This window comes from Rissa tridactyla, chromosome 5, assembly GCF_028500815.1.
Source record: "Rissa tridactyla isolate bRisTri1 chromosome 5, bRisTri1.patW.cur.20221130, whole genome shotgun sequence".
NCBI classification, from domain to species: Eukaryota; Metazoa; Chordata; class Aves; order Charadriiformes; family Laridae; genus Rissa; species Rissa tridactyla.
In genome coordinates this window covers 33252935-33313925 of record NC_071470.1, presented here as the reverse complement: position 1 = coordinate 33313925, position 60991 = coordinate 33252935, and the positions used below count along the sequence as shown (strand labels likewise).

Sequence of the window (60991 nt, the reverse complement as noted above, 5' to 3'; positions counted from 1 at the left end):
ACAAAGGAGCCTGACAACTACAAGAGATGGTACAAAATAAGTAGGAGGACCATGTGGTTGGCTGGAGATAAAAGGAGAGGGGGAAGAGTAGGAGAAAACAAGGTCCTTCTTTTCACCAGCAGACCAAGTCTGGGACTGGGATTGGATCCAGCCGCACCTAGACTCCTCTCTGAGAAGGAGTTTAGAAAGCAAGGGGGTCCTTTCTGAACCTCGTGACTCCATGGGAGGGTCTCCCTGACAGCTCGTCTGACCCTGGCCTCTATGCAGTAAATAATCAAGTGTACCCTGGCATCGAATCTCGTAAAACACTGTCGCGTTCACTACTAACTTTGTTAAATCACTGTTTTATGTTAATAAACATTTCACTACTTCTCTCTTACAAGTGAAGTTAATCGCTCCGCCCGCGACAATCGGTCTTTTGAGTATTTTCCTCTTACAAGGGCCAGGATCTTAGCACGACAGCCCCCAGATCCCTTACCATTAACAAAGCAGCACCAGTCTTTACCACAAAACTGCATCAGATCTTCCAGGCTTGAAAATTTCTCACACAAGCTGGAGAAGAGAGGCCACATGTACCTCCTCCAGGCACAAGGCGGGTTTGAGTACCATTTAACATTTTCTCATTTGGTCCGGTTGGGGGAAGCTGTGCCACAGAAGAGATGACATGCACCATGGAGGGGCTGATGCCTCACAAATGGACATTAAATCATAGCAGCATTGCCAACCTTAATACTTTCGAACTGCTACACTTGCAAGAACCTAAGCCATGGCTCCGGCAAGAAAAGAAGAAAAACATTTCTTTGTATAATATTTACTGCACAGAGATTCCAAGGGGCAAAGCAGCAGAAATAGGTTATTAATAAATAGCTTGCAGACTTAACATGCAAAATCGTCTGTTTGGAGCATCTGTTAGATGAGTTCATGGTCTCAGTACAACTCCCACACAGTAAGGAGCTTACAGTGTTTTCCAATGTTCCATGACCACGGTGGATTGAAGGAGAAGTAATTGGTTTAAAGTACCACAAGAAAAAAAAAGCATCTTTAGGAAGAGTTTTCTTAATAGTAAAGATACTGAAGCACTGGAAATGATTCCCTGGAGAGGTTTCAGAACGTCAGTGATGCATCTGGGGTTAGGGAAAGTTCTGGCAATGTGATGGGTGAAGTTGATCCTACCTTGGGCAAGGGCATTGTCTTGAGGTCTCTTCCAATCTTAAATGATGTTGGGCGTTTCCTAGACCTTGTTTCAGCTGCTGAATTTGACTCACCTTTTCCACCTCACTCCACAAAACAGATGTGGTTATAAATGATAGCCAGATTAGGAGGATCAGTAGAGTGTAAGAATGCAAGGACAACTAACAGATTTTAAACTCGGTTGGGTTGTGACTTATGTAAACAATTTTCAAGTGGCTGTGGCCTTCAGCACAGCACAGTCCTAAGTGGCTGTGCAACATGAACAGAAAACGAGTCTGCTCTGATGCATTTCTTTGACAATACAATATCATAGAATGATAGAATCACAGGGTTGGAAGGGACCTCTGGAGATCATCTAGTCCAACCCCCCTGCCAGAGCAGGGTCACCTAGAGCAGGTTGCACAGGAACGCGTCCAGGCGGGTTGTGAATGTCTCCAGAGACGGAGACTCCACCACCTCTCTGGGCAGCCTGTTCCAGTGCTCTGCCACCCTCAAAGTAAAGAAGTTCCTCCTCATGTTTAGGTGGAACTTCCTACGCTCATTTGTGCCCGTTACCTCTTGCAAAGGATGGAGGAGCAAGTTCCCAGAGATCTCACAGAGCTTACCCTAATCTTGCCCCTAGCTGTTCATGGAAGATGCTAAAGACAATCCATTTACAACTGTAGATGCAAGAATTCAAATCTGACCACCCAGATGGCCCAGCTGGGTGCCCGGTGAAGGCCCTACGTTCAGGAGCCATATTCAACAAGTCCACAAGAAAAGAAGCCCAGCACAATTAACACACTGCTGTCACCTAGAATAACAAATGAGATGGAAGCAGAAAACCTGATACAATACAACTTGAATTACTTCTCTGTCACAGGTGGTGCTTGTGGCCTTCCCAAACACCTCATCTGGGAGCCATTTGAAATCAGTGGGAGGTTTCCATTTACTGCAGCAGATCTTGTATCAAATTATCTGTAAAGCATTTATATATGAGTATCTTTCAGCCCCCAAAGTCCATTGAATTAGCTAGCTGCTCAAATTGGTACAAGTGCTGAAATTATTTTTTAGTATGAGGCCTAGGCGTAGTTGAGCAGAGAGGGTGCTTAGAGAAAGAATCTTAATGAAATTCTTTTATAAAGTATAAAAGTGATCCTCCTATTGCCAGGGAAACATCATGATTTTCATACTGCATTGGTCTGAAGGCCAGTTGCTATTTGCTCAGAAAGTGCTGCAGAAAGTTGACAGAGGCTTTAAGAAATTACACTGAAATGGGCAGCACAGTTGTCGCTGGGCTTGTCTTTTGTTTGGTTAAAGAGATTAGAACTCAGGCAGTGGTTAAACTTTTGATGGTGAAGAGACACTTTTCTTCAGATTGCTACACACAAGAGACCTCTCAGTATTTTATGTCTGCTCCATTAAATATACCCACCCCAATACAAGAGATTAAATCTTTGGACACAGAAGATAAAATATTTTTTGATTGTATTTAACATATGGTGCAGTTATTGCATACTCACAGCTGTAAAATGAAGAAAACAAGTGAGAATATAAACAGTTTCTTCCAGTCAGCCTCCACATGCTGACAGAAGAAACAAGAACCTGTATCTCATCTTCTTTGGACAGCATGGGAAAGATGGGGGGGAACAGCCAGAGCAGCTGCAAATAACTATGTCTGTTTCAAATTCAGAACAAATCATCTTCTTGCTGTAATTCCTGACAAATAATTTTCTTGTCCAACAATTTTTAGGTTGATCCCGTAGGACTGCTGGGATAATCATCCTGACACCGCAGATAACAGGATTGTGATCATAAATCTTAAGATTCAAGTCCATTCACCATGGTTGAGTGACCACCAGCATTTTAAGAGAATGAGAATGTTTTTCCCCTGAAAAGACAACAGCACGAAGGGCGCGTATGCAGAAAGTGAAGCCTCTGAATTACAGAACAATGCATCAGTTTTATTTTCAATTTGCCATGCGCTCCTTATCATTTCACCCACATTCTGCCCACTAATCAAGGCAAGAAGGCTTGGCTGGTGCAACTGGTTCTGGGTACATCTGTTTGTGGCTGTTGCTATTGCAGCAACAGCACAAAAACCTTTTTCGTAGAAGAATCTAGGCTCTGTCCCAGAATATAAGTGACTTATTCTGCGAACAGTAATTTTTGTCTACGGAGTGAAAGAACCTTTACTCCAGACTAGCCTTGTGCGGAGCTATTCCAGTCATGTACGTGTGAATGGTGAAGGGAAGCATGCCGGTTCTCATTATTTGGCCCTGGTTGGTACAATTCTGCCTTTTCCCCATGGAAGGGGAGAAATCAGGTATTTAAACAATATTAATATTACAGAACTACGGAGCTGTTGTTTTCTTCAGGCACAGTGAATTTTTGCCTTTTGAGGCTGGTTTGTCTTCTGCAAGCAAAATGAGAAAAAACCCCAACAAAATAGCACTGGGTTGTTTATCAATATAAAACATTGAGCTGATGAGATGCACTAATCCACAGCCAAACCCTGATAATGGCCCAGCTGACTCATATGTAAGCCACCACCTTACTCCACGGGCTTTACATCTGAATGCATTCAAATCCTTGACGATACCTACAGTTTGAGCCAATTCTACAGTTAACCACAGTCCTACATATCCACGGTGATCAGAAAAATGATCACCTGCCAAAATGGGAGGAATTTGACATTAACAAAGGCACGCTACACCCTGCTAGGCAATATACCAACCTAGCAGACATGCCACGTTATATCACTTGCAAACTAGCAGCAGCGCAGGGCAAGCACATTAATTGAGATACTGCTGTCCAAAGGAGAAGCCTGGATTTACTTTCTACCCCAAGAACCTCTCCAGCAACCAGCATCTTCTCCTTAAATATCTGTCATGTATTGTGCATTACTCTCTTTTACTAGAAATACCTGGTAGGTCTTGCAATTTCTGTCCTAATGTTGCAAAGTGCTCTTCCCTTCTGCGCTCTGCGCTCTCCCATCACCAGTTGTCATTCTCAAGCCACACAACATACTCTCTTTAAAAGAACACAAAAAGCAACGGAGCTAAAAACCAGAAGAGGTGGAAATAAATGACTCTGCAAAAAATAGAGCAAGGATGTATGTTGTACTGCGATCTCAGCCAACGGGGTCTAGCAAGGGGTCCCCTTTGCTTCCATGTTCCGTGTGCAGGCAGCCTGGTAAAGCAAACAGACCTCTACAAACAAAGCACCGCCGCTTCACAGGATGCCCAAGACTTTCCGGAAAAAAGTTGGTTAAGTCAACGAGTAAACAGTTTTGTTCAGATTGCAACGAAAGTGACTTGGAGTAGAGTGAAAGCTTCTTACCTTCTTTCTTTGCAATTGCAAAGCTCACGCAACAGGACCCTTATAATCTTGCTGCATGGTTTATATATTCCATGTGTGTGGGAGTGAGTGCTCAGGGATTTCGGAAGGGAGGGGGGAAGGGGGAAGAGTCCAAACAAAACATTTAAATGTAATTCCTTTGATGGTGCAGCTGTGAGAGGGCAACTATCTGAGGCTATTTTGCTATGATATTTCAGAGGCTGCATGGTTTTACTGTCCTTTATTAAATATGCTTCAGAAGCAGCATAGAAATCACGTTTCCATGGCCAGCCTCTCCTCAAGTTATCCCTCCTGTCTGCAGAGCGGATCTCTGTTCTACATTCATACACCACACCAACTGATGCTTCATTTTCCCCCTTTCCTGTGACCCCATCTCTTTCCCACCTTCTCTCCCAAACTTTGCATACAGGAAGTATTTCCTAAACAGCGCGAACAAAAAAAGTACGAATGAGCCGTACCTGCTTTGTGAGAAAACTGCACGATAGCCCCTAAATGAGAAGGATGAGTCAGGGCGTTATGCCTGGGAATCCACTGGTGCGATGCTGAATGACTCGTCCAAGTGCACAGGTCACTGCTAACTTCAACATGTCTACACCGCGCCTCTGCACGGAGTAGGTACCTGTCCTGTCAAATAGGAACAATGGCAGCAAGTGACTTTACAGGGCACATTTCCAGAACAAAACACGCTGCAGGGCAGTCCTGTCTGCTTCCGTGAAGCCGCAACCCCTTGCTCACAAACCATTCAACCCTTTCCCTCTAAGGTTGGTTAAAGCAGTAGCTAAGGTGACAAACACAAGAGTGCTACGGGGCCAGGCTGGTGTCAGTGGACTGCGGTTTCCCAGATAAACGACCACAGGCGCGGCAAGGAATGGGCTACCTGCAGTGTTACGCTGTTTTATTGCAATGGCAATGGAGGGCAGGGGGAGGCAGGGGAGGTTTTGCAGTTCTTTTTTTCAGTTTTACCCCTGAAGGCTTTTCAAGCCGACGTGCAGAAGTCACTCTCCTAGAAGAAATGCACTAGTTGAGCCTTTCCTGATAGGGCTAAACCATTCAGAAATATAGCGAAGAAACGATGAGGCAGCTCAGAAGTATCTCCTCAACCGCTAGCGCCTCTAACAAGCAGTGGTGTGACATGCCTGACGTGATTACAGAGTAAAATTTAAACACCCTCCCTCCCAAACCATTCATTCTCATCTTCTTAGCCAAGCACCTGGCTCCCTGGCTAAGCTCCCCAGCACCTCTGCACACTCGTATTTGCATCATTACTCTCAGGTTTGCGAAAACAAGAAACTTCTGTCACACTGGAAACTGCATCTAATAGCATCCAGAAAGGGGGAGGCAAAGTGTTACCTAGGAGCTTCAGGATTTTCTCAGATAGACTTAGTTCATTTTCTCTGAAGCTTCTGTGTTTTCTTGCCCCCCCCCCCTTTCACCCCACTTCTCTCAATGGTCTAGTGCCCTCAGAGTCCAGGAGCAGACACCAGCTGGCCCTAGCAAAGGCCACATCCCCCACTGCCTGCGTTGTTCTCTCCAGCTCGGCTATATGGATCCCTTAATTGCATGCATGTCTTTCAGGCTATTCTCCATGCATGAGCTGTCAGCAAAACCTTGCTGGAAACACTGGAATTTCACATTTTTCATGGAGATTTTCCATATCAAATGGGCAGTTTTACATTTTCCATGAAATTCCTAATGACTACAAAAAAAATACAGCCCCAGTGTTTGGAAGGACTTGCTCAGCTTGCCTTCAGGCACCGTTTGAGTGTTAAATGCATGTGTGTGAATTCACTTAGCATATCATTTCGGGGATAGGATTGGAATATTTTTTTCGTTGTTGTTGCGGATGACAGGAGAGAAGCATGCATTCATCCATTCATTCATAAACTCAACTTGTGGCACTGCACACTGGGGAAGGGATCTTTCGCATCATTTTTAAAACGGAGAGAGTGCAAAGCCCTGTCAACTGACAATATCCATCCAAGCTGTCATTGCCAATCACTTGAATGGACTGCAGCAGAGAGTATTTTCCACAATGAGATACCAATGGGGGTGACCATTAGGTCAGGAATCTTATTTTCTCAGCTCACCAACCCCTGCAAATAAATTCTCACCAAAAGGAGAGAAAAGCCTCATTGATTTGACAAGCGATCAGACACTGCAGTTGTCATTTTCCCAGCAGTTGTTAGCATATTTTTGCCTGGTGTGTGAGATATGAGTTTCCCGACTTAACCTATCAAGCTCTTAAAGGGATCGTCCCTTGTTCATCTGCATCCTTGTGAAAAGTAGAACTCGCGGCAATGAGACTCTGAAAGCAAACTACACTTCAATATATCATTAGTTGATTTACAACAAAGTTCATGCAGGAGGCCTGCTTTGCTGTTAATAGTCAGACATACTTACTCGACCCACAAAAATGTGGGGTTTCCCCCATCAATACCCATTTTAATTTGTAAAACACATCTTTACAAAGTTTGTTTGTTTTTCTTTATGACTGCATCATAACAAAACCGAGAGAGGCTATGAAAGCAAGAAAAACTGCATTCTTCAGTGAAAGAAGTCACATTTTCAGGTCTCTGTGTTCTTAGACACATACATTGGGTTTTCATAACTTTTTAAAATGCTGCACTAATGTAAAAAAAAAAAATAAAAAATCTTTATGCTGAATTCCAGCAAAAGGCCTAAATTCTACTTGTGGTTATAGTGAAACCAGATTGGTACTGGAAGTATATCTTACTCCATGCTACCCAAATCCACTTCACCTCTAAGAATTATAGCTTGAAAATTCATGTTAGATTTGCTTGGGAGTTTTTGAAGGGAATATCTTAGCATCATCCAAAATTAATTCATTTCCTCACCACAAGGATTGCCTGGTCCCTCACTTCAGAACAGTTGAGAGCCTGCAGGGATGTCAGTCCTTGGTTTAAGTGCCTTCTCCACAGCAGACATAGCAAGGATCTGAATCCAAATTCCCCAGAGTGACATCTTCGCTTTTTTAAATTAAAAACAAAAGTTTAGCTTACGGAAATTTTTCACATCGTGAGAAGCTTGTCCCTGCCTAGTTCTAGATGCTTTCTGAAGAGCTCACCACCTGCTTGAATACAACTACTTCAACCAGCCCAGATTATGATTTGCAAACCCTGTAATTCCATCCAGCCATCCTTTATTTAGTTCCCAACAATAAAACTGCATTAGGTCTCACTTAATCTATGGCATGATTATTATTCAGAGAAATAATGGCATCCACTAATACTGGAAGCACTTATGTCAACATTTCAGTAGATTTTTAAAATATTACATATATAAAAAAGACTTTCATCACAGTAATGAATGTATCTATATTTCCTATTGGGAGGAGAAACTGACCAAGTCAGAATGCTCCTTTATAAGTATTCTAAAGAATGGCCAGAATGCCATTGAAAATAGATTAAGAATCAGGTGAAGCCTCACCTCTGTACTTTACACTTCATGACATACTTGGTCTAGCACAAAGATTATTCCTGCCAATTTAGTTTGTCCAATAAGAACAAGGGGAAGGACTTCTATGGTCAAACGTCAGAAAAATTGTAGCTGATTATGTTTGTAAATTGACAGTTTGCTAGACTTAATAGCAAACGCTTTTAAGCATCTTCAGACTGTTCATTGTTAGTCACTACTGTATATTTTCTTAGTAGTCTTATCTTTGGAGTACATTGCTCCAGAAATTCTAGCAGCATATTGAGACATAAAGTCTGCTTCCAGATAAGCCTGTCTGGCTTAAAATGTCTTCTTTTTTCATTCCAGATAAGTGCTCAAGTGCCAGGGACCACCAGAATTTCATTTTATTCCTTATACCTCTATTAATTCTAGCTTTGCCATGTCCTTGCATACAATGTTCAGCTTCCTGGGCTACGAGCAGTCTCTAGATTGGACTGACTCTCTTTCGATTACTTTTTCTAGTGTTCTTTCCTCTCTGCACTGCATGTGATAGCCTTACCAACATATTCTTTTCAGTTGCTGCTAATTCCCTGCTTTGATTTCACATCCAACACTTCAACTATAATGTATAATCTTAATTCAAATGGCAATGCTTTTAGAGCACTGACAGTTTAGTAGGTATAGAAGACCAACACATTCCAATAAATGTCAAAGAATATTGATTCAACACTCAAGAATATTCTGAAAATAGTTAGCTGTGGATAAAATCCTGAAATTAATTTTCCCTTGGAAACCTCAAACCCTCAGGAAAAAAAAATTAGTTTTCTCTATTCTTTGCAGAAGTGGAAAAAAAAGGTGTCTTCATGAAGCAATTTAAAGAAGCATTTTCAGATACTTCCACTGTATAGCGCTAAGGATTTTAAATGCAAGCAGGCTAGTACTATCTGTCAGGAGGACTCTTCCCCCCCCAAAGTCCATTTTTCCTCTGTGTGCTGTTAAATTACTATTATCTTCCATTCCCTGTAATAATGGGCTTAAGATCAAGTGAAACTGGAAATGGAAGGAACAGTGAAAGATGACAGACTTGAAGCAGTTTTATTGGAACTATGGGTTGCTCCTAAGGTCAGAATCAGTAAGTATAATTAGATTCCTGGCATTTACAACAAATGTAAAGCAACTCTGAGATCTCTTTTGTGTGCACGTAATTAAACATGCACTTTTACTGCCCTCTGCAGTACTGCAAAGTGACTTTGATTCTTGCACATGAAAGCTGATTGAAAGACCAGGCACAAATCTTTATCTCTATATTGCACTCATATTTCTGAAAACGAAGAGTTTTTCAGAAGAAATGGAATAGCCCCTTTCTAAAGAAACACAAAAGGGAACGTTGTTTTTGCTAATGATTAGAGCCCTTCCAGTACCTCCCAGGAACTTTATCAATAGAAACTTTGAATAGAGAGAAAGCTCCCAGCATAGACAGCTGAACCCCAGTTTAACCCACAAAGCAAGTTCCAACCTTCCACTTAAAACTAAGTTATTTCACAAGTGTATGAATCAGCAATTTTTGGATAAATTAGTTTGCTCTTGTGCTTAAACACAATCCAAGGGAGGTAAGTGGCAAACCCAAAGAATAAATAGCACCGGTAATCCAAAAATACAGTGGTGGTGAGAAGTGAGAGATGGCTGATTGTGCGATATGCTAGATTGTGTCTCCTTGCATGTTTTGTATTTAGGTACTACCCAGATACCACAAAATTAAATACCACACGTATAGAATAAATTCTGCTCAGCAATATTGCTTTCTCTCCTAATCAATTTAAGTCTATACATTACATCTTAACTACACTGTTTTCTTCGAAAATATAATGGATTTTTGACACTTCCCAAGATAACATCAATCTCCTACCTATTTATATAATATTTTGCCAAAATCATCCCTATTTTTCAGGATGCACTAAAAAAATTTATTCTTGAACACATTTTGAGAAACGATATAGAAGAAGAAAACAAAGAGTAAGAATTTCCAGTAAGTTCAAAATTCTTTCAAAAAGGCTCTTTTAGCAGTCCAGTTTTGATAAAGAAATGCCTGACCCCCAGCAGACTTCCACACAGATCCATGCTCAAGCGTACATAGCTGCCATATGTATACTTTGCCTCTACACCAGGGGTTTTTATCTGCGTTAGCAACACGACAAAGCAGATAATCCTGAAAGTAACTTTAGTTAATACACACATAAACAAAACATTGTTTGAATGGTATTTTTGACTTAAAAATGGATTCATGGAACAAAGATGGTTTTAGCTTGGCTTCCTTAAAGAGGCTTAAATCGTTGTACTGTTGAGTCTTTTTCAAAACATCTGTCCTGCCTCCTCTAATTTTTAAGCTAGATTTCCAGGTATTTACCAAAAAGGTACATATGTTCCTTTAAACTTTAAGTGACAACAGTCAAGTAATGAAGGAAGACACAATTAATGCCCAAGTGAAGGAAAAGTTGGGAAACAGCTTAGCTTTTAAACGTTCTGCTTGCCATCCCATCAGCACACATATACCAACTATCCAGTCACAACAGATGGAGCTTTAAATCAGCCATAGCTACTGCTGTCAGTTATCCAGGCATGGCATGAAGGATGCTGAAAGAGGACAAGACTTGATGTGAAGGGAGTAAGAGAAACATAAAACAGAAGGCACAAATCTATAAAAAGCAGGGTTGACAGGTTCTGCTGCCTACATAACAACCTGTTAATTTTTATTTTTAAAGGAATTTAACCTAGTAGGTCTACAGTTTGACAGCAGTACTTGCCAATTCTCCATCTGAAGCAAACCCCAGTGTATGCAACTATGCACAACTGAACATATGGATGTTATTTTTCCATAAGATTACCACACATTAACCTAAATGGATGAGGTTATCCCACATTTAACCACTGGAGGGCTTTATTCTATTGGAAAAAAAAAAAAAAAAAAAAAAGTTGTTTTCAATTCAGTGTTCAGCAGCTTTGAAAAAAATTCAAACTCAGACAACGTGAGTGCCCTTTTTAAATACGATACATAAAACGGAGTCCTCTAAGTAACTGAAGCAAAGGGGAGTAACTTGTAGGAAAAAAGACACTACAATGGATGTCCAGCTGTTTCAGGATAAATTAAAAACTCTAAGCCTGTTTCACAAACAGCTACATTTCTAGGCTGAAATGTTTTACCAACACACACCCGGTTCCTGGGTGACCATGCATGCTGAACAGCACAGACTTGGAGAGTTGAACAGCACCCAAGGTTTGCTTTTAATGAAGCCAGCAGAATTATATTATCTGTAAGTTAGCCGAAGCACATTAGAGGAAAAGAAAACATGGGATAAATTAGCACAGAAAAAGGAACAGTAACATAGGACCTTACAGCCTGAAGCAGAAGCGACACAGCATAGCTCTGAAAAGTGAAAGGGTGGAACACGGACAGAACTGACAGAGCGCAGCAGAGTGAAAAGCAACACTCATCTCAACAGGGCAGGCAGTTGTGTACACAAGTGCAACGCTCAGAGGGCAGGCTGCATGCAATGCTGAGAGCAAGATGATCATACCCCAGGGCCTATGCGGAAAACCTTGGCTGAGTAGTAGCACGTTAGTTGGCTTTGTCTCAAATTATATTTAAGTTTATGGACTAACCACTGAGAAGTTACTTTGCAGAAATTTAAAAGCATCTCAAGACATTTGCCAAAGTAGAAGTATTTGTTGTACATTACGTTATAATAAAAAAGTACTAGCCTCAGGTGTTTGTCTGGTATCTTTCTACTCTGCATAGATATTATGCTTCTTCACGATGTTTTCCCCACATTCCCCCATACCTGAATCTTCTAGTCAAAGAACGACTCCTACGTTTCTTCCTCCAGTACAGATTCCAAAGAACACAAGTCACAAAATCATAAGGACTGTCACAGAGAACTCAAATTACTGAAAAAGATTGTTGTTTTGGGGCTTTTTTTTTGTGGCAGGGGGTTGTTAGTGTTGGATTTTTAATTTTTTTGTTTTAATAGTATTTGTTCATGTATTATCTTCTCACTAAGGACAGTCTCAGATGCCATACCTACATTCTTTCTGGAATTAATATGTTTTGTGAAGTTATGGAAGAAGCTTAATAAAAACTGCTTTTCAGCGACACCGACATTTTTCAGGCTAGTAGAGTAACAAATTTTTCTACAATAAGCTCTGAAATATATGTATCTCCTGTAGCTATCTCAGTAGAGAATTATTAGGTTCAATATTCTTACTTAGAAACGAGGTGTAAGTAACCTTACCCTTTGGAAGCCTCTAAACAAAAGCATGAATATTCCACTGATCCAACATGTTCAGCCTAGCTACAGTGGTGTAGAAAAGCTTATTAAAAAAATAAAAATCATTCTACTGCCTGTTCTGATACTCAGGTACAGATTAATACACGACTGCCCCGTCCCCTCTTAAAAATCTCATCTAATTGTTTCTCTTCTAGCATAGGGACTCTGATATTGCTCCATTCCTGTTCTCCACATAAAGTATTAAAGTTAGTGATTCATTCCAGGATAAGTTAATGTGGTATTTTATGTCCTGCGTTACTCAGGAGATCAGATTACATATATCTCTTAGTACCTCAAGACTTTAAGTTCATTTAAGATATCCTGAACAGCCTGGGTTTACCCTTGAAAAATTCTGCCACTTTATTTGTGCAAAATTTAGATATACTCTGAGGTTAAGAATAGCATGAATAGAAGCTAGTTCAGTGATCAGCTAATTCACTGCATAGCCATTCCAGTACAACACCAAACGAGACAGCTTGAGTATTACTTACTACTTGCTACAGCACGCGTATAAGCAGCACGAGCACCTGGTGTCTCCTGATACCATGCAAACTGTGACACATCTAAGTGTCAACTACTAAACTACACTTCCAGGTTGTGAAGACAGCATCAACTTGACACAGAATACTAGTTTCCAGGTCTGCAATACCTGGTTTTCTACAGAAATCTTGGCTTACTCATTTAACGCTGGGTAAAAACACCACATCATTTAGCAATAATACTTCATTCTACACTAATATTCCACTGTGTGAACTATTGGTAGCTTATTTAAGACATGAATGGTTTTGTTCTTGGCTTCACGTTACTCATGACTAACCTTTAAAACATTCAGAAGTAACACATGTATTCTCAAAAAAAACACTCTTATGAAAATAGTTTAGTACCATCAGATACTAACAGTAGTGGCCCAGAGACAGAACCGCACTAAGCTTTAAATGGCTGACTCAAATTAGATGCATTAACCATTAAAAAACCTAATAGGAAGTAGCCACAACTTGAAATAGTGTTCCTAAGTAGCTTCATGTGCTGTCTGTCAGGCCTATCATCAAAGTTAAAAACTGAGACACTCAGAACAGTTGCTATGCGGCCTGGGAAGTCTAGTTTAAACCCCTTTTAGGCATTATGTAGAAGCCTCAAGTGAAGGCATCAAATAATTCTAGCTAGATATGGAAAAGTTTGGCTTGACCTTAAGTCCACTTTTACTGAAGGGGATACAGGAAGAAATGCCAAAGCAAATTGCAGCTCAAGCTACAATTCAGTATTCAACAACTAAAATGCTTGAGAACAACCACGGACAGCGTGGCCAGAAAACGTGCCATAAGGAAAACAATCTGGGGAGGGCAGAGAGAGCTTACTCCAGGTAGTAAGCAAGACGAACTATCACTTTGATGCTTTCTCTGGAAAAAAAGACATTCTAGGGAGGCTGTCTCCTTAACACCAGAATATAGCTCCATCTTTATCCCCACGCCATAGCTTCCTCTTGGAAGTTTCCCCATCAGATCAAGCTACTAGATTTTAAGAGTGCCTAACAAATTAGATAGCTAGTAGTATCACTTATAGCTCGAACTTTTCAACTTGAGAGTTGAAAAGTTTAAGTGTCACCACTGAACCTGACCGTGTTGGAACACCAACACCCAGAAATTTTAGAGATAAAAACAGGTGAGGTGACTAAACAAAAAGTCTCCTGTACAATAAACAAGATTTAAGTGTCCACCCTAGCTCTTCTAGCAGTTGTTCTAGGGAACAGAACTTGGCAAACAGCTAGGGGACATCTAATCTGAACTGCTTCTAAGGAATCTGCAAGAGGTCAACAACAGGCTTACCCATTATAACCAAGTCTTAAATTCACTCCACTGGCCTACACACAAATAAATAGTTTTTAAGGTCTCCCTCAAAGTCAGAGGATGGTTCTAACACACGCATATCCTAGCCTAGTATCAATACCAGCCTCAAATACATGGCTTTCAGTATTTTCCTGCATTTTGTTATCCACAGAACATCACTAGTAGGAAATGAAGTTGAAGAGTCATAAATAAATGCAATTCCATTTATTTTCCAGCAACATCCCATACAAAAGCAATAGAAACATTAACTGCTTTCAGCATAAAGTCTGTACAGTGTTATCATTTACAACAGTTTTACATTTAAAATCAGAAAATTAAAAAAATGAAGCACTTTACCTACACATTGTTTTCTTGGCTTTATAAACAAATGACTCATGACTATTTACAAATTTCAAATTCAGGCTACTGCTTCTTAAAGCATTATTGCCTGTGATTTACCATACTGACCTCCAATTTCTTCACAGTATTTAATTTCCAATTGTTTCAGAAACACTTTTGCAAATAAAAACCAATCTGTGTTTTTTTAAAAAAAACCCAACCAATCAAGGGGTAAGGCAATTTAATTTTATAGTAAAGAACTGCAGTAGATGAGTTTACTAGTACTAATCAGCAGTACAATTCAACTACCACCTATATTGCTTCAAGTCATATCCTTGTAGTAAAGACAGATGGAAAAGCAAGATAATAAACGGAGGCTCAAAAACATCTCCCTACTTTGCTCTCAGTCTACAGGTGGATAACTGAAATTATGGGACGGGGGAGGCCAGAATCAGTAAGATCTTGCTGAACAATTTATCATTACTTAAGGTAGCATTGCCTTTGGCTATTTTTTTCTATTGAAAGGTTTTATAAAAAAAATCTGATATACATAAATTAAAAGTTAAAAATAAGTCACACAACTGAATTGTATTTTTACACAAGTTTGGTCCAGAGAATATGTAGACCAACCTGAACTTAGAGAATAGTCTTCAACTTTGCTTAAGCTTTCTTACTATTAACAGTTTATGAATCAAGCTAACCTCTCAAATTTAAAAGAAACTTCCTCTAAAACAATTTGCAGGAGACTATTTAACTCACAGTATCAAAATCTTTGAGTGGTTCACTCAAACACACTTCCAAATTGAATTCGCCTTCTGCTTGATAGTCAATGTGTCTAAGTTTGGTGGGAGTGCCAGAACAGGTATCCTGGAATTCAAAGTCAGTTAATAATTAAATACAGGTTTAGTTATGCAATAATTCATTTAACTTCCGTAATTCATTTAGACCACCCTATAACAGAGGCTTACAAACACTTTAAAGGCCATACAAAATCCCAAGGTTAGTCTCAAGATTGAAGAAATTTAAATGAAGGCTTCTGCCCATTCAACCACATTCTAAGATTTCTTGCAAATGTTTTAAGGATCTCTATATGCGTACATTGAAACAGTACATGGATTCAATATTCACCAGAGAAACAAATCCAGTAATAAAAAAAACATTACTAGATCTTTACTGAAGGTTACTGCTCAGCTGTACTAAAAGCTTTCTGGATATAAAAAGAGATTACTTCAAAAAGTCTGAACGTGCCAAGAAAATTACATCCTATTTTAACATTAGATATTGCAATCTAAAGTAGTATTGCCACTGTACACCACACTTCATAACTGAGATGCTTTGAACAGATAAATTTTCTTTTGCAGGCCATGAATAAGAGAGATATCTGTCATTTGAGATGGTCACTTAAGTTATAACCCTCTGAACTCAGACTACAAACTGATATTGGCTACAGCTGGGAAAATGTCTGAATTTAAAAATTGCTTTATAAACAGTCCCTAAACGCAGCGGATTATGGAATTTCTCATGTATTCAGGCTGCTCTGGATCTAATTCCAAGTAACAGACTAATTATTAATAAATATTTATGCAAGTAAGAGATATGCTTACATCATTATCTTGACAGCTTGTTTGAGATTCAGTAGAATTACTTCCAACAGATTCTGTCTCCATCTCACCAAGGTCAACAGGACTCCTGTAAAATAATTAACAAGCATACAGCTTAAAAACAAATTCAGTTTTTTAGTAGTAAGTTGCACTTTGTAGATAGGTGCGGTTCTGAAAATGATTGCCAAACAAAAGAAGAGAGACCGACAGAGATTATATGGACAGTGGTGGCAAACTGCAGAGACCAAACAGAATAGCAGGTCACCTGAATACAGCCAAAATGGACAAGGACTAAATTGAAGTCTTGAAATTGAATATGGCAATTTGTCAAAGCCAAATACCCAACACTCAAACAATGCCTCAGTACAAATGAGAACAAATGTTATGCAAGAGCAAGGAATTATTATTTTTTTTACCCAGAAAAGGTTTCATCAATTTGTTTTGCAACATAAGATTTAATATCCAATATACACAGAACTAGACCCCAGCATTTGAAGATAGACTAGTATTTCAACACTGACTTATACCATAGGCTTCAGGCTGAAATACCAATTCCCCTCACGATTGCAAGTAAAAGGAAGCTAAAAGTAAGCCTTAGCTTTTAGATCCCATTGCTCCATACTGGTTTTAAAATCAGCACCACTGTTAGGTAAAAACAGTAGTTTATTACCACTAAACTTTCCTGCGTAATTAGTTACATCTGTGTACCTTCACTGCGTAGTCCCACAGCTTTAGTTTGGATGTTCCCTGATAAGCTTTATTGCTTTCTATGGAGGAAAGTAACTAGTTACATCATTCGACATCTTGTAGAGCAGAATACCACAGTAGCTTGGACTGTGAATGCTTGCGGCCATGCTTTTAATTTAATGGCACCTTGAGATGATTTTACAAATACTTCTTTCCTCCTCTCTGCTCAAGAAACAAGAATATTTACCGTTGTTCTTGAACTAGCAAGCAAGAAGGCTATGAGGCAGGTTCTTGTACATTCTATTGGTCCAAGCTCAATATTCATGACATCTGTCAATTAGCGAGAGCTCTCCAGCACTGCTTATATCCCAGATTAATGTACAGACTGCTCTGAAAGAACCAGCTTGCTTCAATGGTGTGATATTTTCTTTTATACAGCAATGCAGAACGAGCTCTGGTTTCACCCACTGGACATATGTTACACAAGTGAGGGATATCTATGCATGCCCTTGCAAGGACAGCAGGTAAGTCCAGTCATACCAACTAGGTCCAGAAAGCTATTACATATTTTGACCAAGAAGGAACTAGATAGCACTAAGCGTGGCAAGTAGCTAATAAAAACATTCAGCAATCACTGACTTGTCTCAAAAAGTGCTATGCTGTTTTAGGTGAGGTTTTTGCCCCCCCCCCCCTTTTTTTTTTTTACTATGAGATTTTATATATGAATTTCTATAAAGGTATCTCAAATATTCTATACATACATTTCTTGCAGATCACATCCTTCTTCAGTAGGTGGATCCCAGGAATGCAGTGCAACTTTCCACAGTTTAATTTGCTGGTCCCATGACCTACGGCTGTACTTCTTAAATTTATTTGGAGTTCTGGGATGAACCCCTGGTATACGATGGCATCTATTCAGATATTAGACATGAAAAATCTGTTAACGCTTTTCACACAGACATATCGTATAGCTTTGTTAAGACTGATTTATGTTAGACTGATTGCCTGCTACACAGAATTTGCTGGGTTGTAATGAGCCTGATTATATTATTTATGAGAAAAGACGACTGCGAAATTCAGCACTCAAGTGAAAAGCTGTCACCTCCACATGAACATTTTAGTTTTTCTGTCTTCAAGTCAAATGAAACAAAAATGGATTCTCAATCTTAGGTCTGAAAACTTCAGCATGAAATCTCTGCATCTAACATATTCCAAACTTAAAAGCAATGACAGTCCATTTTGTCTTTTCGTTTACTACTGAGAAAATTGACTGCAAAAAGGAGTTTCATTTCTTCTAGTTAACAAGCATAACCAAAAAAACTTTCACTTTCATTTCTGCAGCATGAGAAAGTTCGAAGGGATATTCCTCATGTACCAACTAGTAAAAAAAAAAAAAAAATAAAATCCATGTCTCATTTGATTGTGTCACTTATCTGTTAAAAAATTGGCTTAGAAGGTATAATTTGTAGATGCCTTCTATTTGAATGCCTCAAATACCAAGTTTAGTATGTTAATATGCCTACAAAGAACAGGTATAACTTACAACTGAACATTTAGTTTACCAGAAACAAAAGCAGCTTACCTAGGAACTTCTTTAATGTATCTATCATATGCAATTGTGTTTTTTCCATAGTTTATCTGTTTCTGTCTTCTCATCAAAACCACTTCATCTGTCTCAAGTTCTACTGTCACAGTGGACTCCTTTGAATCAGAACTAAAGAAAAAAACATTGTAGATTTGGGACTGCTAGAAGAAAGCAAGCAATACACAAGAACAAACCCACATGTAGAAGATTATGAAGAGAGATGTTTAAACTTTTCAGATGAATGCTTGGGATTGTTGGAGCAGACTTAAGATGAACTATTTCAAACTAAGCATTTCCAGAAGCAACACAGTACATGGGAAAATTCAGACGTATCGTTAGGATTTTCCTCAGCTAAGCTAGAAATTTAACCTACCTTCCAGAGGATGACTTCCTTTCTCTTGCAAATTCATTGATCAGGAGTTTTCTTCTGTATCTGTAAGAGTTCAAATCAGTATTAATAACATGCATCCACAAAGAGAACATGTAAGGCTGCACTGTCACAGCTCACAGTTGATGTTACTTCTCGGCTAAGAAGCAGTCTTGAAGAAGTCAATCCACACACTATAAACACCTTGACACTATGGAATGGATGTTTCAGTTTTCCCCTGAAAAAAATAAAATCTGAGGAATTTCTTTTCCTAAGTCTTTTCCCTAAAAATCTTTTTATAGCAATGATATGCAAAACCAGTAAATAGTGAGAGGACATTCAAAGTAATTCAAATCTAAGAGATTCGGGAAAGGATTCTGCCAAAAGGGAGATACTTAGTGATACACATCAATTCTACAGATAGTATACTTTGTCATTCCTGTAGGACTTAAGCCAAAGCTGACCTAAAAGCAGCAGACATGCAGCCAAGGTTGGTCAGATTTTACTGCGATGGTAAAGTTAAAAATAGAAGTCGGTACAGATTCTACAAGACTACCATTTCCTCGCTTCATATTAAACACCCAGGGGTACCTTGCAATTTCTTTGTTAACACTGGTCCTCATTTCATCTTCTTCCACTGCAGTTCCCCAATCTGAACACCGGGAAACAGGTCCTGGGCCTTCTGGTGTTGTAAAACTATTGGAAAAAAAAAAGCCTCTTCATTAAAAATTGTATTACCAGAAACCCCCGGCATCTTCCCCATTCACAGCTTGATAGCCATTTAATATATTCCTTTACAGTACTCACAATGGCTTGTATTGTTCTAATAAAATGTCATCATTGTAAAATTAAGCATCAGTTGAGAGTTCCAGCTTGAGGTTGTATGGTTTGGGATTTGTTTTTGTTTTTTCTTGAAAACTTTATGTAGATATCTGTAGAAACATACCACTGCAGCATGTAACCTAGCCTACACTTTCAATAACTTTAAGCTGGTGTCCTTCAGCAAACATTATGCTAAATACCAACTTCACGCATTTACTCACTTATTTTCACTCCACTAAATGAGTTAACAAATATTTATTCTTTCAGGATTGCAGAGTCATTAGCTATATGGGAGACAACAGTTAGAACACAGAACTAAATTGTACAGTTAATTACTTAAAATTACACAATAGCACCAGGAGTTTCTCCATGTGAAAATATACCTAGTAGGGAAGGCAAGGGGACAAAAAAAACCGTCAATTTTTAACTACTAAACTGAGATTTGCTATGACTTTGCAAACTGTTATGTAACAGATTCAGACTACTGCAAAGGAATAAGCTCATATCACTTCCCAGCCAACAACAGTTGCCTACATCAAGATTACTGAATGTGTTTTCCAGTTCCTGTACTCCTGATAACTGATTTTCCTAAAGTACAAACTCAAAACCATATCCTACCGACCAGAGATTTTTCAGTGGATCTGGAAATGCTCTGGAGACTTACCAGGGTTCCGCACAAAGAAGTCCCTTGAAGTCAGGGAATTAGATCCAGCTGTGCTAAAACCAGTTCCAACTCCCTCCCTGCTCCCAGCTCAGAAATTAGTTTGTGCTACTTAAAAGTTTTTGTTAAATTGAAACTAAAACTTCTTTTTAGACGAAACCCAGTTACCAACTCAGAAAAAATAAAAATCCATAGCAAACAGTAGAAGTCCCTCTGCAAGTTATCTTTTCAGCCTCCAAGGATTTTTAGCATTTGCTTATATTGATTTTTAACTTTTCTGAAAGTGCAGGCCACATTCAACTATTGCTCTCCCATGGTAGAGAACAGCTCAATCCCGGAAGTACCTGGTTAGTCCCACCATCTGAACTTTCTCTTCAACGCTGTGTCATACCTTTTTGTACTTGTTTGATTCTGTATCTGTGCTGTGTATACATAGAATTAGGGACAACCTTGGACAGTCTACAGCTTTTTCTCTTGATTAATTTGCTCTGTGACAGTACTGCTGACATACTAAGCTCAGCTGTCCTTCTTCAGGCACTCATTCCCACGTGCCATTTCGCAGTTGGTGAGAAGCTATAGCGCTGTGCTAGGACTGCACATGGCACTCAAACTCTGCCAGAGGTGCAGAAAAGCAAGGCTGTAACTGCCCCCTCCCGCCAACTGAATCTGTTGCACGACCCAGCCTCCATCCTGATCCTCTTCCCATTTTAAAGTTTTATTTTGACAATGTTGAGTTGGCATAAACAAAGAGTAGTTTTAGTGCAGGAAGAGAACAACTTCAGTCAGAGCTGAATCCAAACTAAACCAGAAAGAACGCCTGTTCAATTCAATACTGGAAGACACAAAAAAAGCACTGCTTAATTAGGTTGAAACTGATGAAGCCATTTGTAAAATTTTGTCTTGGTACTCCTATTCAAACATGCTTCCTGAAATTAATTTCTGGATATTGTAACTTGAGCCACTGACCAACGTCTTCCCCAATTATTATCAGCAAAGAAAAACAGGTAGTTACAGGGCACAACCCATCTTACTCTAGATAAGAAATCTACATTCAATCAACTGGGCTGCAGAGGACAACTCCCATCCACTGATAAAAGGGACTGTGGCATGAATGGCTCAGATGTAGACAGGGATATAAAATACTTTGACTAAACTGAAGTTTACTTGTGCTGGGAAATGGTAAGGAAGGCAAGCGAGCAGCAGTATGAACAGAGTGAGTGACCTCAGAAGTGGACTCCATCACACATGTGCTGACATGTTTAGATACAACTTTTCAAGATGGTCTGTGCTGCCTTCAGAAATACGAAGACAGATGACTTTTAAGACTTGAATTTTTAATTTGTCATCTTGTTTAATTTTACCACAACATACACAAGTATGTACAGCCTGTTTCCACAAACAAACATAACTGGCTTGGTGCAGTTATTGCTTCATAATAAATGGCAGGAAGCACGAAGTAGGACAGAAGATGATGAAAAACACAATTAAAGACATAAGAATGAAAAATGGTTACTCTTAAGAAGTGGCTTCAAGATAAGAACACTGCACTAAGTTCTTTTCCCTCCTTTAAGATCAGCTATTTATGGTCGATGAGTGATTTATAAAATAAGCAGGGCTTGAAAAAACAAGTACAATAGTCAATTCAACAGCTCCTGGTGAACAAGAGAGCAGAGTTATCTCTATGGCAAGCACTGTGTACCTGTCCAGCCTGTTGTCAGAAGGTCTGTACTTGTTTTCATCAAAAACGGATGAATCGAATTCATTCTGCTTTCTCCGCTTTCCATCTGCACCACGTTTCCTTCCTTGGGACCAGCGAGGTGGAGGCTGTGGGCTGGCAGCAGACAAGCAAAGACAACATGAACATGTTAGGTGGCTTTATTTTATCAACCTCTTTGAATCATAGTATGGTTCAGGCTGGAAGGGACCTTAAAGATCATCTAGTTCCAACCCCCCCTGCCATGGGCAGGGACACCTCCCACTAGATCAGGCTGCTCAAAGCCCCATCCAGCCTGGCCTTGAACACTTCCAGGGATGGGGCAGCCACAGCTTCTCTGGGCAACCCGTGCCAGTGCCTCACCACCCTCACAGTAAAGAATTTCTTCCTAACATCTAATGTAAATTTCTCCTCTTTCAGTTTAAAATCATTACCCCTCGTTCTATCACCACACTCCCCGATAAAGAGTCCCTCCCCATCCCTCATATACACTTTCTTTAGCTACTGGAAGGCTGCAATAAGGTCTCACTGGAGCCTTCTCCTGGCTGAACAACCAACATCACCCCATGGAGACACCACAGTTTATTTACTCATTTTACTTCAACAAGTCGAGCTTAGCGACCACAACCAGGCGTGGCCCTTAAGAGTCCTCAGAAGGGGGCTACCCCCCGGAGAGAAACACTGCGATCAACGGCCCCACACCCTGCCCCCCACCGCCCGCCCTCGCAGGCGACACGGGCAACGGGAGACCTGGCCATTTACACCTCTTCCCCTCCGGCGGGACCTTCAGCCCCGCTTCCCCCCAGGCGGCCGGGGGGAACCCGCCAGGGGACCCGCACCTCAGCTGAGGGAACATGGCGGACCCCGCCCGGCGGCCGTTGGGGCGGGGAGGTCACGCGCAGGTGCGTGCGGGCCGTGGCTCGACCCTACTCCGCCTGAGGGACTGGGAGGGCGAGCGGCTCGCCGTTGTTCGTCGCTCCGCCACTGGAGAGCGGGGAAAAGGGGAGCGATGAGCGCCGGCACCCCTCACCTCATACCGGGGCATACCTACCTGCTCCCGGTGCCACCGTGCGGGCTCCTCTGGCGGAAGGACATGGCAGAGGGTGACCTCGGGAGGGCTGGAGGAAGAGCCGGGCGGCGCGGAGACCGGAGCGGGAGTGAGTGGCGGGTGGAGAGGGAGAGCAGCAGCACTCTACCTTCCCGCTCAGCCCTTTCGCATCTCCCGCCGGCGCTGACTGAGACCGCCCGCCCCGCCTCCCCGCGGGCCCCTCCATGGGGACAGGTATGCGGGGGAGGCGGGGGGGGGAGAAGAGGGAAAACGCAGCCACCAACCCGCGTCCTCTCCCCGCCAGCCCAGCCCGCTGGTGGGTGCGAAGCAAGCGTGCTTCCCGCCGCGGCGCCCCCGGCCCCGAGAAAATTTATGTGCGCGCGTGTGTCCCCCGGGCCGGTATAATGGTTTAGCCCGCTCCCGCCGGCCCCGCCCCGGGGCGTGTTGGCGGGAGAATGGAGCGCGGCGGCGCGCGGTTTTGGCGCGCGCTGGCGGGGGGGGGGGGGGGGCCGGGCCCCACAGCACGGCGAACCCGCGTCAGGCAGAAAAATAGCCGGAACAAAAGGATAATTATAGAATCATAGAATTTGCCGTGGTTGGAAGGGACCTTTCAGATCACTGAGTCCAACCATTTACCTAACAGTGCCAAAGCCACCACTAAACCATGTCCCTCGGCACCACGTCCACCCGTCTCTTAAAGACCTCCAGCGATGGTGATTCACTCACTTCCCTGGGCAGCCTGTTACAATGCTTGACAAACCTTTTGGTGAAGAAACGGTTCCTAATATCCGGTCTAAACCTCCCCTTGCGCAACTTGAGGCCATTTCCTCTTGTCCTATCACTTGTTCATTGGGAGAAGAGACCGGCCCCCACCTCACTACAACCTCCTTTCAGGTAGTCATGGAGAGCAACAAGGTCTCCCCTCAGGCTCCTTTTCTCCAGGTTAAACAACCCCAGTTCCCTCAGATGCTCCTCATAAGACTTGTTTTCCAGACCCCTCACCAGCTTTGTTGCCCTTCTCTGGGCCCGCTCCAGCACCTCAATGTCTTTTTTGTGGTGAGGGTCCCAAAACTGGACACAGCACTCGAGATGGGGCCTCACCAGTGCCCAGTACAGGGGGGCAATCACTTCCATAGTCCTGCTAGCCACTGATTGCTGAGATTTAAAGATGAAGGGTTGCGGTAATCAGCATGGCTCTTCAACCCGTGAGGAGCATGTGGTACTTCAACGGCCAGTTCAAGCCCTATAGCAGACTGTTAGGACATAAACTTGGATTCTATGAAGTGACATGGCATTAAATAACATTTCATATCACTATGGAATAAGGTCGGGTAATGCCGTGAGGCCGCTATGCTTTACTAAGTAGAGTTTTCAGGTGTTTTTAGTTGCAAATGGATGGCATGAGGTCCTACCGATCGGTGAGGTGTGGTACGTGCTGCCATCTTACAACAGTAATTTAGAAACAACCTGAAGGACTCCTACAGCAGAACACAAGCATAGCTTTAAATAAAAATACCTTTGTGGCCCTCATGGGCTGACAGCTGGTGGGATGCTTCACAGCAAGGCATACACAAACCGGGCAGCATTGGCTTCTTCTGGCCTTGGTGCTGCTTCTTGGGACACGGGACGTAGCTACCACACTCACAATGGCACCGCTGGTACAGTTACCTCTAGGTAAAGAGATTTTATCTCCAGCAAGCAAGGAAGCATTCATATTTCAAAAAGGCATTAGATTATTCAGATTCTTGCAGGTCTGGTATTCAACGTGTGATTTGGTAGCAACGAGAATGGGATGTTTCTTCCTTTGTAGAACCAGGTTGGGGTTTTCTTCCTTTCTCAGATAAGCAAACATGTCAACGGTTGTGGGAATAAGGTTAAAACAGTCAGCAAAGAATCACAGAATTGCCTAGGTTGGAAGGGACCTTTCAGATCATCCAGTCCGACCATCAACCTATCACTGACAAAAACCATCACTAAACCATAAGAGATACAATATTCTTAATTTAATAAAATTTATTGAAATTAGTAAGAGATAAAGCACAGGAAATAACATTGTTCTTAAAGGAGAATTTCTTTTTCTGTCCTAGAATTCAGTTTCTAAGGTATGCAGAGTGTTTAATTATGTATTGCATTTCTGCTTGTTCAGATGCAGTCTGCATATTCTCATTCAGCTCTACAGGAAATAGTCTGTTTTCAGTATCCTACAACAATCCCTGTCATGATGCCTCAACTGAAACCTTAAAAATTACAAGAAAGTGCCTCCTTCTGCTTCAGTTCACAGGAGAAGCACATGGGAGGAGAAAGCCCACAGTTGGGATATCCATTCTTTTTTTTCTCTCTAACAAGAGCCCCAGCCGATTTCATTAAATCCATTTATTCTCAACACATTGAGGTAATATTCATCCTGTACTTTCTGGTCATAAATTTTCTGCTGTCAAAAGGTAAGTTCTCAAGAATTTCAGGCTTTGTAAGAGCTATTGTCACCTACAGCCACCGTAGCTCTTGCTTGCCATAGAAACTGGCACAATTTTGCATTAATTCTAATAACGCAGTTTCTTCTAACCACGTCTCACCTGTGCATCATGAAGTGAATCATCCGCTGCACTGGCCCAGCTGGCCTCTCCATTGCGGGCATTTGGTTCCTGCCTGCAGCATGCAATTAACTTCTTTTCCCTAGCCAAATCTTCACTGCCTCCTCTTAAAAAAAAAAAAATAAAAATTACCACTGTACAAGTTGCGATAACAGAAGTTCAAAAAAACAGAGCAGAATTTCACTCGTGGTATCAGGATACAGAAAATAGGATTTTTAACTTAGTTTTAGCAAGCTTTCTTCTGGATCATATGCGGTTTGCATGTCAGTCTACATTTTTACTGGAGCAGCCTCATCTTTCTCTCACAGGTAGCAGAAAGCCAGCAAACCTTGGCTCCAGTTACTTCTTGGCAGAAACGCAGTTACGCATTCATACCGAATCTAGATCATACGAGATAAACGCAGGGAGTTAGTGTAAATAAGTTACCGAGCTCTGAAAACAATACAAAAATTCTGCAGGTTTTACCAGAGCTTTCTGGTAAAGCTTTCTAGTGCAGATGTGGCCTTCATCCAAAACACTTCTGATGATATTTAGGGATATGAGATTATCTGAAAAGCTGCAATTACCTTTAACTTACAGCCACTGCTGTTTTCAAGCATCTCTGCTCTTTGGCTCGTTCGAAGACCAGACACCTCAAGAGCAGCAAGGGAAAATTCAGCTGTTGGCTCAGCAGGTGCAAAGCAGCCCTGGAGCGAATGTCTGACAGATTAAAGAGCATAAACATGTCTTCCAATGAACCTGGGGGAAGTAAACCTAATATTCACTCCTGTAAGTAGTGAGTAAGAGTAACACTTGCAAGATTAGCAATGAGACATGTTTGATGGATGGCAGAAGTAGCAAACTAGAGCTGTTTTAATTTTTTTTTTTTACATATATTTTGAACAGCTTAACACGAAAACAACTAACGAAGCCCAGCAATGTTTTTGGAGAGACTTTCTGAGCACATATTGACAGGTGGTGTTTTGAATTTATTTTATGAAGATACACTTCAACCTTGCTATGCATGAAGTATGTTGAGAGGGAGAATTTGCATCTCTACTGTAGAAATGAAGCATGGTTTACATTTATTTATTTTATTTACAGAAATGAAAGTGAACGATGTCTGCTATTCTGACTTGCATTTCAGGTCATCATTTACGTAGAATTGGAGCTCTTGTTGTCCGTTAAGTTGAGTAGAAGGGACACAGCCAGCAGGCACAGTGGGTGCCAGTACACACCTTTGCGTGCTAGGAAGAAGGAATTGTCCAAACAGCACAACTGCAGCTGAAGCAAGTATGTTGCTTTAGATCCATATTATTTAAAGTAATTAAGACAGTCGTCTGAGGAACAGCACCTGCAATATGCACCTTAGTCTTTCTGCCTCTTCTTCACCACACGTTCCTATTAATAAAAGGTCTCCAAACTCAAATCTTGAGTACTTCTAGGAACACATTAATTTCTTCCCATTTTCTGATTAATCTTTCTTGGAGAGTTGAACAGTATGGCCTATAGGAACACCCCAGCTGAAGTCTGATAAATAACCAGGCAGCCCTTCTTACCCCTTTTTCAGTTCGCAGATATAAAAGGGGCTTTCTTCAAGGCTGTGCAAAACCATACAGCACAGTATCTACAGCTGCTTTTAACTCTGGGCATAAGAGCAAGGGTAAGAAGGTAGAGGTCAGAGAAGGGTCCCAGATCAGCACAGTAACAACTGCAGAATTTTCTTCTACCAGAGATCACTGCGGTATTATATATGCACTCTTGAAGGCCAAGAGGAAGCACCTGCTCAGGATTGCTCAGATGTGTTGAGGATCCTCTTCACGGTGAGCTCACAAAGCTCATAGCATTGCTCATTGTTAAAAGTGGGAGAAATTCACACCGTTTTTTCCAAAAAGGCACAAATACTGTTCAACCACTTGGCTGATTTATATTTTTTTTTGCAAAGCAGTGCCAGACAACGGATGGATGAAAACACACAGACAACTCACACTAACTTCTCAGCAAAACTAACAGCTTCAGAAGCGGAGAGACGACTGCTCCCTGCCAGCCTGCCTTGGGAACCGCGCCAGACCAAGAGTCTTCAGACATAATTTGCAATAGCTTTTAGAAATTAAACAGTTTGAAATCACAGCAGCTAGCTTACTATTATTTTTTTTGCATTATTTTGCTCGACTTTTTAATGGTTGTACATTTTCCCATTTGTGAATGCACCAAATTAAAATGTTTCACATCTACAAATTGCATCTGCATTCTCATTATACGTATGTATCTCAAAGACATCCTGCTAAGTATGTATTTGGAAATGGTGTTTTAGCTGTTTAATAATGCTTTTTGGGTGGAATGTCTACATACCTAGTGCTCCTGGCTGAAATCAGTAGTATTTTGAGAAGAAGTAAGGAGAACTGCGTTCACTTTCCATCAACTCATTGTTTTTTCCTCAAAGGTTGTACACAGGTCTTGTACTTTTCTCCACAGAGGTCTCTATTGTAGGATGTCTCCAAAGTGTCTGCCTTTGGGCGATAACAGTTGGTCCAGCTCTACACTCAGTGAACCACTAAGGTTTTAAAGTACTAGTGTAAATGGATTTAGCTTGGAATTTCCTTTCCTTTTGCCTGGCCTTACTGTAAAAATACAAACTCACGCATCTTGTGTGGGACCAGCATAAATATCTGTGCTCCTGCAGGAGAGTTTGCTATGCTACTTCTCCTTTCCCACACACTTCTGTGGGAAACAGAACTGCGTTCCTGAGCCAAGGATAAGCTTGAAGTACAGCATCAGTTCAAAACACGTACAAACAAACTCCATTTCCTCCAGCCTTGCTCCGAGATAAGATGATTTGAACGGCATGTTTACCTGAACTCACCCAAGCTAGCCTGATAGAGGACAGCTTCAGCCTGGCAGCCACGCAGCATTTTTAGCAAAACGCTACGTACAAGTTAAATTCAGTTTATCAAGCAGAACTATCTGCTGTAACAGAGCTTAGGGGTTACAGCTGCCTTGCATTTTTCTGTCTGCCAGTAAAGAAAATCCTCAGAAAAGCACTTTCACACTACAGTGGGAATTTTAAGGGGAGAGGGAGATACCCTCGTTACTGTGACCTCTAAGGACCAGTTTTAAAAACAAAAGTAGACATATAAACAATGGCATTTCAGAACTGCTAGTGAAGGACTGTTTCTACAAGCACAGATAATGTATCATCTGTGAGGAGATTCTCCCAGGGGAAGCGTACCAAGAGAAGATACATGACGCTTCTTGGAAGAAAATTAAACCTGGCTGGTGAAGTTCAGGTTTTATTTTGGCTGAATTATGAACTGAGCACAAATTTATGCAAACTAGATTTAATTAAAATAGGTAAAATTAATGGAGGACTATTAACTACAAGTTGGGGGTGGAGTGCCAGACTTTGCTTACCTCAGTTGTAAACTCTTATGTCAAATAGCTTCGGATAGATAAACAAGTGAATGGATGGAGTGCATTCCAATTTAACGGCTCTGTCTGGACTGATGAGGGCACTGTTACTAATCAGGAGGCATTACAATGGTTCTCCATCCGGTGGCAGCACTGCATGAAATTACTTTACCAGACCTCAAACCTCATCTGCCCAGTATCATTCCTTTCCTTGTGCTAACAAAGCTTGTCAAAGCATACAGAACCTGGTTTAGAGAATAAATCTGCCCAAAATTCAATTGCCACAAGCAGATTGGTTATTCTACTTCAAGTCTAGGTATCTTCAACTGAGAAATACAAGATCTTTTAAAGACTGCTGAATTACAAATCCTATGGGTTTGTGTCCATAAATCTGCTGCAGGCCCCATCCATCATAGGCAAAAGCTTAAGGGCTCTGACAGCTAAGTTTAAGTATTTAATGATAGCCTATTACTCTCACCTAGCAGCTCCATCCTCTCCAGGAGGACACCTTACAATGCACTAAATACAAGTTCTTGACAAGATGTCAGAATAGAAACTGAGAGGTTGGACACAACCCAAGTTGTAAACTCCCTTCAAGAGTTTGATTTAATCTCCAAAGAGTACTCCTTCCCCTTTTTAGCTAAAAAACCCCCAAAATAAACAAAACACTCTAAAACCAAAAAAAAGGACTACTGAACCCAGACATTCCTTATGCAATGAAACTCTGAAAACACAACAGCAAAAGCAGACTAATGGGGATTTTTAAAGACTTTAATTCTTCTGCATAAAGACAAAATGCCAAAAATGTAACACATTCCCTTATTTACAATCATCATAAATCACATGAAAGCATGCACACTGGAACAAGGTTCTAAGTATTACTTCTTAAAAAAGTGCTGTACAGATGTGTTCCTTGTATACACATACTCCACACCTTGTGGTGTTTAACTGAGCCATCCTTGTGCTGCGACACTACTGCCTGAGCATGCCTGGAAATAATGTTTTGGAAGGGACTGGGAGTCGTTTCTGGAAACGCAGCTTACTTCCACATCATCAGCGCAATGGGCTTTTGGCCTTTGGCTACACTGCCAGCCTCACAACAAGGCTGCTGTGTGTCATTCCTAGCACTGCCACAGTTCTGCAGTGGCCTCGCAAAAAGCCAAACCGAACTCCTGCAAAAAGACAGTTCCCAGCTCTAAGAGACATTCGTATCCCAGTACATGCTACATAAAATGCCACAAGGACTGTAAAAAATTCTTGTAACTGGCACATGAATCTGGTCTAAACTCCACTGTAGCCACAGCCCTCGCTTTGACCTTCTCAGCACAGTTAAGAGTTAAAAAAGGAGAGCCTATCTCAACACCGTCACAACCCTTAGCCTGGACACCCTATGCCCAAGAGCAGCTCCAAACCTGTAAATACTGCTGTTAACCTTGTATTCCTGTAGGAACAGCAGGCACTGAACTCATCCTCTGCTAAGCAGTAGATTGGCCTTCAGGTCAGGCTGCAACACACATAAAAGCAAAATCAGGTACTTAGGCTGTGTTGCTGTTCAGTCACTCATCCCCGTAAAGAGAGTGATCTGATTTTAATAAACCATCTACCTTTCCTTTCTCTTCTCTCACTAGGCTTAGGCAAACGCTAGTTTGATATATCTTATCTCAGAGAATGGTAAATATACCAAATGGATGATTCAAAAACTAAGAACAGTTTGTCTTTAATAACTGGAGAAAGGTTGAAATTATCTACATTCTTTTGAAGCAGTTCTTCAGGTTGGATGTACAATTCTGGTCCAGTAGAGGAAACAGGGTTTAACTCCTTGATTTAAGGGGTGGCATTCTTCAGTTTGACTGGATATCAGACCAATTCACCAGCGTAACATTAGCACACTCTAAGTAGCATGATCTCCAACAGCAGGATCCATCAACTGAAGTAGCCTTTACAATATAATGCACATGTAATCTGTCAACGTGGGTAAAGCAGAAATATTCTCACAAAAGATTTAAGGAACATCCATCATCATTGTAGCACAGGCTTAATGAAATCTGCAGTTTTACGCTTGAGGCAGAGCTTGCAGAAAACAATCTATCCTTAAAGATCTGGAGAAACCTAAACAAAAAGGCAGATAACAGCATTTTATAAATATGATATATCTAGCCATTAACAGCAAAACATTTACTCTTCTAAGCTGTAGTGTTACAGTAGAAGTAAATGGAACAGAGCATTGCAAATGGTGAACTCAAAGCACAGTAGAAAATACAAAGCCATATTGTCCATACTTAAAAAAGCATTACAGATAGTATGAACGCTTTGAGAATGTAAGTTATTGGAAAACACCCTATATTCCTAAAGTATCTTTCAAACACAAAATGAAGCAGTTGAGCCTATCTTTCCCAATCTCTTGCATCATTTTCACCTAAATGTAATTATTAATTCATAGAACACATTTTCTTCTCAATTTTAATTAACACATTCCTGCTATATCTTGTGTCCTACTGACTAAGGTTTTTCCTTTAGAAAGCAACCAGATACATCCAAACTTACGGACATTTAACTGAGCTCCAAAACAGCCGCGTTTATTTTTCCTGTTTGAGACAGAAATTTTCTTTTAGCAAGAGGGTGGGTGATGTGGAATTCTACCATGTAACCCACTATCTGGTTTTCAAGCAACATTCACCTTCCACAGTTAAGAGCTCATCACACTTAAAAAACATGGTTCAAGGCAGTGTTTCTCTCAAATATTGATCTCTGCATACCAGGAAACCAACGTGTTGCTTTATAGAGTAGCTATTTAACTCACTTTCTACATTTCATGTGTCCCAAAGATAGTTTTTCCATTACAATGAGTGATTATGAACCCATGAGTATACACACTCCTTGTAAGAGCCTTATTTACAACAAAAACAACTGCAAAGCAGCTAAATACCAACTGACTATATAGAAGACCAGAAAGGCTCTCTTAACTGTGGTGTACAGAAGCATGCTTCTTTTACCTGAACATTTCACCTTATGTTGATTGCACATACGCTGACTGTAAATCTCTTCCTCTTTCAGTGCAGATTTTATGTGACTGCACCAGTTTTCCAAGACTTGATCTGCTGATCTCAGCCTATATCCCTATTCTTCAAATCATTTTCTGTCACAGGAGAAAGTCCTTCTTCGATAGTTCTATATACAAAGAGAGACTAGATATTTTCAAATAATGAATTAGCACTTTAGAACAGTGAATCCATATTAAGTCTTATTCATGCTTAAAGAATTTAAATTAAAAATCAATGAAGTCATTAGAAAAAAATGCCATTAGCGCAATTTTTAAAAGCTCTACCTGCCTTTTCTTCATGTAACTAGAATTCAAAACCTAAGGAGTGTAAAACTGTGTGCCATATTCTTAATACCATATTCTTAATGAGTTCTATTATGCAAAATATTACAAGATCACTATTAAACAAACATTTAGATCCCAGTCCATAATGTTTCCAAGCCTGCATTGAGTGTAGATCAAAGATAATCAAATTACACAACAGACTATTAGCTAAAAAAAACCTGTTTGACTCAAGATACTACCCATCCTATTAATGTACCACAGGACTCTACAGTCCAAAAGAAAATTTTCATTGAAATTTACTGCTACAAAGTTGTGGCTTTATCACAAAAATATTATGAGGCAGAAAAGCTGCCACTGAAATAATTAAAAACAAATGGCACTTTTCATTTGGGTGATAAGATAAAATACATTGTTTTCTGGATGAACAGGTAAATATTTCAATTTACTAAGTCTGAAGTACTAGAACTTTTAATTAAAGAGCTGTATTAAATACAAGAGGATGGGATAAAATACTAAGATAATAAAGGAGCAAAAAGAGAAACTGATCTGCTTGAACTGAACAGTTGGATTCTGTATAACGATATTGCATATGGGCTACTCAAAGAGAACTGGCAAATTAAGTAGTCAGCATGATCTCACCTTGGTATTTAAATTTTCTTCCTCATTATTCTACCTTCAGTGCTTGTACTTCCCCATCCCCTTTCAGGGTATTCTGACTGATGTCCTTCCAATAAACTGCTACAAAGTTTAAGCCTACCAAAAAAAAAAACCAAACCCACACCCAAAGATTACATAGCTTTATTACAGTAAATTTTTTATACTTAAATACAGCTACAACTTGCTATTTACTCTAATACAGACTATAACGTGAGAACGTAAGGATAGAAGTTTACCACACAACATAAAGACTGGCCAACCCATCCCTGAAAAGAATAGTAAAAAAAATTCCATGTTTATAATAAAAGCTTGGATTGAAATACAGTAATAAGGCAACTATGCTTCTAATGTAACATGCAAAAAAAGCCCCTGATTGATAAGCTGCATTTCCTACCTCTCCAGCCTGCAGTCAGTATCTCTCCAAGTTTTGCTGTCAGGCAGAAAGCAGCTGGGTTTTTTCTGTTTCTGATTGTTCCATCCTGAAGAACAACTGGCTGGAACTGGGTCACTGCATAAAAACAAATAACTATCATTGTTATCAGCTACAAAACAACTTAATTTCTCAGGAGACGAAGAGGAAGCTTTCAGCTCCTGGGCTGAGGAAGTGAGAGGTGACAACCACGGGGACCAATTCTATAAAATGCCATTGCTTTCCATAAGACAAAGAAGGTGTAAGGGGCTCAGCATCTTCCAGCATTACTTAATGGCAGAAGCAGCAAAAAGCAATACATGGAGAGTCAGACTGGAAAAGCCAAGTGAATTCAACGAACAAAAATAACAACCAAACATACCACACGTTGGAGGAAGTGTAAGGAGAAAAAAAAAAAAGTAGTATTAAACACACAGCACAAGCAAAAAACAGAAAGAACATCATAATCATTATGGTATTTACCTTGTTATTTCTATACCATGTTGTACTGTCATTACTTCATCATTTTCACCAAAGGCTTCCCACTCTGAGCACTTTGAAAATGCCTCTTGATGTCCTGATTCGGTAAGACTAGAAAGAAAGTGAAAAGGTCTGAAACCATGGACTTCTGTCTCACAGTTCCTCTTAATTCTTCTGAAGATAAGGGGGCTAAATAGAGAGAAAAAAGCCACACCTTTATAAACATTTTTACTAAGGTTAGTATGAGAATTCTACTAAACCCCAAAAAACTTAAATCGTTGTTCCAGTTTTTCTGCGATTCTGACAAAACTTTGTATAGGGTTAAACCATGCTCTCCTCTACATAGCCTATTATTTCCCACTTATAGGAAGACTTCTTATGCAGCAGCTAGGAAAGAGGAAAAAAAGAAATAGGATTAAAACCAATTGCTAGAGAAGTAGTTTCATTCCTGAACAACTTAGAATAAAGAAGGTGTTAGCCTGAAAAAATCTACCCTTCTATTATCCATTTTTTAACATTAACCTCACTCTGTCCCAGTTCCAGGCTGGGTGACAGATTCCTTGTTATTTAAACAAGCATTTTCTTCCATGCCATCCTTCATAAGGCAGGAAAAAGCTTAATCAAAATACACAAAGCTTCTTTCACATCCCTTCATGAGTACATATTCTCTGTAATACCCGTAGCAAATGTAACACAGCAATAATTAAACAGGCACTGAGTTTCAGCATTCACTGACAGACTTAGGAGTACACGTTGGGCTCCATTCCTTTACCGTAAAATTCATCAACTTGCACATATCCTGCATGCCAAAAAGCAGAATGCAAGGCATGTAAAAGGTATGGGAAATAACTATCGTAATTTCAGAATTACAACCTCTGAAGCAGAAACCAGGTTCAATGAGAAACCAAGAACAACACATTAGTGTTGCCTAATTCTACACACAAAAAATAACTTACGTTGTATCTTCTGACACTGAAGTTTCTTCACCTTTACAATGGACCACTGTAAATATTTGCTATCATACAATACAATTATTCTGGCATGACTTCCTTTCCTCACTAAATTGAACATACATTCATATAAAATTAAAGCTATTAACAAATGGAGGGATAAATACAGTCATATTCCAAAAGTCAATTCACAGTATCAATGAGTCTCCATATGGAGAATCACTTCATACCTTTCCAGTGTGTGGTACATATGTACATAATGGTTTTTACTGTTTGAAACCACAGAGGAGTCAGAATTGTTTCTTTTTCTGCGTTTCCAGACTGGAGAAGAATCGGGAGAACAGGGACTGCAAAAATAAGACATAGATTTTACACACACATTTTTTATCTGTGTTTAAATGCTTATCAGAGTTCTGCAAAATAACGTCCCATGCTACACAGAAGACTTTTTGAGGTATGATTCTTCAGTCACAACAGAGGAAAACGACTCAAATTTTGGTAACAACTCCACTGTATTTTGAAAGCAAACCCAGGCACAATTGCACAAGAAACTTGGTAGCAGAACCATTTTCAGCTCCACACACATATCCCCAGATTAAGATACCTCAGTAAACAGGGAAGTGCATGAGGTGCTTCACTGTTAGTCTCCCTGCTGTTCTGCACAGGAGTAATACTGTTAATTAAGGATGCTTCTAAAAAAAGTATCCTATTTTCAGCACTTGCCAACAGTGGTTAAAGAAACCTCAGTACTCCACTGTATAAACAGAGAAGCTGAAAAAACACTGGTTTTTTCTGCTGTTAATCATATGACTCTGTAATGCTGGTGATTCTTCCACATTCAATGCTCTGTACCAGTAATGGATTATATTCAACAGCAAAAGTGCCAAACTCCAAGTCTGAGTGTTAACTGTACTCCCTCACTAAACATTTCCTAAAAAAAAACCCGACAGCATCAATGTGTATTGAATTATTTCAGTAACTTAGCCAGAGACGTTTTATCTCATACCTCTCCGGCGTGTAGTCAGTCAGCCTGCATTCATCTTCGCACTCATTTCTCTTCTGCTTTTCATCAAACACAAGGGAGCCAGCATCATCCTGATCTTTGCAGAACCATTCTTGGGAACTGCCTGACGGTTCTGTACTACTAAAAACAGAAAATAAAAGAAAAAAAAGGATTTAAAATACTACCCATCTAGCTTACCACTCCAAGCAGAAGACAGTTAAGCTGCAGTAATAATTAATAGTTCATCTCGTATGACATCCAAATAGTGCAAACAACTGCAACTTCCACCATAGATCAGTTACAACACAGCTAAAACTGTTCACGCAATGCAGTTAAAGAGCTAGTAGATTTCTACTCTTTACCTCCCAATTGACTAGTCCAGACCTTATAAAGTATTAGGTGGTGTCAGTTAGTGGAGCTAGCCTTATTACAGAAATTCAAAGTTCTGAAAAGATATTTTAAAAAAAAAAAAAAATCCATCTTGACTACAGTTGCCACTCTCCTGCAGAGAGCACAGAAATCTCACATTCTTACACTTCTCAAACCCTCTAACATATGGTTACTGCAGGAGAAAGGTTGTTCCACTGACATCAGAAAAAGGAAAGACAGAAAGGTTATCAGGGACACAGTAATCACTGAATTTCTGCTTATGCCTATCCCTTTCTAGAGAAATAATCTCACCTTGTGCTCACCAGTGTAAACAGAGGGAAAGAGAGCGTACTGCTATAGACAGACCAAATGTCTTCCTCCCCAAAGCACCTTATTGGAAATTAATTTAAGCTAAATAATGGGAATAACTTGAAGACTAACAGAATTCAAACGGAAAACAAGGCATTCAAGGAGAATTTCTGAGCCTGATCACGTCTCTTGCTCTGTTAGGAATGCTCTAAAGGAAACAGAGTCCTCCTGTGAAGCAAGAGACATGCTGGCTTAATTCACCCATACACACACTGGCTGCAGATCCCAGGTTTCTTCAGTAGGAGGATCCCAGGCATGCAGTGCTATCTTCCACAGCCTGATCTGCTGGTCCCAGGATCTACGGCTGTACTTCTTGAATTTGTTGGGAGTTCTAGGATGAACTCCTGGTATACGCTGATTCCTGTAAATACGCAGTAACATTTATTATTTCAGAACACGATTTTTGTTCTTAAAAAGAAATCCCCAGTCTCTCAGATCACACAGGCATCAGTGGCCTAATAAAATTCTCATATTTTTAAACAAGTAACTGAAGTGCATGTATTCTAAAACATTGTCAAAAACAGACCACACAAGAAACAACTAGCAATAACATGCTGAGTAAGACTAGAGGTTTATCCAGTCCAGCACTCTTACAGCTGCCAAAAGCAGATCCCTACTGCCCGTGGACAAATACAAAACAGAAGAAGCATAACTCATACCCCTTCAATAGTATCCCAGCCTCCAGCTACTTCTATCTCAGTTTTTCTGGGCTGGGTGCAGTTTCTTTGTATTTAGTATTGCAGCGAGTCTGGCTGGGATGGAGTTAACTTCCTTCATAGCAGTCCCTGTAGTGCTGTATTTTGGATTTATGGCTAAACAGTGTTGATGATACGCTAATTTCTGGCTATTGCTGAACAGTTGCTGAACCTGCTCTGCCCCACCCCCTCCTGCATCCACTACGTTGAGGGTGAACTGGTTGGACAGCTGACTCAAATTACCCAAAGACATATTCTACACCATATAATGTCATGCTCAGCAATAAAAAACAGGGCAGAGGAAGTAGGGGAGGTGTCCTCCAAAGTGGCCACTGCTCAGAGACTGTCAGGCCACCAGTTTCATTGTGGAAGCTAGTGAGCAACTGCATTTGCATCACTTGCTTTCCGCCCCGGCTTTCTTTCCTTCACCTACTAAACTGCCCTTATCTCAATCCACCAGTTTGCTCACTTTTGCTCTTGCTATTTTTTCCCCATTCCACCAGGGAGAGGGGACCCAGCTGTGTGGGTACTTGGCTGCTGGCAGGGGTCAACCCACAAATATCTTCAGTGAACTTTCATTCCACCGTTGTCCCAGCATTATTACAATGGTGATTGCTGTAATTCAAAACAGCATTCATCTTTTGGAAGTATAGAAAATGAAGTAACCCCACTCTCTGTGTAAAATGTAAATGATATGCCTTTTCACCGAATCTACACTGGGCAGACACTATAACAATGCTGTCTGGGACCACCCAATGGCTGTAAGGTGCCATTTCTCAGACAGTAACCCAAATCCAGAACCTGCCCACCACAGATTACTGGAAAGCTCACACAAACTGTACCTTCAGTACAAAATAATCCTGTTTATAGTCCTACCATACTGGAGTCTGCTTTAAGCCTGGGGAGGTGAAAGCCTATTACAGTAATGTTTTAAATCACACAAAGTACCTTGGTCTCAAGCGGTTCCCCCTACCAGCTTCACAGATCAGTGTACTTAAGCCATAACACTTTTTTGTAAGATAAACAGACCCCTGCTAAGTATTATAAACTACCTAATTAAAATGCCACCCAGAACACTTTTTTTTCATTTATAAAGTTTATCCCATGTTTTTTTTCTGAACATTCTTCTCATCCTTTTTTATTCTCCACCTATGATTTAACTGATCACAGCACAGCTACACAAGTCCCAGGCACCACTGTAAGACTCACTGCAGTCCTACCACTGATGACAAAGTGGCAAGCAAAATTACAATTCACAAAGCAATTCAAAACTCTTTGAAGAAAAAAGTGCCATTGAAGATGTGATCATGATATTGTGTGATATCCGTGATCAATTACTATATCTGTTGTTGATTTTTAGTCATCTAGTCTAATCTTTCAAGTTTTGCTCAACAACAAGCTTGCAGTGTCCACTGCACTTGGCTGGCAATTTTCCACAACAGACTCTTACAGGTAGAATACAGAGAAAGCTGGTAACTAGAAGTAGTGAGCCATATTTAGAAAAACACCTCTAAAAAATAACCCTCAAAACAAAAAACCAAGAACACACAAAAAACCAACATCCACACATTAGTACAGACTAGCTTCTGAATCTTAACGGCTCTGTAGTAAGCAGAGAGGGCTGGCTAAGAAATCTTGATTTAAGTGCCACAATTCACAGCCTCTGCAGCTCAAAGCAGAATGACAGAGGAAGCCAGAAATCCAGATTTTGATTTGTTAGTTACTGATTAATCACTGAAGACTGGTTTCCCTTACCAATACTTAAATGCAAGGCTTTATTCGGTCCTCATTCAAAGCTGTCATTTTCTGGTATCAATTAACTTCACACTGGCCTGGCAACACAGTCACCAGAAGTGTCACAGGGAGCTGATTAATACAGAATTTATCTAAAGTATATTTGCTACTAGCAACAGCAATACACAAAGGGAACATTTAGCTTTAAATTATCCCTAACTAAAATCTTTTCTATGCAGAAAATACCTGGCCTGTCTTTGATAAAAATCAATTGATTTAAGTTTTCTTCATTTACTGTTCATATAATTTTAAGAAAACTAAAGCTGTGCACTAATCTATAGACATGTCAGGAACACATAAGAGTTTATTTGGAAATGTGGAACAGAGCGTAACTTACTTTGGAACTTCTTTAATGTATCTGTCATACGCAAGGGTATTCTTTCCAAAATTGATCTGTTTTTGTCTTCTCCTCAGGACCACTTCATCTGTTTCCCTTTCAGCTGGATTAGCAGAAGCACTTGAAACAGAACTTAGAAATAAAAATTAGAATTAAGTTAAAAAGAACCTTAATGGCCTTACAAGTTATATAAACACATACTCTAAAACTGCATGTGTTCTTACATAGGCAGCACAATTCCTACTTCAGTAGTTTACAGAAGTGAAAGCTGTGCTAACCAAATGAATCACTACAACAAAAAGAGTAGGTTTTGCAAGTTAATGCAACTGCTCAGGTTTGTAACAAGCAAACATACACCCGAGGGTACTGGTGCTAGAGCTGCCTTAGTAGAAGCTTATAGCTAGTCGTACAGCAAGCAAATCAAATGATACGGGATTATTGCATATATGTGTAACACCCTCCTAATATAAATATGAAAGAGCTTAAACTCAATAAAGCGAAGATGGATAACATAAAGGAAGCTAGCTTGAATGATCTAACAAACATTTCTCTATATATATTTTTCCTTTCACTATCTAGTATTTTCTTTTATGGAAAGTTGCAATGAATATGCAATTTAAGCTTAAAAAGACAAGAATATGAAATGATAGATCATACAAGCTGACTTCTCAGTGCTACTCTCTCCTTAAGGCTTCCTTCAGGCTTGATATAAAAAAGCCTGGCCGTGTTTCAAATCTTCATTCATGCATGTAAAGTAGTTGGAGATCATCAGATGGCTATTGCTAAAACTAATGCAGCAATAGTTAAGAATTATTCAATACCTACTTCATCATATTTTTATTTGATGTCCTCATTGTTTTGCCTTCTTCAATTCCACCTTCCCAGTCAGGGCAACTAGAAAGAGACCTAGAATATTCTGGTGGTGTAGAGCTAGAAAATAACAAGAACTTGATATGAACATTTGATGCTCATAGCGTATTTAATGAACAGAAACTTCAATAGTGGACAAAAACTGCTACACAACTGTAACACCATGGGCATGTCACTACTCTGTTTCAGTTGAAAGTCAAACAAATTAAAACATTTCAGCTCAAGTCACCTTCAGCAGCGATGTAAGATTATCAGTTTTACTTTGCAGGGAAACAAAAAGGTCATGAAGTCAGTCAGATGTCAGAACATAGACCTGACCATCTCTTAAAATACTCCCAGCTCAGCCAATTCAAATGCTTTTCTCTACTACTTGAGGACCTTCTCAATACTGCCATTCCATCAAACAACACAAATTACTTGAGATCAAAATCATCAGTCTATTCACTGCTTTTTGTCATCAGCTAAGGACTTTGTAAAGGACAGAGGAGATGCTTAAGAAATAGAAAAATGTCCACCACATTAGCAGAACTAATATTTTGTCAGACACCATCATATCACAACATACAATTTCAAGAATGTAAACTCTGCTGTGTAAAGCCAAAAAGGGAGCCAGGAAGCTCTTACTTAAGTAACAGTTGGATCACTGATGTTCTCTTGAGTGAAGAAACACTTACCAGGTTCCTCATTAACTTAAAAAAATATAATAAATGAAAACTGTAGAATGCTGGAATATTCTGAAGCGCTGAAAACTTCTCCTTTCAGTCTGTCCACTTCTTTCAATGTTAATGCCTCAACATTTAGCATAAGCAATACAGAAGTAGATTTAGCTTATGGTCTTACTTTCCCTAAACAGTTTCACATCCACAGATGAAAACTACTACCCATGCTGCCAACGTTATTTTAACACATGACATAAAGATTCCACACCATGAAGAAATGTATCTACTCAGCAAAATAGAAACACAAAATGCTGCTAGCACATCCAGTTTGACTCACAACAATAACATACTGTTACTATTTTTTATGATAGCATCGAAGACATAGAAAACACTCCTGAATACAAGATCTTTCCTGAATCTTCAAAAGATTCATTTATTAACTGAAGCAATATTAACACCCTATCAGAAATTACAATCCCCTTCATATAATGTAATACTCAGAAACATATACGTAATGTTTTTGCGTGCCCTCAGTAAAATATTTCACCTCTTCTAACTTACATCCTACACAGTTTTCTGCGCATATCCAAGCATTCACCACTTTTTACACTTCCTGGCAGACATTAATCCCAACCACTTCCTCCAGCTGAGGTCTTTAGTCTAGGATATCCAAAAGCAAAGCAAAATACTCCTGGAATACACCTACCTATAAAATTTGATCTCATCTCAAATTGCACTTGGTACTGGACTACAAAAAAAAAAAAAAAAAAAAAAAAGAAGAGTATTTACTAAAAACTGTACTACAGCTGAATATACCGAGTGCACTGTCAAGTGAAAAGACAAACATGGTTTGCCCACACTTACACACAAAGATGCGTAAGCAAAGCATAAAAATTAACAGCATATTGCTTCAATGCAGTTTTATACTAATATGGAAGATTTCATCAATAAAGGGCTTAAACTACTGCATCACTATATACCATTTCTCTCTTTCATATAGAATACTTGCTACTTGCTAATATTATGGCATGTATTTCAGTTAGACAAACTGAATGGTCTACTCTGGCATAACACAGGTATCATTTGCTAACCCTGTGCCACTGCATTATTAGAAAACATTTAATTTAATCACATCCAAGGTTTTGGATTCTGAAATAAAAGAGTGGAGCAAAGTGAAGATTTAAATAACTTCACATTTATTCCGTACCTCTCCAGCCATTGGTCTAAATGTCTACACTGATACTCGTCAAAAGCCAAAGAATCCGAATCATTCCAGCTTCTGCATTCCTGTTCTTGATGCCAGCAATGTGGATGTTGCACAGAACTAGAAAACAAGAATTTTCATCAGAAATCAAGTCACTGGCAGCCACTGAACATTGCCTATACAAAACAAATACGGAAAATCTGAGTATTATCATTTATATCTACAAAATGACAATTTGGCATAGACATTTGATTTGCATCAACTTACTCATTCAGGCAACACTAACTTAAGAAAGGTAGTAGACAACACAATTGCTGAGAAATGGTCTTTGAATAATGCAATTAAGACATCAGGATTTTAAAATAAACTGTTAATATTTAGACAACCAAAAGTATATCCTTTCTCTATTTGCAAAAAAAAGGAATAAAAAAACCTAACTGAAGACAGTGTTTATGGAACTGCTGACATGTGCCAACACTCATAGATCCTCTGTCAGCAATGCATTACTTGACATTTATATACCATTCTATCCAGCACTAAACTCGTGGAAGAGGCAAATACAGAAACATCACTTCAATGCAGGAAAACAGCACGTCTAAGGAGAAGTAGGTCAAACGTTTATGCGGAATACACTTTTACACAGGAAATTCTTTAACAGACACAGTGAAGTCCTCACAAGTAAGCATGGAAAAAGGAGCCAGAGTGGGGCGCTTACAACATGCTGGAAGGGCAGCCAGAAACTGCTTAAGGATTAAGAGTTACCTACATTTTCCTCCTTGGTTCTGGTGGCTTTGACATCTTAAATAATAGCTTATTAAACAAAACACTGTCACAGCGTCTACTAACATCAGACCTGGCTTCTGGGCTAAGGACCACACCTGCAGTTCAGCCACAACCTGCCTGAGAGAATGACCCTATACTGCAGAATCCAGAGTAAATATACTGTTCTGTATGTGTGGGTAAACAGTAAACATACTGTTCTGCATGTGTGAGGTCTCTGCACTTTTTAAATCAAGAAGGGAAAAGGAACGAAGGTTCTTATTATTTTAATCCTGGATTAACAACCTATGTTTTCTTTCCCTTCCTCCTCCACCCTGACTGGCTTTGGGAGTTCCCCGCTCCCAGAGGGCTAGAAGTTACTAACGCACACCACAAATAGCTTACTACGAGTCACGGATCTAGGCAAAAGGACGCTTTCAACACATTCGTTTTTCGCAAAGGCAGTGAATGGATAAAACCCTTCTCTAACCATTCTCAACAACAATTATTCAATTTAAAGATCTGAAAGAAATGTGGCGGGGGGGGGAGGAAGGAAGCACAACACCTAGCATGCCTTCGGTACAACGCTATTTGAAAGTCTAGGGAAAAATGCTAACCGAAAATTATGTCTTTTAGAGACACTGCGGTGTTTCGCTACCTCCGGTGCTTTGCACTCCCCGCCCGCTCCAGCGCCAGTCCCAAGGCAGGCCCTAGGCCCCCAGCCGGACCCACGGCACCCCACTCGGGCCCACACACCGCCGCCGTACCTCTCACTCCCAGGCCAACTCCCCGCTGCCAGAAAACAGCGGAGCCGCCTCATTCGCCAAGGAGACGCCCTCAGCGAGGGCAGACAGCGCCACACCCCCCGCCCGCCCACACACCGGAGCACCGGCAGCTCTACAGAGGGAGCAACACCCCATCCTCTCCTCAGCCACCCCGGCCCTCCGCCGCATCTCCCACCTGCGCTGCCCGCCGCCGTGGCGCGGCAGGCCCCGCTGCCCGCCCAACATGGGTGAGGCGACCAGCACCTCCGCCGCCGCCACCCAACATGGCTGCGCCCGCCGTGCGGCGCCAGGCAGCGCGCAGGCACCACCCTTCCTCCCGGAAGGGGGCGGCACCGGAAGCAGCGCGCATGCGCGGCATCCCTGCCCGGGGGGGTGCTCTGCGCGGCCGCTGCGCATGCGCAGAAAGACCCGTGAGGAGGCGTCATGGTGCCGCCGCCGGGAGAGGACCGTGGGGCCAGAGCGTTAGTTTAGCATGGCGGCGGCGGGTAAAAGATGTCGCTCCTGCTAAAAAGCCGGTGAGGGAGGGCGGGGGGAAGGCGTCGGATCCTGCGGAACGCGCTGCCGTGAGGCGGCAGGGGGCGGCTGCCCTCACGGCCTCCCCCTCGCCACATGCCCGCTCCGCCGGCGACAGCCCGACCCCGGCACGGGAGCGTTAGCGTTACCTCAGGCATCAGCCTCCCTCATTCGGGCTTGGCCAAGCTCGTCGTCTGCGAGACGTGGTGAGCGACGTTAGCTTGGCAGAGGGGGCTGGTGCGCTCCAGAGAAACGGGTCCCACATTTCATACCGCTACGGGAATGCACGACCTTCCTCTGTTTCCTGCGCTTGTGAACGTACCTAAGCAATGCCGCAACAAAAAAATCTGGTTTATACAGGGCACCTCGGCATTACAATGTCTCCCCTGGAAAATCAAATTTCTAGTCGTCGCCCGTGCTGATTTCATGACATCCACTGGCACTCCTTCCCCCCCAAAAAGCAGTTGTTGTTTTCTTGTTTGGGTTTTTTCCCCTGCGATACATACATATTTTTTACATACCTCCTTTCATTTATGCAGCCCTCTGCATTCAGGTTAGAGTAGGAAAATTCATCAAAGAAGGAATTACCAGGTGCACCTTCAGGAGAACTTAAGCCCTCTTTGTGTTCACACGTTCTCAGTTAGAACGCTGTATAAGGGTAAGTCAGGCTGATTTCCACCCCTGCCAAGTCTTAACTGGTAAACACAACTTTAAAATGAAAACCAGAAGTCTTACATAAAATCAACTGTATTTTTATTCAGCTCTTCAAAGAGTTTTAAGATTAACTACATGTATTCATTAAGCCTTTTCCTTAAAGGCTATCCAAATACTACTGTTTTAAAATAGCTAAGCCACCTAGGTAAAAAAAAAAAAAAAATAACAAACCCTGTGGTATATCTTTGGAAGAAAATGTTTTGTAACACATGTAAGACCTTGAATATATCTCAACTCTTCAAATACCTCAAAGTTAACATTTCTTAAGAAATGGCACTCAGAACTTCAGTCAGTTATGTCTTACGGAGGTTTAGCCTGACTAGAATGGTACACAGCTGCAGTCTACCAAGTTTCAACACAATAAAAATAAACATACTGAAGAGATCACATAGTAACCTGGTATTTTAGTTTCAAGCTAATGGGAAGCCTCATGGTAAACAACTGCATTCATATAACGGATTCAAAATATGTCCTGCTTGGATAAAATGCCTTTTTTGGGTTAGCAAACTATGTTAACCTAAAATATCAACAGATAACATATTTTGCCAATATTTTCTGGAATGCTACAATTACAGACATAACACAGCCGTGGAAATAAATCATATAGCCACAGCCCATGTTTTCGGAAACAACTATTCAGATGCAGCACAGAGGGAAATTTGGGTTGCACACACATACATACCTATGGAGTATTTACACGGACACTGTGCACCCACATATAGATTGTCTTATTGTAATGACGTTACACTTAAAGAATGTACCTCAGACTACTAACATTGCCTACCCAGAAATGAGTGATGTGGAAAAGCATACACACAGCTGAAAAAAGTAACACTAAATCACTAATAATTCAAGAAAATTCTTTAAGTAAATATTTTAGCGCATCACATTTCTAAGAAAAAAAATTAACGAAGTAAAGTGCTGTAAAAAGACTGATTCTAAGCCCTACCCTTATGTTTAAGAAACATATCAAGGTTGGGTGGGAGGCAATGTATTTCTTTCTACTGCAAACAGAGATCTTCTCTAGAAACAGCCCTATACGTGAGCGCGGTTCTTCGGATGATGTCCTGAAGCTATCACGAAGACAAATGCCTATTTTTATACTCTATTATTTTCATGTTCAGTGATTTATTCAAGACAAAGAAGATATCAAATGACTGTGCAGGGAGAGGTCACGGTTTCTCCTTCTGCTGTCTGTAAGAATATGTCATACGGATTTTTAACAAGTTGGTTCTCTAACACGGCCTTTAAGAAGCTTACAAACTTTGGAGGCATGCCAAATTACTTTAAGAATTTAAACTTCGAAAATAAATGGTTGTTTAAGGAATTTAAGCCAGAAACTATTATTAACATAAATCATAATTTTATTTTGGTAATTATTACTAAGTTTTCTAAGAGGCACTTCTGTGCATAGAGCACTACCATTAAAAGATGCAAAAGTATTATACATTTATAACTGTTACTTTGTCATACTGTTTTATTGACAAAAGAAGTAAGATGAATAACAGCAAAGTTCCACTGAAATGAAAGCTTCCAATCAATTCCAAGTAGATAAATAACAACCCCACTGCACAAGCAGTTAGGAAATTAAAGCTCTTATTACATGAGATACTATTGGCAACTGACCTGTTTTTCTTGTATAAAACCATTTGCTACTACATGTATCTATTACCTAAGTTTCTCAAGGCCTTTAGGATTTTAACTTCACACATCTTTACAATAAATATTTTTATTCACAACAGGAAAAGAGTTGAATGACTGTCAGTAGCAAAACCACAACTCCAAAATCCTACCCTCTCTTCTGCAACTATTTCAGGGACCACATCCCTTGTATCTGTGCCACATTATGTAAACTTCCCAGAAGTAAATGGTACAAAATGCTTATTTGTAAAGGCTGCTGTGTAATGAGGAGGTGCATGTCAGATGACACCACCCAGCCCTGTACGAATCTTCCAGAGGTTAAAAAACTCTGCAGAGACCATTTCAAACATCCAAATAGCTTTCCCACAGAAGTACTGGAAAATATTTTAAATTCAATCACTGATCAGCTCCTTGATTTTTTATTAATTTTCAGACTTGTCAACAAATCTGACTGAAACTCATGAACTCAATTTAATCCTATTCAGATGAAGAGGGACAGGCCACTTAAGATCTCTTCGGGAAAGAGACAATAGGTAACGAAAAACAGAATAATCACCCTTATTAATAGGTAGTACAGATAATTGCATAGTAAATGTTGTATACGTAACAACTGAGATATGCTCAAGCAATTTGGACTTTTGTCCAAATAGTTTGGACTTTAGTAAGTGCATGTTATTAAAAAAGCCCAAACAAATAACCCAACACCAACAACGTAGCATATATGTTAGTTCTCAAATAATGCTGTCAAATCTGTTCTCAGTTCCATATCCCTCTCCAAAATACGGCTTGCAGTGACATTCGTAACCATTTCCTGGCTGGCTGCCTCTAAGTGCAGTTCGGTGCTTTCACCACTCAACCTGTAGCTAGGCTGAGACTAGTGGAATCTTTCATGGTTGTGATTCCAGTATTTTACTGGTTTTAACATCCTGCCACCTATTCTGTCTCAAAGCAGTTCTGCCTGTCATGGTAATCAAGACATTTTCAGTTAACCATTGGCATGTCATCTATGCAAGTGATTTACTGATAAGATCCTTCTGATCATACAGGTGGGAGGCATTAGAGCTTTTATTCTCCTACATCAAAGCATTACAATCTTCCTTTCTCTCCTTATTTGACCCACCTGTCTGCCTGGGGTTAATACCCCTCTAAAGATGGACAACCCAAGCAAGCAAATACCCACATCGCAGCACCTGCATTGCACAGGTCAGTGTAAGAACCCAAACATACGTTCTCCAGCAGCTCAAGGCTTTCCACCAGGCAGTAGGCCAAATAATAGTCCATTGTAGGGTGTCATGGACACCTAGAACACTAAGCACTACACTTAGGTCTCTTAAATGTATGGAAAATGCTTTGATTTTAATTTACAAATCATTCTGATGCAGATGAGGTCAAGAAGTGTGCATCAACACCCTATGAATATTAAAAGAGCAAATACTGCTTATGATCAGTCTTCGAATCACAAGCCTGAAGAACTTTCATTAATGATGATCATTCTAACATGGCAACTTGTACCCCTGTGATACTGGCATCTCTGTCAGGGGAAAGGTTACCCCTCAGAAAACGCACACAGGCTTTGAAATGGCTGAGCATTCTTGCAGAGTATTTAGACAGTTCACATGCTTGCTGCACTCCCTTCAAATGTATAAAAAATAATCCAGCACCTAAAGAACATCGAAACCCTAAGCAACATAGGTCCTGGAAACCCAACAGATTTAATGATGCATAGCATCAGCAGTGTAGGTAAATGGGGTATGTTTCTGAATCCTTCTGTTGTTTGAAATAAATACATCCATAAAAAAAATAAGCTAAAGGCAGATTAATGGAATAAAAGGTCCCTATGGGAGTTGTACATCTTCAGTATTAAATTCCTTAGCCTACAGAAACTGATCCCATTTCTAAGTGGAAGGGATCAGCAGAAGGAACACAACTGGTCTACTTTTTGGTGAACACTTGCAAAGATTAGTAAGAAATTTACAAATGGATTAAAGAAGAGCAAAAGTATCAATGAAGTCTAATCAAAGTCATTTTCTTAGTTAGCCCTTTACTCAAGAATCAAAACCCAAGTTAAATTTAAAAATTTAACCTACGTTAAAACTTGAAAAGAGAATAGTACTGCAAATATAGAGGGATACACTTATTCCATTCAAGACATAGGACAGCACAGTATGTATTAAAAAATAATAATCCAGAAACTGACATCTGGTGAATAGAAGCCAAAGATACTAGTAAAAGTGGATAGGAACTGAAAAGATTTACATCTGTTTTCAACACTGTAAAAGAAAGCTTTGGATTTTGCACCCCTTTAGAACGTGAAGTCTCAAACGAATTGAACAGACCTTTTAACCAAACCCATTACGAAATACACTCAAATTTAAAAAGTTAAAACATACCCAAGTGTTATTCATCGTATTATGCAAACATCTAAAATGCAAAATTTGGCTCGGCAAGTTGGACAAGGCACTTGGCTTGAGAGCCAGGTCTCTGGGTGCTGCTGATCCTGTCGGCTGGCAAACCATTTGCCCATGCAGGTGAGGCACCACATGGGACGACAGTAGCATTGCTGGCACTCCCCTTCGTTTGGCTCCTGGCAGTTCTTGATGAGCTTGATGTTAGCAATAGTCTGCATACACCCTATGCACGGCTCCAGCTCCTAAAGGAGAAAACGTCAAAACTATGAACTGCACAGAATGGTTTCTGTTATTGCTTTTCAAAGGCTTCTAGAAAATTTTGAGGCAGAACTGCCCCACCAGAGCCAGCAAATGCTTTCAATCTCCAGAGCCATATTTTATTAGAACACCCTCTAATGAATGACAACAAAGTATCTCTTTAAACAGAAAGCCCAGAACTGCTACACAAGACTGATTAAACAAAAATGACTGAAAATAAACCTTCTTTCTCTGTCTGAAGAGCTCCACCTGTTTGCAGAGCACAGCAGCCAGAGCAAGGTAAACAAGCAGCCATCTTTATCATTCAGACATACTATTTTACAAAAAACCATACCAATATAAATTAAGGAAAATAAACAACGCAAACAGTTCTTACCACTTGTTACACTATCTTTGTAAGTAGGAGACACAAATAACAGCGGAAATCAGGGCTCTATTGAACACAATGGGCACTCATCTTGAAGGACCAGAAATTTACTTAATTTTTCTTGGAATCTTTGGAATAATTGGTATTTCCCCACCGTTAATTATGCCACATGAACTTGCAGTTGCATACAGGGAGAACGTGTTGCTATGAATTGTTTTACAACTAATAATAATTAGCATTTTCCATGTGTCTTCTAGCCAAAGCTCTCCAAGAGCTTGACAAAGTTCAAAAGACAGCACACTGGACAGGCTGGGACACCGGAATCCTATTCATACTGCTACCGGTGTGACAGAAAGCAGCTCTGCTTGGTCGTCTCTAGTTCCCACCTCCAGCGTCTCTTCCCTTCAAGCGTTTGTTCACCCACACTGGTGGCTTGACTGTGGAGCGGATCCAGATGAAAACTAGTCATCTTTCTTTGCCTCTTTTCACCTCGATTATTTCCGCCAACTAGCTTCACCACAGACAAAATCTTGTGTCAACGAGGGGATGAGGAGAGTGCAGGAAGCAGGGCTGCTTCTTTCAGAAGCTGTATCAGCTTTAACTTGTGAAATTAGGGCTTATTGTAGTTTTTAGGCAGGAAAAATTCTAGCACAGAAAGGTTTGCTAACTTTTTCAGCTTATTCATGGAGCTTCAGAATAGGGAAAAATCCCATATTGTATTTTTAATGTCCATATCATAATTTCTGGTGTTATTTATTACTCAATGTCAAACCAAAATTCAGTAACTTAGCTGACACTTAAGTATGTCACAAAATAAAAGTCCTGCAAGAAAGCAAATCTCTCAGATGTACAGTATCTTCTCTTTATTTTGAACATCTATTTTTGCTATACACTGCAATCAGAATGCACAAACACATTATATGCAGACTTACCTGATCCAATTTTATTTTAGCTAGTTCACGTAACCGAACAGTGAATACAGCATCTAAGCTGCACGACACTACCAAAGATATCAAGTACTCACCCCATTAGCTGGGACATCTGACACAGACTCACTGCAAGGTCACCAGAACTAGTTTAATTAGTTACCTCTGGTACATTGAACAGTGCTCCAGTCACACTTCTGATTGCAGCGCAAGTACAGTAATGACTAGGTCTCTGAGAATATTACTGAAGGAAGGACTCCAGGGTGTTATTTACAATTAAAACAAGCCCCAATTAAGAATCATGAATTTATTTCAGCAGAAGATCCAGCAAAACCTGGCTGTCTAGAAAAGCAAGCTGTAATGGAGCAAACTGCCCAAAGAACACTAACAACAGCTGTGACTCTAGGTCCCCAGAAACTTTCTGGAAATGCAACCTCATCATTTCCAGATGTTTTCAAACATAGTTTTTTATGGAAATTAGTATAGGGGACTTTCTTCCACTGTGCTGTTTCTCATGTCTCAAAAACGTAATGCTCACAATACAGTTTGTTTCCTCATAGAAGAAACAGAAGAAACAGCCAGAACTACATTTATTACGTATTTACTGAAATGGAAGGTGAGCCCTTGGGACGGCTGCGCCCACCCTGACTGAGCAAACAGCACTTTGGTCCAGGCATCACTGATGAGGAGGCCTGACTGGTGTCACCCCTGCTGGGCAGACCTTGAGAAACTGTGCGAAGCCATACCTGCTCAGGAAGTTAAAGAATTCAGGCTATGTCTTATCAGGAGCTAACGATGCCAGCCTGAGATAGAACTTAGCAAAACTAAAACCGCTACAGCTGCACACCCTCACCAAAGGGGAGTCTGACTGCGAGTCAAGCACTTTATGCTATAAATACCCTAGTCCCCCCCAGGCCTGTTGAGCTCTCCTGCACGGCAGTGATCTCCCCTTGGGTAGGATACCTTACATGATTACTCCTCAAGGTCTAGAGATCCCTTACCCGGAATCTGTTTTCTGCAGTGAGGTAAGTGACATTTTATATCAGATATAAAGCATATCGTATACAAGCTAGCTTAGCTATTAGAAATGCAGTAAGCAGTAGAGTGTTTGACTGCTGTTTAACTACTGTTCGATTACTGGTTAATAATAATTGTTTAATAATTACTGTTTAATCCATTCATGCACAATCAATTGACAATTCGTTAGTTCTAACAATTACAAATCATTAATACATAAGGATTTTAAAACAGACTGTATCTGGCCAACAAATATATGTAAAGTATCTACTGAACTAAATAGCACCTGAGAGCACCCTAGTTCTTTTAACAACTCATAATTGCCTTCATACCACTTACCACATGCTCCTAAAGGAAATCCTATAAACATGACATAAGTGGCATTTGTCAGTTCCTGGATTTTATCTTCAATGTGTCAATTTTTATTTTTTTTTTTTACTTACTTTCTCAGCTGCTGCGTCCACCAGAGATGTTAGTTTGTTCTCACACCTAACTGCAATATCTACTACAAAAGCCTGGTCTCCTTTAAGGAATACCAGGTCTGGTTTTATTTTGCTGGTCTTTCAGCAGCGGCTCTGATTGATCATCAGAGAAATATTCATCCTTCTCGCAGCAGTAATCATCACAAACATGGACCAGATTCGATTTACGCCTCGACAAGCCAAGCACACAGAGTGGTGGTCCTCACTTCTTTTACTTGTGCTAATCAATACAGTAACTGTAATACATTCTGCATCACACGTGTTTAAAATTGATGGAAGTACAGGAATATTGGAAGACCCAACACAAAACCTAATAATGACCATCACTTGTAATCACACAATTGTAAAAGCAAGTAAGAGTCACCTTACTTCTGCTACACCAGGTGACAGAAGCTCTACTGAATGTAATGTGATAAATTATTCAAAGACAAACACCTACATGATGGTCAGGAAGATAAATCAAACTCGATGAAAAAGCAGATTAGGCTGTGCCTCACGCCCAGATTGTATACTTAGTTTCCTCTTTAATGACACAACTATAGAAGCAGTGTGCCTGTGGACAGATAAAAGGAGAGAGCATGAAAGTGGACTATCCTTAAAGGTCACAGCAACATCTGGTTACAGACCTCACACTACACCAACAACTACCTCCTACTACCTATCAACCTACTCTCTACTCTGTTAGTCCCACAACCGACCGAGCTACATATTTCTGTGATTGGACCCTATGCTATTAAAGGTACAGAACAGTCATATTTAACCCATCATGGTCCCTGAAAAGGGTACAACTGTCCATGTGCACTAATCTGTATAAGAACACTTTGTGAAGACTCGTTGATAGAAGTTTTACTCGTAATGTGTCCAATCAATCAAATGTATGAGTTTGTAACTTTGTAAGCATTACTGGATGAGATTTTAATTACAGAGCTCCAGTGACCTCATAGGCACTGTTAAAGGAAAACGACACCCTATCACAGAATCATAGAATTGCCTAGGTTGGAAGGGACCTTTCAGATCATCCAGTCCAACCATCAACCTATCACTGACAAAAACCATCACTAAACCATACCACTAAGCACTACGTCTACCCATCCTTTAAATACCTCCAGGGATGGTGCCTCAACCACTTCCCTGAGCAGCCTGTTCCAATGCTTAATAACCCTTTCAGTGTAAAATTTTTTCCTAATATCCAGTCTAAACCATATAAAGACCTTTCACCCTTCCCGCAGCAGAATGAACTTGATACTGTTTCAGAAGCTACTGAAACATAAAGACTTACGGGCCTTATTACAAAAAGTACAACAACAAAGCAAAACCACATTAATAACTGTACATCACGATGGAGAAGAAATACACCGTACACTAGGAAGAGTGAAGAAGGATCGGGACCACCATTGGTGGGAAACTCTATTAGGGTGGTCTCCAACAGAAACAGCTGTATTGAACGCCATGTTACATCCTGTAGTAATAATGTTTGCCCTTCTGGTAGCTTGTATTGCTATTATTGTCTTTTTATATATTCAAGTTTGCTTTTTGCCTGATCAGTATATCTCATTGTGTGGAACTATCTTATAATTAACCTTTTAAATTTTGGATTTATCATTTAATCCTGCAGTAGACAACATGATGCCATTACAGCCTCCTATTTATAACACAGAGGCAAGAGGTGACCGTACCACCACTCTGAAGTAAAGTGTAGTCGCAGGGTGGAGTGTGATGGCTGTGCCCACCCTGCATCTATTATCTACAGTGAGATAAGTGACATTTTATATTAGATCTAAAGCATACTGTATACAAACTAGCTTAATCATTAGAAGTGCAGTAAGTAGTAGAGTGTTTGACTGCCATGTAATTACCATTTAATTACTGTTTGAATACTGTTTATTTACTGTTTAATAATTATCAGTTAATCTTCATTCTATCATTGTTTTATCAGTGTTTAATAAAACCTTTTGGTTAACCTCACAATGATGACTTCTCTTAATCATTTGCCTGTGACAGCCCTAAGCGAACAGTTATCAATTACACAGTAATCACAGGCTCACCTATATTGAAAAAACAATTATTACAGTGGATAGAAATTCTTACCTGAGTGCTTGGAACAGAATATGTCTGGTTAATTTCCACCAGAGATGTAAAGGTTTCTAGAAATAAATCACTAAGGCTTTGATGGATCACAACATTAGCTGCATTGCTGATGGGAGCACGGAGCTTTTCTCGGAGCTCCCCATACTCTGTGGAGTTCAACCTGGAGAAGAAAAGATAGAACAAAATGTTACCTTGATTATGCATTCAAATACCTTGGTAGCACGTTGCAGAGGTTAACACCAGAGAAGTGAATTCACAGAGAACGTATTTAGGTTGATACATACTAGTCAGAATAAATACACACTGAGCATTTAGTTTTCTTTTGCTCTTTAGTTGTTGTTGGTTTTGACACAACTTAGATAACGGAAAACGCTGCCCTCCATTTCTGTGTCAGATTGACGACAGGATATGCCAGAGTAGCTGAAACATCACACAAAAATAATGGAATGCTTTCAAAGTTATCAGCATGAACAAAAGCAATACAGGTACATAAATCATGCATTAACTTAGTAACTTCATACAGTAATACATAATAATTAATAACTTAATACATTAATTACTGCATGCACAATTTCTGTCCACCTTTTTAGTGCCTATTTACTTACACCATATCTAAGTTCTAGTTTATAAATTCCTGAGGACAGAAATTAGAATTATATCATGTGGCATGTAGCACATGGTGATATAGTACATATAAATATTAGAAGAATGTCAATCAGTATCAATTTCTGTGATTTTATGATACAATTTTAGATAAAACATGAGATTTCACAAAGGTTACAAACAGCTGCTGAATGGGACTTACACTTTGATTTAAGGCTGTAACAAGCTGTGTTTCACACTAGGTTGTTTCTGCTAAAGTAAGTCTCTCTAGGTCAGGCCCACAGACCTCAAGTGGCACATGAGACCCTGTGCAGATCCTGTAGTGACACATTACTGCTGTTACCCCTTTCTACCATAACAGTTCTGAACTGTAGATTCAGAACTCCCCAGCTTGATGTTTCCACTCATTAAACAGCTTTCATGGAGAAGCCCTGGGAACATCGCCCTGAAATTCCTCATTCTTCCTACCACTTGCTGACTTCCTGGAGCCCAGTGCGATGAAACGCTGGCTTAGCTTTAGCTCCTAGTGGTCTCCATTGTTTTAACTATTATAGGATAAGGCTGTTTGCTAAGAGATACTATCTGTGCAAGTAACAGCAACCTTTGTATCCAGAAGAAAAATTCACCTTCAACACACAGGGAAATGTGGCCTACCTACACAAAAGCATTTTTCTACCAGAAACTACTCATAATTCTGATTCTGGATATATACAATGATCCTACATCCTTAATAGGGTAATAGGGGAATTTTGTCCTATGGCCCTTTTCTTAAATCCTGTATTTAGCAGAGATTTGTTATTTCTGACACATCTTATTAAAAGAACTTTTAAAAACTCTTCTCAGTGATGTTCAGTTTAGCCACAAAATAAAATTTTGGGGTTTGGATTTTTTTTCCCCTAAAAGGAATTCCCAAACAAGCCATGATTTTCTCAGCTGGGGATGTAGTTTTATCACTCTGTCACTGAGGCAATTACAGAAGAAAATCATTAGTTTTTTAATACTTATTTGGTCACCACTCTCACAGGTCTGTCTATAAAAGTCTCCTCTTTTCTTAGGATTGTCATGCTTACCTTAATTAACCTCTTGTTCTAAGCTCTGTTCACCTGGATATCTAACACAATCACCTCTATGCCTTCTTCGTGCTTGCCAGGACCCCTCTGCTCACCTACCAGTATGGTGATCTGCCTGCTTTTAACTACCTAGTAAATAAATGCTGCTGACATACAAATGTGCAGCAGATAGACCTTCTCAAATGCCTTTTCAAATACACAGTTTTAGAAGCACTAGCATGGCTTTGTGTACTCCTTTTAATGACACAACAACAAAAAAGACTTTAGCACCATTCTAATCAGTGTCACAGGTTTCTGCAGAACTTGTACTTTTGCCTAGCTACACAGAAAGACTGCTGAAAAAAATAGCACGGGCCCTTGGAAAACAAGCCCTAACAGTTCACAGCATATTTGCTATGATTTACTGCTACAAAGCCACACAAATCAGAAATGGACCAAAATTACTTCCTTGGTTTAAGGGCAGTTAGCTTGCAGTAGCTCAGTGAGAACTCTTCTGAGCAGTGACAAAATTATGAGCCCTGAGCAGAAGACGGGGGGGGAAAAAAAAAGTCATGGGTGAACAACAGCCAGTTTTAGAAAAATAACTATTTCTCCTCCCCCAAAATTTGGAAGACCAAAGTTTCTCCCTTCCATTCCTGATCTCCATCTTTCACCTAAGTTTCTCCAGTTACTTTTTTCTGCATCCAGCACAATCTTCTTCCTAAGAATGGATCAAAGAGGGCAGTCCCTCTGTTTAACCACTGCGCATTCAATACTGTAGGTGTATGAATCTTTCTAAACAACCTTTCTCCACTGCACTGCACGGCTGAACAGTGCATACAGCATCCCTGAACACCAGGCAGGGAGAAAAACGGAAGGGACAAGACCCAAAGAGTCTTCAGAGCTGCCATAAAAGCACTCTATTAGCATCATCAAACAGTATATACAACACAACAGGGTAGTTGTTTTACCGGATATCAAATGCCTTTACGTAGGGATTAATACTGGCAACACGGATGGTGAGGAACTGCACAGGCACATTCGAGTCTGGGGTGAGTTCATGCTGTCTGGAGTCTGTCACCGTCAAATGAATGTCCTGCTGCTGGGCAACATGTAAACAGTAGGTGGTCACTTTAATCACCCACGTGTCCGTAACAATCACCCTTGCTCCTGGGGCTCCGGTAGCAAATTTGTCGATTCTCCTAAATTCCATGTTGATGGAAGAAGCTACCGCCCTCCAACCCGACTGCGGGAGAGCATGAAGAGCAAGCATTCGGGCTAACGGATGATTATTCCAACCTTTCCGTGACCAGTAATATGCCAGGGCACTGGTGACTGCTGGCAAGAGAACAGCGAAGAAGAAGAAAGTTTTCCATCCTTTTGAAGCCAGGTAGAAAAAACAAAGATGTTTTTCAGGTGCAGCAAAGCACATACCAAGGTAATAACCTGCAAGGAAAAAGACTCACTTTCAGGAAGCAATTAAGTACATGCATAAACACATACCCCTGACTCATATAGTTATCTAAGTAGTGAGCTCACCTCCTGGAGAGCTATCGTACTTCCAGATGGTAACTCAAATTCAAACCTCTTGTCCTAAGCAATCTGAGGTAAATTCTTACCTGCCACTGATTTTTAACAGAATTATGTAGCTAAATGAAGCTGATATGCATTGCAAGTTAAATAAAATTACCTGTAAGATGACACTTGCTTTTAGCACAATTATATGGCTGAACGAAGCTGATTTGAATTCTCTGGTTAAATAAAATGCCATTCCTTTGTAATTGCATGTGATTGCATGCATTGTAGATGCGGCCAACTAGTTACAAAGCTCAGGGCGCACACTCCAAAGAAGCTTCAGCGATACTAAAACACTCTATTTCCAAGATGTATCGCACCACCTGATTCCCCTACACCTGCGTACCCCTGACCCACGGCCACGGGCGAGAAACCCCCTTTGCTCCCACCCAGCCGAGGGTCACCCCGGCGGCGGGTTTGCCTTTCACACTCGCCAGGCTGAGGGCTGCCATCCCCCCCCAGTCCCCCCGGCGGTGACTCGCCCGTGGCGACCCTCCCCCCCGCGAGCCCTCCCGCCGTCCGGGGCTCACCCAGGGGCAGGAGGGAGTGGGCCAGCAGCGTGCCGGTGCTGCGCCGCAGGTGATACTGCACGAAGGCCGCGTCCTCGCTGCCCAGCCAGGCGGCCAGCAGGCTCTGCACCGTCAGCCCGGCCGAGCGCACCTCGTCGGGGGGGAAGACGAAGCAGACGGCGAACACCAGGTAGGCCAGCGTGAAGGTCACCGCCGGGCTCTCCATGCTGCGCCCCGCCGGGCAGGGCCCGCTCCCGCCGCGGCACGGCACGGCCCGGCCCGACCCGCGGCTCCCTGGGAGCGGTAGTTCCCGGACGGGGCGGTTCCGCTGGGGCGGAGCCGGCGGCGGGGTGGAGGCGCGGCGCTCTCAGTGCAAAGCGGCGGCCCTGCCATCCCGCGGTGGCCAGCGCCGCGCTCCAGCTGGCTACCGAATAGCTGACTCAGCCCCTGGCTCCCCAGAGCCGGCCAGGGCTGGTGTCTGCCGGTAACCGACCCTCCCCGTGGCCTCACGCTTCATAAACTTGTAGAAGGCCTGGCAAAATAAACATTCCGAACTTAAAAGGGCTCTGTTGGGCGAGGGCGGCATCCTTCTGAAGCAGGGAAATGGCCTGTGGTGCTTCAGGGTCTGAAAAAACTTTGTTTTTCCTGGTGTATTCTATGTAGTATTTTCTTCAAAGAATGGTCAAGACAGGGAGGTATGGTCTTAAAAGGCCTTAAAATGAGTCAGATTATCAGATATCTTTGTACACTCCCAAGCACAGCAAAGAGAGAGGCCGGACTGGGATCTCCGGTTACTACTGAAATACAAATAACAGCCACATCAATTGCCATTTCTCTCAGAATGCAACAAAACACCTGTTTGCACCCTGTAATAACCCTAAACTGCAATATTTGTCTGTTTTAGAGAAAGGGGAAATCGCACAGTTGGAGAAGCGCGGCAGAAAAAGCAATGCACGATGTTGTCTGCGGCTACCGATGGGGAGCTGAGTAAATAGGAAATGCTGCCCCTGGAATGTGAGATCTCATGCTGGCAGATGGCCGATGTGTCACTGTTGTTGATGGAGATCAGGAATTCACGGTGGTTTAGTGACTCTTCAGTAAGACAGAGGCATCAGTAAAATTATGCTCGGATTACAGGCATCATATTTCATTCTAAAAGACATCATTGTTTGCAAGTTTATTCTTTTAACAATCATTTCATTGTTGCTGTCTAATGACTCAACTGTAAGGACTGTTTTAATTTGCGGAATGGACCGTGGAGTTCAATAATAAAAATCAGGTTGTGAAGCAGCAAGTTTTCTTTCTGTGGTTTTATTCAGAAGATTGTTGAAACAGAATAACTGAGATGTGGATGTATTTGGGACTACAGGGCACTGACGAGTTTCTGTTGCGAAGGGGGAAGAGATGCAAAATGCTCCAACAGCTACACGGGACAGTTATGCAAAAGTCCTGAAGATCATGGAAGTTCATGTGGATTTATTTAGCAACACGGAGCTCTGAATGAAACATGAATTTAAATGTGGACCTTCTTCTTCCAAAAGCTTGCCAGCTTTGGATCTGATTCTGCACTAAGTTCTCTACCAGCAGCTTTCGTTTCCTTTAAAGAGTCCTAATGGTATCAACAGTATTTCATAAACTCACCACGGGACTGAATTTCAGGAGACACTCCAGATTTATTTATATTTGACCCCTTTTACAAAGCCTGGTGAACATCAGCCTCAGTCCCAATTCCTCCATAGCAGGTACCTACAAGGAGAACATTTGGGTTCACATCTCAAATTCTTGTACAGTTTTGCTTTGTGTGTAAATCCGTGTGTGTGTGGCACTGAGCAGTGAGAACGGGTAAGTGCCTGCCTGGCCTTCCCCTGGCCACAGCCAGGCGATGGAGGGGCTGATGCCCAGGAAGTACACTGGGGTCCATAAAAATCCATCTGGGCCTCCAGCGCTTTGTCCCTGCCCTCTTACTTCACTCCTTCCATGGCAAAAGGATTTTGGGTACTGAGAATTTGCTTTTCTAAGATTTCATATCAAAGGGCGGAATTATTTACCTCAGGATTTGCAGACACAAGCCTCTGCCCCCAGAGACCCAAGTCCTGTAGGAGTCTGACCTTGGGCTAGCAGTAACACCACGGACACTTCACACAGTTAGAATCATAGAATCATTTAGGTTGGAAAAGACCCTTGGGATCATCGAGTCCAACCGTCCACTCTACAAAGTTCTCCCCTACACCATATCCCTTAACACCACATCTAAACGGCTCTTAAACACATTCAGGGATGGCGACTCCACCACCTCCCTGGGCAGCCTATTCCAGTGTCTGACCACTCTTTCTGTGAAGAATTTTTTCCTAATGTCCAGCCTAAACCTACCCTGCTGCAGCTTGAACCCATTCCCTCTTGTTCTATCGCTAATTACCTGTGAGAAGAGACCAGCACCAACCTCTCTACAGTGTCCTTTCAAGTAGTTGTAGAGAGTGATGCGGTCTCCCCTCAGCCTCCTCTTCCTCAAACTAAACAGTCCCAGCTCCTTCAATCGCTCCTCATAAGATTTATTCTCCAGGCCCTTCACCAGCTTCGTTGCCCTCCTCTGCACTCGCTCCAGCACCTCGATATCTCTCTTGTATTGAGGTGCCCAGAACTGGACACAATACTCAAGGTGTGGCCTCACCAGTGCTGAGTACAGGGGGACAATCACCTCCCTCCTTCTGCTGGTCACACTATTTCTAATACAAGCCAGGATGCCATTGGCCCTCTTGGCCACCTGGGCACACTGCTGGCTCATGTTCAGCCGCGTGTCAATTAGAACCCCCAGGTCCTTTTCTGCCAGGCAGCTCTCCAGCCACACTTCCCCAAGCCTGTAGCAATGCATGGGGCTGTTGTGGCCCAAGTGCAGGACCCGGCACTTGGCCTTGTTGAAGCTCATTCCATCAGCATTGGCCCATCGGTCCAATCTATCCAAGTCTCTCTGTAGAGCCTCCCTATCCTCATGCAGATCAACACTCCTGCTTAGCTTCGTGTCATCTGCAAACTTGCTGATGATACACTCTATGTCCTTATCAAGATCATCAATAAAGATGTTAAACAGAAATGGCCCCAAGACCGAGCCCTGAGGGACACCACTTGTGACCGGCCGCCAGCTGGATTTAACTCCACTGACCATCACTCTTTGGGACCGCCCATCCAGCCAGTGCTTGATCCAGCAGATCGTATGCTCATCCAGGCCACGAGCCGCCCGTTTTTCCATGAGAATTCTATGGGGGACAGCGTCAAATGCAAAAGTTCTTT

General features: G+C 41.0%; 2 protein-coding genes across 12 annotated transcripts; both read right to left on the bottom strand.

Moving 5' to 3' along the window:
* Positions 1–14299: 14299 nt before the first annotated feature.
* Positions 14300–26257, bottom strand: LOC128910706 (histone RNA hairpin-binding protein-like). 2 transcript variants are annotated; one of them, XM_054204287.1, is made up of 10 exons: positions 25487–26257; positions 24430–24581; positions 22917–22983; positions 21851–21982; positions 19260–19364; positions 18675–18734; positions 18299–18430; positions 17478–17627; positions 16033–16117; positions 14300–15295 (listed from the first exon to the last, which is right to left on the bottom strand). In XM_054204287.1, exons 2-10 carry the CDS (start codon positions 24497–24499, stop codon positions 15179–15181), a joined length of 918 nt encoding a protein of 305 aa, XP_054060262.1. In that variant the 5' UTR covers positions 24500–24581; positions 25487–26257; the 3' UTR covers positions 14300–15178. The 2 variants fall into 2 exon arrangements, with proteins under 2 accessions (XP_054060262.1, XP_054060263.1); XM_054204288.1 differs by having other exon boundaries at positions 22917–24583.
* A 3387-nt stretch (positions 26258–29644) lies between these two features.
* LOC128910705 (transmembrane protein 129) lies at positions 29645–58032 on the bottom strand. Of its 10 annotated transcripts, XM_054204285.1 has the most exons (13): positions 44219–44371; positions 42016–42132; positions 41515–41556; positions 40105–40209; positions 39280–39411; positions 36665–36814; positions 35719–35856; positions 34943–35059; positions 33766–33951; positions 33268–33381; positions 32856–32969; positions 31885–32076; positions 29645–31000 (listed from the first exon to the last, which is right to left on the bottom strand). In XM_054204285.1, the coding sequence occupies exons 4-11, from the start codon at positions 40131–40133 to the stop codon at positions 32864–32866; spliced, it is 972 nt and encodes a 323-aa protein (XP_054060260.1). In that variant the 5' UTR covers positions 40134–40209; positions 41515–41556; positions 42016–42132; positions 44219–44371; the 3' UTR covers positions 29645–31000; positions 31885–32076; positions 32856–32863. The 10 variants fall into 10 exon arrangements, with proteins under 10 accessions (XP_054060260.1, XP_054060251.1, XP_054060252.1 ...); XM_054204276.1 differs by lacking the exons at positions 41515–41556; positions 44219–44371 and adding an exon at positions 43732–43967; XM_054204277.1 differs by lacking the exons at positions 41515–41556; positions 44219–44371 and adding an exon at positions 43732–43967 and having other exon boundaries at positions 31885–32059.
* Between the last annotated feature and the right edge of the window lie 2959 nt (positions 58033–60991).

What these genes read in the sequence shown, in the direction of transcription:
- LOC128910705 (XM_054204276.1), bottom strand. Translation starts at nt 43,952, where the DNA reads ATGCGCAGCGGCCGCGCAGAGCACCCCCCCGGGCAGGGATGCCGCGCA. An exon ending in ACCTGGGATCTGCAGCCAGT is followed by an intron (nt 35,857 to 36,664) that starts GTGTGTATGGGT and finishes TTCTGTTTTTAG; the next exon opens with TAGTACAGAACCGTCAGGCA. An exon ending in ATGTACCACACACTGGAAAG is followed by an intron (nt 33,952 to 34,942) that starts GTATGAAGTGAT and finishes CTCTCTATTTAG; the next exon opens with CCCCCTTATCTTCAGAAGAA.
- LOC128910706 (XM_054204287.1), bottom strand. Translation starts at nt 24,499, where the DNA reads ATGCTGCCCGGTTTGTGTATGCCTTGCTGTGAAGCATCCCACCAGCTG. An exon ending in GTTAACAAAGAAATTGCAAG is followed by an intron (nt 18,735 to 19,259) that starts GTACCCCTGGGT and finishes GAACTCTTACAG; the next exon opens with ATACAGAAGAAAACTCCTGA. An exon ending in CAAGCTGTCAAGATAATGAT is followed by an intron (nt 15,296 to 16,032) that starts GTAAGCATATCT and finishes TTTGAATTCCAG; the next exon opens with GATACCTGTTCTGGCACTCC.